This window comes from Talpa occidentalis, unplaced genomic scaffold (assembly GCF_014898055.3).
Source record: "Talpa occidentalis isolate TD23 unplaced genomic scaffold, MPIMG_talOcc4v2.1 talOcc4.2, whole genome shotgun sequence".
NCBI classification, from domain to species: Eukaryota; Metazoa; Chordata; class Mammalia; order Eulipotyphla; family Talpidae; genus Talpa; species Talpa occidentalis.
Window position 1 is genome coordinate 141,278,445 of NW_023602073.1, and position 54,912 is coordinate 141,333,356.

At 40.1% G+C, this 54,912-nt stretch overlaps 1 protein-coding gene across 1 annotated transcript; it reads right to left on the reverse strand.

Moving 5' to 3' along the window:
- Positions 1-12,112: 12,112 nt before the first annotated feature.
- On the reverse strand, positions 12,113-49,593 carry PPIL4 (peptidylprolyl isomerase like 4). Its single transcript, XM_037520551.1, has 13 exons — positions 49,448-49,593; positions 44,621-44,688; positions 44,470-44,534; positions 43,819-43,936; positions 41,427-41,569; positions 39,776-39,872; positions 38,944-39,060; positions 34,242-34,366; positions 31,348-31,414; positions 27,211-27,322; positions 25,062-25,158; positions 19,301-19,448; positions 12,113-12,923 (listed from the first exon to the last, which is right to left on the reverse strand). Exons 1-13 carry the CDS (start codon positions 49,515-49,517, stop codon positions 12,672-12,674), a joined length of 1,479 nt encoding a protein of 492 aa, XP_037376448.1. The 5' UTR covers positions 49,518-49,593; the 3' UTR covers positions 12,113-12,671.
- Positions 49,594-54,912: the final 5,319 nt, after the last annotated feature.

Genomic DNA, 54,912 nt, shown 5'->3' on the forward strand with positions numbered 1-54,912 from the left:
TATATTAAAACTGACATAATCTTCATAGCTTTACCTTTTGGGTAGGCTGTCACTTTCCGCTCCCAGTCTAACTCGTGACTGTTAACTTCGTGATGTCAGGAGACCTGTGTGTCTTCCGCTTGTGTAGTCAAACCTATTGCACTTGTCCTTTCTCATCTGTGCTGTGAGAAATCCTTCCCTCTCCTGAGATTGCAGATATTTTCCTATATTTTCTCTAAAGGTGTAAATTTTCACTTTTTATAATCAGGTCTTTAATCACAATCCGGTATTGATTTTGGTGAAGGAGGCGAGAAAGGATCTAAGCTTACTGAGATGGCCACTTGGAAAGCTGCCGCTCTCCTGCCCGCCTGGGGCCATGCAGGGGCCTCCCTTTTTCTGCTTTTCCTCTTTCTCTGCTGTCCTTTCAAAATGGCCCGTTCGGAGTCATGAACTCAGCCAGCCAGCCTGCCATTTATTCACTGCGCCACCTTGAGCAAATTATTTAACCGCTCTGTGCCTCCACTTGCTCACGTGTGAAATAAGGATGATGGCGTCTCTCTCACAAGGACAGCTGGAGAATGAATGAGCGCATGGGAGGTCTTAGAACGGTGCCTGACAAGTGTTAAGTGCCCGGTAAATAGTCTATTTAGTATGAGCACAAAGTTAGTGAAGATGGATCACCAGAAGTTATTCTGGCAAAGTCTAGAGCCCAGAGAACACTGCAGCATTGTCAGAGGACTGAGGGACCAGGGAAACCACTCTCTGGGTCAGTAGGAAAGTATAAATTTTGGTGAAGGAGTAGTAGTAGAGGAGTGTACCCCCAAAACACACAGAGAAAAGGGGGAAGCAACGGTCACGGGTCTATGGGTGAGCCCATGATCTAATCACAGGAGTTACTGGCTGAGCCCAATAAACCAATGTATTAAAACAATTGTGCATTTAAAACTGTTTTAATTTATTTAATAGAACATACGTGTCACTTCCTTTTAGTTGCCCCTAAGATGTTATCTTAACTGAGGAGGTCAAGGCAATAAAAGTTCTTTTCAGTACATTTTCAATTTCATGTTAACCATGAAACAGGATGAAGACATAAGCACCAACTCAAGTTTCTGCCCCTGAATAAGTGGATGGTAAACAAATAGTCCTGGTCACAAGGCAAATGTCAGACTCAAGCGGAGCCTAACCTTTGCTATTGGCATTGCGGACTTTGAGTTCTTTGCCCTGGGGCTAGTCCTGCGCGTCGTAGGATCCCTGGCCTCTACCCTGGAAATACCAGTAGCACGATGCCCCAGAGTTCTCAATGTCAAGTGTTCCCCTAGGGGCAAAGTCACCCCTGATTGAGAACCACTGGGCTGAGAGGGTCATCAGAGAGGAAGTGACATCTCTGCCCAAAGAGGGGGAGGAGAGTGCGTGGAGGAACTGATGGCTTGGTTGACTTTAGCAGCAGCAGCAGCAGCAGCAGTAGTAGTAGTAGTAGTAGTAGTAGTAGAAGTGGTAGTAATAGCAGTAGTAGTTGTGGTGGTAGTAGTAGTAGTAGTAGTAGAGGTGGTATTAGTAGTAGCAGCAGCAGCAGTAATAGTAGAGGTAGTAGTAGTGGTGGTGGTGGTAGTAGTAATGGTAGAAGTAGTGGTGGTGGTAGTAGCAGTAGTAGTAGCAGTAGTAGTAGAGGTAGTAGTAGTAGTTAGTGGAGGTGGTAGTAGTAGTAGTGGTAGTGGTAATAGTAGTATTTAGAAATTCAAGGCTTACTTTATGTGGATAAGCTTTCTCCCCCTTGAAAAGGCAATGTGACCCCAGACTTGAACTCTTGGTGAACAGTAATCACATCCCTGAGACACACACGACCCCACTCCATCTGACAAACACGCCATATTAAGTGTAATTCCCATTTTATTTTTTCCAGAGGACAGTTTTTCTTCAGTCCTTAAGGACTCAGCTCCTTGGCAGGGGCATCCACGGAGGTGGTGGGGCAGCTCCCACAAGTCTAGAGGGAGTGGGGTATGGGTCCCTGGGGTGCAGGTCCCTGGGGTGGTCACCAGAGCCTGTGCCCTGTGCCCCGTGAGGTAACAGCACTGCCACGGAGCGGGGCGTCTCACCCCTGGGAGGCACCCGAGCATCCAGACACTCCCTGAGGAGCTGTCCTGTCGCCCTGGCCGCCCTGTGCCCAAGGACCACTCGGTCACAGCCCCCACCCGCCTGGGTGCTGGGGCAGTGGCCAGAGAACAGGCTGCCCGGGGACACGGCAGCCTTTGAGCACGACCGCTAACCCTTGGAAGCGAGGAGGGGAGAGTGGCTTGGTTGACTTTAGAGACCACAGCGGACTGTTCCAGAACGTTCAGGTGAAGGGAAGATGAAAGCATGAGCCCAGAGGGACACGAAGTCCAGAGGCATGGCGACGTCCACATGTCTAGAACTCAGGTTCACAGTGAAATAGCTCAGCTCAGAAAACACTTAAAATGCTTTTTCTTTTAAAAAAAAAATGTTCATTGGGCCTCCCCGGTGGCGCAGTGGTTGAGCGCTGGATTGCGAAGCTGCCCGCAGCCTCTGCAGCGCCAGTTTGATCCCCGGCTGCTCCCCGGCCACCAGAGGAGGGTCCCACATGGCGCGCAGACCTCTCCTGCTGCCCGCTGCTCCCCTCAGCAGTGTACTTAGTCACTCTGCCTGCTCTGCTCCCCGCTCTGGCTCTGGTGAATTCTCCCACCCTCCCGTGCTTCTGACTGTACCCAGTGCTTGTATAAATAAATAAATAAATCTTAAAAAATAAAATAAATCTTCAAAAAAAAGTTCATGTAGGGCCTCCCTGGTGGCACAGGGGGTTAAGACACAACCTATGAGGCAATCCACAGCCACTGCAGCACAAGTTTGATCCCTAGCCAGGGAGTTACCCACATGGTGCGGCAGACCTCTCCTGTCTCACCCACTGCTCCCCTCAGCAGTGTATTTCACTCAGTCTGCCTGTTCTGCTCCCCACTCTGTCTCCGGTGGATCCTCTCACCCTCTACACCTCTGGCCTATACCCCAGTTCTTGTATGCACAAATAAAATCTTTTAAAAAAAATGTTCATTTAAAAAATACAATTAAAATCATTAAACAGTGATGCTGGGGGGTTTGTTTGTTTTTTTTTAACAAATTGATTTCCATTTCTGGGCCACTATGAAGCACCCCCTGGGAAGAGGACTGAGTGCTCCAGGCTGGTGTAGTGACTCCAGGATCCTCAAAGCTCCCACCTGTGGGCCTTCTCATCAGCCACTGGGGAGGGAGACGTGCTCCTCCCACTCTCTCTAGCTCCCTCTCTCTCCAGCCTGGCCTGCGAAGCCATGGCCTGCAGTTTAGTGTCTGGTTGGCTACCCAGGATGCACGAGCCTTTGTGTCTGGTCTTGGAGACTTTCTCCACCTCATGGTCAGGCTGTGTCTCTCTAACCTAATTCAGTTGGCATTTTGGAAAACTTCCCTGAAGTTGCTGCAATAGTTCCTATGGATTGAAGTTAAGTCTGGGCAACCCGCCTTTCTTGGAGCCTGTATTTCTCATAAAAGCTCTTGGGGAGGGGGCTGCCTGGTGGCACAAAGAGCTAGGTCTCAGCACTATGAAGCAGTTGGTAGCCACTGCCAAATGAGTTCAATCCCCGGCCAGGGAGGTGACCCACTTGGCGCAGCAGACCTCTCCTCTCTTGCCCGCTGCTCCCCTCAGCAGTGCATTTCAGTCAGTCTGCTTGTTCTGCTCCCCACCCTGTCTCTGGTGAATACTCACGCACATACACACATACACATACATGTGGCGCCTCTGGCCTACACCCCAGGTCTTATACGCATAAATACATAAATCTTTAAAAAAAAAAAAAGCTCTCGGGGAAATATGAGAGGGTCTAACCTATCTACTGCTAGGAAGAGACACTATGAATCAACACATACGAGGTTTTGAGAAACAGGCAGAGGAACCTCAGTTGAAGACAATGAGGAAGTGAGGACACACGTGTTAGCTGGAGCATCTACTCCCGCTGAGGGTGGGTTGTAAGTGCTTACATTTGAACACTTGCAGTGTATTCTGTCTAGAAACTTGGACTCAAAGGCTCGCCTTTGCTGGCCCCTGAGCAAAGTGCTGCAGGGGCTTTTCTTGAATGTTGCAAACACCTCACCCTTTGTCGTGGGTTGAGTTTGCCCCCCAAAGGGATACGTTCAAGTGCTAATCTCCAAGATCAGTGAATGTGACTGTATTTGGCGATAGGGTCTTTGCAGATAGAATCCAGTGACACCCATCTTTCTAAGACAAAGGAACAGGAAATTTGAATACAGAATCACAGGGGAGCCACAGAGAAGACGAGGTGAAGAGAAACAGACTGAAGTGATACAACTCAAGGCCAAAGACGATCAGCAGAAGCGAGAAGTAAAAGCAAATACATTTCTTTATAAACTGCTAGAAAAATTATGAACACTTAGAGAGGGTGTCTGCTTGAATTTGGGATCAACAACTTTAGCTTTCTCTCTCTATCCATCAGCAATTTGAGTCCAATTAATTTGTTTTTACCTTACTCAACAAAACCACTCTCAGGCAAAAGATGCTTAATTTCAACTTGAAATATAAATCAGAGGTTTGGAAGAGTTACAGAAGGAAAGCAACACAATAATCCCCTGTAATGGGAAGATAAGTGTTGCAGGTTCAGTTCTCCTGCAGGAGGACATTTAATTGTACCTCATGTGTAAAATAAATACATTGGATTAAATGACATCTGGTAGTGCTTCAACTGAAACAGTCTGTGTGTTTTATTGGTTTAAGAAATTCAGAGTGACCAGGGTGCCAGGACGTTATTTTTTATGTTTGTGGATTGGTTGGAGATGTCTGACACCTCTTCTTTTTTATATACTATTGATATTCAATTATATTGTTCCGAACACCCTGCAAGACAATGGGAGTATAGCAACTACAAATATAGATAGATAGCACAATGGAATAGTACTCAGATCAAAAAAAGGGATGAAACCTTGCCATTTGTGATAACATGGATGAACTGGACGGGATCATGCTAGACAAAATAAGACAGAAGGAAAATGAAAAATATATAATTTTGCTCATATGTAGGATAAAAATAAAAAAAAAATAAAATAAAAAAAAAGCCTTCACAGAGCGCTGGCCCGGCCGACACACTAATCTTAAGCTTCTGGGCTCCAGAACCGTGAAAATGCATTTTTATTCTTTCAAGTCCTCTGGCTTGTGATAACTTTTAAGTGCAGAAAATTAATGTCCCTCATCCCCCAAACAGAGCTCCGAGTTCCTGGTTGTAGTAACCATTTGCTCAGCCCAGCACCTCCTGCCGTGTGATGGGAAGACAGGCAGAGATGCTGTAGTGGGCAGCCTGGGGCGGGATCGGCCCGTGGCCCAGGAGCAGCTGTCAGCCCACGACACACCTTCCCCACACCCAAGGGTGCGGGGGCAGCACAGCAAGAAGAGCATCTGCAACAGGTCTGAAGACGAAGCTGAGGCTGGCTCATTACTTCCCATAAGTGCATGGGAGGGGGAAAGGCACTGTGTGGGTCTTGGCTTTCAGAGAATGAGTAGTAGATAATGATCAATGTAATAATAAAACACCACTGGTGATAAAGTTAAAAATACATTCGTGTCATCTGCTGAGACTGCAGAATTTGCAAGGCTGCCTTCTTAGTCAGCGTGAGACTCTGCTACACACCAGATGTGTGGAGATGAGGGGTCGGCCAAGGGCCGGGTCCCAGGGCAACGAGGCGGGCTTCTGCCCCACGACCCACCAGCGCAGTCCAAGGGGAGCACCTGTGGACCAGGTGGTCGCCACTCTGGCCCACACCATATCAAAGCGTTACTAAAATCACGTCCACCCATGACCATCCAAAGATATTTGAGTTTCTGTCTGGAATGCCAAGTAAGTGGTTATGCAGCGCAGACGGTGTGGCTTTTACAGTTATGCCCAGTCTATTCTAGCTGTGCCAACCTGGGTATCAGATGCGGGAGTTTCCTCCATCCTCTGCCCTGGGAAGGCTGCTTTCGTGTAAATCTGGATTAGGGGGTCTGTGTGCAGTAGACATTGAATGGATTCCCAGAGGTATTTTTCTCACAATGGCAGTGTCACTTCCTTCCTTGGGAATATGTCCAAGTTTCTATTACGCAGCAAATCAAATCCAAACTTCTCATTTTGGATCCAGGGTCATCTCATGCCTAGTTTCCTCCTGCCTTTTGATCCTCTTTGTTCTTCACAGTCCTCTGCTTTAGTCAGATCCTTCTCTTCCCTCCTTTCTCCATCTTGCCTTTGCTCGATTCCAGTGTTCACACTTGGGATCCCAAGTCCTCTCCACCAGACCAACATGACTTTGGAGGAAATAAAATAGAACTTTTCTATTTTTCAGGAACCAGAGGTCATTGTGGTCTGGTTCTAGATTTACAGCAACAAAGCATCACTTTCCTAACTTCTCTTTTTACAAGTTCTTACTAGCATGATACCTTTTTTTTTTTTCTTTTCTTTTTGGCAACCCTGTATGTCTGGAGCTTCCTAGTCTCCTAGGCAAAAAAAGTAATAGCAATGTAACTTTTTAATTGCACTTAAAACCCTGCCCATCTCTCTATTTGATACATAAGGAATCGTAGAGGAGGTAACCACAAAACCCAATTTAATTAGCAGTCCTCTGAGGGCAAAGTAGGGTAAGAATAAAGATTATCCCATTAACAAGAATTGAGACGACTTGCTTTTAAGCTGCACAATTTTGAAAATTAAGGGGATATCCATATTCTAACATTTAACAACAGGAAGCACAAGCTTTTCTAAAATTTCCCATCAAAACACGGTTTCATAGCAACAGCCACTGAAAGGTAAAGCCTCTGTGATTTCGATTTTACTGTCTATTATGTGTTCTTTGTGACTCAATCTAGATGGGTAAGAAATGTCAACCTGAGACTAAAATTTTTTCTGATGAATGGAAACATTTGAAATTATCTCTTTCAGTAACTAAAAAGCAACCAATTTATTAAAAGACATCTGCATGGGCCTATTTAAAGTTCTCTATGTTAGCCTTTAATAGTTTGGGTCAAAATCTTTGAAACTTCTACCTACAACTCACTCAATTTTTTCTCTAGGTTTTAGCAGAAGTGAGTAGGATATATTATTGGAGGTTGGTTTTTAAGATTTCACCTAAAACCTAGAGAAGCAAAATGGCAGACATAGGAAACCTGGTGACTGCCCTCAGTGTGGGTGGTAGTTATGTACCTAGCACTGCAGCTGCCCATTATTTTCAGATACTGATGGATGCTGAGTAGAGGTCACCACTCTTGATTAATATAACTGGGGTTTCCACACACACGTCTTCGCGAAAACTATAAATTTTCAGGGCCTCCCTGGTGGCGCAGGGGTTAAAGACAGCACTATCAAGCTATTCCAGCCACTGCAGCAAGAGTTCGATACCCCGCCAGCCAGGAGCAACCCACATGGCACAGCAGATCCTTCCAGTCTCACCCACTGCTCCCCTCAGCAGTATATTTCAGGCAATCTGCTTATTCTGCTCCCCACTCTGTCTCTGGTGAATCCTCTCACCCCCCAACACCTCTGGCCTGTACCCCAGCTCTTGTATGCATAAATAAATAAATCTTTAAAACTATATAAACTTTCATATCTAAAGTAGCTTCAGCAATGAAGGATAATTTCTCCTTGAAATGCTAGGTTCACACATTTTTACTACTTCTATTCTCCCCACTAAACCTGTTGAATTTGTTAGCAACAGTTTTCTTTCTACTACTGCCACCTCACTCTACCAGTTTTTTCCCTTGCTCATTCATTTTTTTAGGTCATACTTTTGAATCTTCTTTATGGACAATTCTTACTTCTCTATACTTGAGGTGATTGTTTCCTATGTAAGATTATTACATTTCTATTGTTGGCTCAGAATTACACACAATAGTAGAGAGACATTCCCTCAGTACAGTACACTGAATATTCTAAGCTGTGACCACTTCTTTCTCCCCGCCCCACTCTGTACAATATCCTCATGCCAGATATATTACAGCAGTCATACTTTACACGCATTGATGAGACTGCAATTTAGGGAAATTCCTTGTGACCCAAAAATATATTAACAAAATGGTAAGCAAAACACCAGCCCTGAATGCAGAACTTGGGGACTAAGGGCCTCAGAGTGATGAGGTTGTTGACTAAGAACAGGCTGAGTCTGGGAGCTGGGGAGCTGAAGTCAGAGACTAAATGGACTCACCATCAGAGAAAGACTAAGCGAGGAAAATACACTACAGACTAGGAAAATACACCTTCTCTAATAGCTGTTTCCCCTGATATTGTGTTAACTCCTACTCTGCGATCAGATATACACCATATGTGCACGTGGGAACTCTAAATGGAGGGACGCGCAATCTTCATGACTAGGAAGATTCAGTGCTATGAAGCTGCTATTTCTACAAAGTGATGTGCCATTTGAATGCAAGTGCCATTTAAGTCCTAACATGATTCTTTGGAAAACCTAAGTTGGTTCCCAAATTACACAGAACAAAGGAACTAAAGAAACAGGTGAGAGGACTTGCTTAAATATCAAAAAAAAAAAAAAAAAAAAATTCTACAAAGCCATAGAAAATGCAGATGTTTGGCATTAGCCCTGGGGTAAACAATAAATTAGTAGAAAAGAGAGCCCAGGAAACAAAATCCACACACAGAGAAACTTACATGACAGAAGCAGAGGTGCAGGTCAACGGGGGACAGATGAACTGCTCATTTATGGCTTTCAGACAGCTGGTTATCTGCACATGTAAAAAACGTGAATTGGAATCCTACAGCACACCATATACATACACATGTAATTCAACATGAATTAAAGATGTAAATCTTTAATTTTTATTAAAGCTTTATTTATAACTTATAGACTATAGAATATCTTAAGGACTTCTTAAAATACAAAAAGTGTAAAACAGGGAAAGCCTAATAAATTTGACATTAAACTTAAATTTCTTCTTTTTTTAAAGATTTATTTATTTATACATACAAGAACTGGGGTACAGGCCAGAGGTGCGGGCAGTGAGAGGATTTACCAGAGACAGAGTGGGGAGCAGAACAGGCAGACTGACTGAAACACACTGCTAAGGGGAGCAGCGGGTGAGACTGGAGAGGTCTGCTGCGCCATGTGGGTTTTTCCCTGGCTGGAGATCAAACTCGTGCCACAATGGCTGCAGATAGCTTCATAGGTTGCGTCTTAACCCCTTGCACCACCAAGGAGGCCCCTAAACGTAAATTTCTGACTGAAATGCACAACCTGATCAAACATCTAGACCTAATTTTCAGTTTACAGGACATACCGAGGTTGGATGACACCATGAAGACACCATCAACTAATTCTAAAATGTGGAACATTCTACCAAGCAACGGGATTGAATGCTTCAAAAAGCCAATGTCATTTTTCAAAGGGGTTGGAGGTGTAGGGGTGGATGAATCAATAGCAGACTATTCTAGATTGAGAATAAAATGATAGGAGCAATCCACAATGCAGGAATCTTAAGCCTGGGTTTGAAAACAAACCAAAACCTGAAAATTGCATTCTTGCGGCAGTCAGGGAAATCTGAATAGACTGTAAGTATAGAATTACACAGGGTTGTTAATCTAAGTGTGACAATAGTATTAAAGACACTTCCTGTTTAGGGAATATGTGGTGAAACCCTGAAAGGTGATATGTCACACGTCCTGTTTACCTACACATTGTTTATGAAATGTTAGATCTGGATGGAAGGTAAATGTATGTTCATTGTATTCCCCCCCACGAGTATATGAGACTTTTCATATAAAAAAGTTGGGGGGGGGGCTAAAACTTGGGTGCTTCCAAGGTAAGGGAACAGAGGGCCCTGTGGAACATGGTGGAGGACCATGGGGGCTTTGCAGGTGGGTAGGGTGTGAAAACAAAAATTTGTAGAGGTTTGAAACTATAATCCCTAAAACAATTACAATATGTAAACCAACTTCCTCAATAAACATAATGGTCACAAAATGAAAGATGTTCACATCTAATCATGAAAATGAATTACTCACACTCTCTAAGTAAGTCCTTAAAAGGCAGGCAACATGAAATGGGCAAAAAACATGAAATAAGCTTTTCAAAGAGCAATCAGTAATGAATAGATATGAAAAGATTGTCCAGTTTATTAGCATTCTGGAAATTCAACTGAGACTTCCACTCTGGCCAAAATGGAGTTAACAGGGGCAGGATTTGCCTTCTCCATCTTAAGTAACTAAAAAACAGTACAAAATATATGCACACGTTTTTAAACATTGGACAGCAGCTAGTGCTGGACAGTGGCTCTTGAGAAAAAGCAAACAAGGAAAGCCCTACCATTGTTCAAGCTTCTTGCATGGAGTTTCCAGGCTATCGCACTAGGGCAGGGGAGTCCAAAAAGAGCCTGGCAGCTCCGAGTAGAGAATTTAGAAGAACCAAAGTAAAATCGGTAGGGCAGAGTCTAGTGAGGAGGGAGAGTTCCAGATCTACAGAAGTTCCCCCCTACAACCCCCTGATCATCAAATGAATACTAAAAAGTGTGTACACATGAGGAAACTACCCAAGGGTGGAACCACCAAAAAAGCAGCAGTGCAATTTGGGGAAATATATAGGCTCCAAATAGTACTTGTTCCCAATAGCCAGAGTGAAGAAATCTCAAAATAAACCAGGGAAAGGGAAAATTATTCAGAAGGCTATTGACTCATGAATGGGTCAGATTAGCCCTAAATTAAAGGCGCTTCTGGTCCCATCTCATTAATCCTAAAAGCAACCTATGAAAGGATCAAACTTCTTCCAAATAACTATATCCCAACGCTCAACATAATTAAAGGAATACCAAAAACTCTAGCACCCAAAAATGTAAAACCCCAAAATTCCCAGGCATGGAAAGAAGGAATTACAACTCAATAATAAGGGAGATCAGTAGATAATGACACAGATAATAGAATGGCCAACCACATTAAAAGAGCTATTAAAAATACACTCTAGATGTCATAAAACAACAGCAGAAAGCATAGGCATGTTCAGCAAAGACACAGAAAATACAAAAAGACCCAAATGGAACTTCTAAAGAAAAAAGTATAATGTCTGAGGTGAAAAATACACTGGACGGTATTAACAGATTAGCTACTCTAGGAGAAAAGATTAATTAACTTGAGGACAGGGCCTCCCTGGTGGCACAGTGGTTGAGTGCTGGGCTGCAAAGCTGCCCCCAGCCTCTGCAGTGCCGGTTCAATCCCCGGCCACCGGTGAGTGTCCCACTTGGCGCGCAGACCTCTCCTGCCGCGTCTGCTGCTACCCTCAGCAGTGTACTTCGTCAGTCTACCTGTTCTGTTCCCCACTCTGGCTCTGGTGGATTCTCTCACCCTCTCGCGCTTCTGACTGTACCCAGTGCTTGTATAAATAAATAAATCTTAAAAAAAAAAAAAAATTAACTTGAGGACAGAGAAATGGAAGAGAGAAAGAAAACAGGACTTAACCCAAACCAGCATCAGTGTGCTGTGCGAATTGTAAGTGACCTAACAACAAGCAGCCTGAGCCCCAGAAGGAGATGAGGAAGGGGAGGAACAGAAAACATAATTGAAGAAATAATAACTAAAAATTTCCAAATTTTCTAAAGCATAGACCCACAGGTGAATAGTCCCAATAGACATGGAAAAAACCTATACCAAGTACATCATACTGGCTTAACAGCAGTGATAAAGAAAACCTTAAAAGCAGCCAGGGGGAAACAACACATTACACATAGCACAGAGGTAATAGTAGCTTTCTTTCAGAAAGTCAAAATAAGGTTACATCCACTAATGACTTACAAAATTAAAACATCCGAAATCAAGAAATGTTGCAGATGACGTGCGGAAAAGCCAACCCACGCCGAGCTGGCCAGGGATGTGTAACGCCCGCTGTGGATTACGATTCGACACCAACTGTAACGCCAGAGATATCCAGGCCACACACCCAACAGTGCTCCTAGATACAGATGCTCATAGCAGCATTGGCTCAACAGCAAAACAAAAACAAAGTCCCAAAGTCCATCAACGGAAGGACAGAGTGTGGACTATTTATATAATATTACACAGCAATACAGATGAATGACTCTCAAAAACCACTAAGTTGAAAAAAAGCAAGTCACAGAGGTAAACATACATTATACCATTTATATAAAATTCAAAAACATACAAAACTTAACATTTTATTTAGGGATACAAACATGTTTTAAAGCTATAACAACAAGCAACTGGATGACCAACACAAAACTTAGAATAATAATTACTTGAGGGCATATAGGGCACTTCTAAAATGTAGGTATATTCTATCTTAAGCTGATTGATGGGTACACAGATCTTTATTATTCTTTATACTTTATATATACAAGTTTATGTATTTTTATTTTTATGTATTTTATGAAACACTTCATAAAAAAACAGTGGAAAATGTGACTTTAAAAAAAATGAAGCACACTATTTATGTATAACAATAAAATTAGTGTAAAAAAGTATACAAAGAAAATGTTCGATTCTTTATTGTCCTTCAGTGTCCCTTATAATTGGTATTACTCTAAAAGGGCCATAATCCTAATATGGAAAAAAAAAAAAAAAAAAAACAAGCAGTTAAAGACTGCTTTGACACAAAACCTGAACATCTGATATTCTAAGTTAGACGAGAGTAAATATGGGCGCCACCCACGTCAAATACTTCATGTTTCATCTGTACTTCGATTTTTCTTTATCTTTGGACTTCTTAGGACTCCTGCTTCGGTCTCTCTTTTTACTCCTTTCTCTCTCATAGTGATCTGCTTGGTACTTGGACTTGTGACTACTGCCGTAGTGGCCATCCCTTTCTCGGGATCTGCTACGACTTCGCTTCTGTGGTCGGTCTCTCTTCTCACTCTTTTGTTTCTCCCAACAGCTTTCTTCTTCTTCATAGTGACCAAAGCCCATTTCCCTGTAGATATCCTGTCGAAGGAATGGCGAGCGAGTTACAAGTAAATCAGTAAGATCATCATTCTATGGGCACGGTGATTAATAAAAACTTAGACAAGTTCATCATTAGCAAGCAGATGAAACAGCTCCAATTTGAACACCATCATTTGTGCCAAGAATCTTATAAATTGAAAAAAAAAATTCAGAGAAAGATTTAACTATTTCTCTTAATGGCCTCATTGCCTTGTATCTACTATTTTAGCTGAACTGAAAGATCATATCCCAAACCAGGGAACTGAAATTGCTAACAGAAGTCAGAAGTCTTTAAGACTTTAAAATCGCAATATCTAGATCCTGGTTTTGGTGGTCACTCTTTCTGCCTTCCCTTCTCAACTCTCCCAAAATGTAGTTGCCTCACTGACCTGAAATGAAACTAAAATTTCCACAAGAGTCCTATAAAAGATCCTATAAAACATAATTTAAATAGCATAGTTGGAAGAGGTGTTAGACAAGTCAATCAGTCTAAAAAGAAAATTGATAACTGCACTTTGTTCTGAGTGATTATTTATAGTGTTTTACAATAGCTCCTCTCCAAACTTTCAAATTAATTTTTCTTTAGATTGATGTTTTTTTTTTTTTATTTTTTTTTTTTTAAGATTTATTTATTCATTTATACAAGCACTGGGTACAGTCAGAAGCGGGGGAGGGTGAGAGAATTCACCAGAGTCAGAGCAGGATGCAGAGCAGGCAGAAGGACCGAAGTACACTGCTGAGGGGAGCAGCGGACGGCAGGAGAGGTCTGCGCGCCATGCGGGACCCTCCTCCGGTGGCCGGAGAGCAGCCGGGGATCGAACCAGCGCCGCAGAGGCCGCGGGCAGCTTCGCAACCCAGCGCTCAACCGCTACGCCACCGGGGAGGCCCTAGATTGATGTTTTTATTAAAACTATTATTTACATATTGCTTAAAATGTCAATAATGCATTTCATACTATTCTTAATAATTAATTAGCAGTAGAAAATTTCCTTATTGGAAGCAGTAGAATTTTCCCATAGGACTGCCTTGTCCTATCCCTAATTACAAAGATTATATCTCAGCAAGTAAGTAAAAATCTAAAGAGACCAAAGCCAACACTCTTTTAAGAGTCAATTCAAAATTTCACCTTTCTACAGATTTCTCAATAGAAGGGCAGAATTCTAAGCACTACACCCCCAAGAGTATCCACTCTGTCAACTTAAATATTATTATAGTTGATGGAAGTGTCTAGCTTTAAAATCCAGAGGGATGGATGTCAAGGGTTAAGGACTGAGTTTCAAGCAAATGATTAAAAATTATTTCATATGCTCTCTGGATATAGAAGATTACATCTGGCATGGAATTTATAATACAAAATATAACTTGACTGTTATAATCAAAGTGGAGTATATTTGTAGAGTATATTATAAGCTGACTCATGATTCTGCACCAGTCCCAACTGCCCTTGTTATCTGTAAGATCTGGGAGGTAGAAAAAATGAGTAGGTACCTTGTTTTAACCCCTTACCAACTATTTTCTAGCAAAATAAGACATCCCTAGATAAAAGAATTGTTTTGCTTCCTATAGCACATATAAAATTTAAGTACCTATGTATTATTCTGTCTGTACACCTAACAGTTATTTTTGTATTAGTTGAGACACAGCTTTTTAAATGTGTAAACTATTAGCTGGCGGATAACTCCATAAACTCTTCAGCACACTATACAAATATGCATTTAAATGCTTTGAGTGTTTAAAATAACAGAGAGTTTATATAGTACTTAAATATGAAAACATTAAAGAAGTTGAAAATCTGAAATGGACTAAAACCATAAAACCTCTCTGACCTGGAAAAGTTTTCAAAGTTAACAAGCTTTGAAATCCAGCAGCTCTTAGGTGCAAGTGGTCTTTGCTATTTAGGAGATGTATCAAACAAGAAATACTCTCTTGAGGTTAGATTCATCAGATAAAGTTTCATAGAGAAATTAGGAGTTGACTTGGTCATCAAAGAGTGAGTGGGTTTGGGCTTGAACTGGTTGCAAGAAGGCAAGGAATGTAAGCAAAAGATGAAAAGTAGGTAAGAATTAGCAGCAGGAGAAAAGTTTAGATGGCTGGATGAAGCCATATCAGAACAGATACGCTAGGCATGTGCTTTTGCAGTGTAATATTACCCTCACTCTAGAAATAAGGAGGTCGAGGGCCAAGAGACTGACACAGGTTGAAATAATTATTTAACTGATCAGTAATGACATGCAACACAAAACTGAAATGGGGGTGGTAAAGAATAATGAAAAAAATAAAACCCACACCTGACCAAATCAAAATAAATATCAAAGTTCTAGCTCTCCTACAGAACTATAAAAGGCATAATCTGTAAGGTCAGGATCTTCTTATTTAAGGAGAGAAAAAAATTAATTAGATGGGCTCCAAGTCCTTCCCAGTATGGACTTTTAAAATTTCAAGACTAAAGACAAGATGACTAAACTAGCACATGGTCAAAAAAAGAGGGTAGGGGGCGGGATTTGAAGCAGAATACTTAGTGAGGCTAATGACTTACTATAAAGTAATCAAAATCAGTCTAAGCAACTAAAAGCTAAAGTCTCTCGGGCTAAATAAGAGCTTTTCATTAAATCACTGAAACGACACTCAATGAGTATAAAAACAGCAAAGCAGAGGTCCAAATCATAAGAATCGTAAGCACCCATGAAAACACAGTGAAGGACTTAACAACTAGTGTGCATACTTCTCAGGCAGGCAGCCCACAGCTCAGCACCCATTTCCTGTAACCACAGTAAAACACAAACCACAACAACAGACACATCTTTGGAATTAAAACATGAGGTGGAAAAACCAAACAGAAGTTTTCAAGTCATACAGTCAGGTTGCTGCTCAAAAAAAGACAAAGAACTTGTAGAACTAAAGCATTCTTAGGAAACTAGGTTCACCAAACAAAATACAAACAAAGAGGAAAATTTAAGCTATACTTGAACATTATAGTAAGTGAAAATTCCCTTTAATGAATGTATTTTTGAGACTGCAATCAAAAGGGTAATAATCAGAATAGAGAAAAATAGGGCCTAATGAAATCTTAAACACTGATGCTGTTTTATTAAAAAGAGAAAATCAATATAGCCATATTATTAAATCAAACTATAAAATTAAAAACCACTTTAATACACTTTGGGGGAGGGCCTCCCCAGTGGTGCAGCGGTTGAACACTGGCCTGCGAAGCCGCCCGCAGCCTCTGCAGCACCGGTTTGATCCCCGGCCACCAGCAAGGGTCCCACATGGCGCGCAGACCCCTCCTGCTGCACTCGCTACTCCCCTCAGCAGTGTATTTCATCAGTCTCCTGTTCTGCTCCCCGCTCTGGCTCTGGTGAATCCTCTCACCCTCCCGCGCTTCTGACTGTACCCAGTGCTTGTATAAATAAATAAATAAATCTTTAAAAAATATATATACTTTGGCAGAGAAATAAAGTTAAGATATTATTTAGAACTTAACAATTTTAAAGTCGCCAACCAATTTAAATATATTTTTTTAAAGAATATAACAGTATTCCCCATGCCCTTTACTCCATGGAAAAAGGAAAATATTTGCTACTATAAAGTTATATGTAACCAAGCAGCAGAAGAAAAGAAATTCATAGAAGAGGGAAAGGCAGAAATCACAGAAATAAAAGGCATCCAGTCTTTGGATTTCTTTAGACCTCTGGTTATCTCAAACACACTAATGTTTACCTCAGGCCTAAATTCACTGAAGATGCGTACACATGCAGAATGAGGAGCTACAGCTCGAACAACACATGCGGAGGCGAGATTAAGGGCTTTATAGAAGAAAACACACCAAGTATTCATAGAAACATAATAAAGCCACCATTAAAAAAGCTTAATAACCTTAGGCTAAAAGAGTACAGAAATAAGAGGCAAATCTTCCAGTTAGATCATGGTGGACTATACCACATGACAAATTATATTAGAATAGCAAAAGGATTTAGGAAAGAAAACTGGTGAGAATATATGCCAGGTAAGAAGAGCAGCTATGGAAATTTATACCTCTGCTGAATGACAGCAAAGAGCAGGGATATTTTCTTATCTAGAAAATAGGAGATCAGGATATATACAAAAATGCTTGGTAAAATTAAAAAATAATGAATAAACAAAAAACAATCCACATAAAATGGTTATCTACTCAGAGAGAGGACAGGGATAGAAGGTAGATTCTCTGTATGTACCATTTTGTAACTTTATATTGGAATCGAATAAATAATTTTTAAAACTATGAATTTTTTTTTTCTAAAGATTTATTTATTTTTGCATACAAGAACCGGCGTACAGGCCAGAGGTGTGGATGGTGAGAGGATTCACCAGAGACAGAGTGGGGAACAGAACAGGCAGACTGACTGAAATACACTGCTGAGGGGAGCAGCAAGCAAGGCAGGAGAGGTCTGCTGTGCCATGTGGGTCACCTCCCTGGCCAGGGATCAAACTAGTGCTGCAGTGGCTGCAGATTGCTTCATAGGTTGCATCTTAACCCATTGTACCACCAGGGAGCCCCCTACAAATGTTTTTAAAACAATGCTTAAGCACAGAAAAGAAACAAATTAATTGAAATTTGAATTCAGCTAATGGTCTTACCATAGAGAAACTATTTCAAAGAGTAACTGGACTACTACTCTTATTTAAAGAGTAACTGGGCTACAACAGTAAAAATAATGATAGCCTGGGCCTCCCTGGTGGCGCAAGGGGGTTAGCACCACACTATGAAGCAATCCGCAGCCTCTGCAGCACGTGTTTGATCCCCGGCCAGCCAGGGAGCAACCCACAAGGTGCAGCAGACCTCTCCTGACTCGCCCACTGCTCCCCTCAGCAGTGTACTTTGGTCAATCTGCCTGTTCTATTTCCCACTCTGTCTCTGGTGAATCCTCTCACCCCCCACATCTCTGGCCTGTACCCCAGCTCTTGTAAGCATAAATAAATAAATCTTTTAAAAAATTAATAATAGCCAGCACAGAAAATGTTTATAAACAACATACCTGAGACATTTTCTCACTTACACAGAAGAGGAAACTGTGGCTCACAAAGTTAAATAGCCTATTGAGATCATAAGCAGTGTAGAAATTTATACTAGCTTCTCTACAGCAAATCCTCTACTGGGTTAATCATACTATATCTCTCCATCTCTTTTCTTGGCTTGGCATTCTCACCATCTTGACAAGTTCTATCTACCCAGTGAAATCCTCCTGACCACGAGAGCTCAGCTCAAATGTCCTCATGTGGCAAAACAAAAGCAAGGGGCTATAATGTATTTTACTTTTTATTAAATTGAGAACAAACAGCTAGCTGGAAATTATTTCTTCTCTTCACAATCATTTTCTTTATGGAATTTTTATTATCATTGTCTTACAAAATGTATTTTCAGGAAAGCTTTTGAGATGATCAAGTTAATTATTAGTGCTGCTTTTTATTTCATACATTGAATACAGAAGGGCATAAATGTCTTACAGATCCTAAAACCTCAAGTAATATAGGTGAGGGGCCTCCCTGGTGCCGCAAGGGGTTAAGCACCACACTATGAAGCAATCCGCAGCCTCTGCAGCATGAGTTCGATCCCCGGCCAGCCAGGGAGCAACCCACATGGCGCAGCAGACCTCTCCTGACTCGCCCGCTGCTCCCCTTAGCAGTGTACTTCGGTCAATCTGCCTGGTTTGTTCCTCACTCTGTCTCTGGTAAATCCTCTCACCACTACCCCTGCATCTCTGGCCTGTACCCCAAGTCTTGTATGAATAAGTAAATCTTTAAAAAAAAAAAAAACAGAATTATAGGTGATATCACAACACTTGGTGATAAATTTAAAAGAGAAATGAGAAAAACTTTTAGCACATTAGTCTCACTCATAGCAGGAATCTAGAAAACTTAAATAAGGGACCAGGAAAATGAATAACTATAAGAAAGTGAAAATCAAAATCAACAAAAAACTATGAACCAGAGACACTTTTTGAGGGGTGGGGGGCGGGAGGGGAGGGATTGGGGTCAGAATGGGGGGGTTGCAATTGTATGGGGGATATAAAAATAAAATTTATTATAAAAAAAAAAAACTTTTAGCACAAACACACTTGTTTTTGATGACACTAAGCAAGTACCCACAGGTCTAGAAATCAATCTTGCCTCACAATGTGGAACTATATATTATTTTAAAAACAATCATTTATAATTTGTAATACAAATTCCTGAAAATTAAAGCTTATCCTAATGAAATCATCTAGGTTTTAGAGTTTGGAACACACCCACCTCTGTTCAGAACTGTACCCTTATTCTCTAAATTTTATCATTAAGCTGTAATTAATAAAGGAGTAAAATATTTCCCTAGAGTTAAGCCTGTGTATTAGTAAGTACTGTACCTGGTTAGTATTTTTGATTGGCATGTAGTCTTCATCTTCTTTTTCCTCAGAGCAGTGACGGGTTTTCTTCTTGTGCTTTTTACTTGTATGTGAGTGACTTGATTTTGAATCTTCTGCCTGCTCATCTAGTATAAGATCATATTTTGCACTGTAACAGTTAGTTAAGGACAAATGTGAAAACTGACACTGGTAATACATTAAACATAAGAATCTATTAAAAGCATCAAACACATTATTACCAAATTATTACATTTATGTGAGTCCTGACACAATCCTATTTCTTAACAATGAAACACACTATAAAAAGAAAACACAGATTACTTCAACATTTATGAAAAATCTGAACCAATTAACCGTACTGAACATTCAACAAATAACAGTGTCCTAAAGTTCACCGCATGTACCAATGATATTAGCTTTGTATAGGGTTTTAAAGTGCCTCATAGGGGCCTCCCTGGTGGCACAGGTGATTGAGCATCACACTGTGAAACTGTCCGCAGCCTCTGCAGCACAGGTTCGATGCCGGCCAGAGGGAGAGAATCCCACATGGCGCAGCAGACCTCTCCTGTCTCACCCGCTGCTCCCCTCAGCAGTGTATTTCGTCAGTCTGCCTGTTCTGTTCCCCGCTCTGGCTCTGGTAAATCCTCTCACCCTCCCATGCTTGTTACCCAGTGCTTGTATAAATAAATAAATAAATCTTTAAAAAAAAAAAAAAAAGAGGGAAAATGTGTCATTTTCTATTTCATCCTATCAAATTCCATTTTCACTTTTACCCATGAACATATATTACTACAGCTAGTGTTTTAAATGGACTTTATTTTGTTGTAGTACCAGGAACTAAAATAAATTGCTTCATAGTTTGTTTCCCTTTTGTTGCTTGAAGACCACAGAATTTATAATGTTAGTTCTCCTTCCTGAATATATATAAGGACCTCTAGAATTTCAAAATACTCAGGAGGTATATACTGTATGAGGTATAAAAATGGACATAGGAGTTTTAGAGAAAGATTCACACAAGATAAAAATGAAATACATAATACAGTTACACTGATTTATACTACTAGGTTTATTATTCCAAAAATAGTAACTGTATGGGAAAAATTAAAGATTTTTTAAACAGATTTATTTTATTTACTTATGCATATAAGAACTGGGGTATAGGCCAGAGGTGTGAGGGGTGAGAGGATTCACCAGAGACAGAGTGGGGAGCAGAATGGGCAGACTGAAATACACTGCTGAGGGGAGCAGCCAGCAAGAGAGGAGAGGTCTGCTGGGCCATGTGGGTTAGCTCCCTGTCTGGGGATCAAACTCTGCCACAGTGTCTGACAATAGCTTGAGAGTGCTGACACTTTAACCCCTGTGCCACCAGGGAGGCCCAAATTAAAGGTATTTTGAAACACTAAATCTTTTAATAATATATTAAAAAAAAATTTCAAAAAATAATATACATGTGGATCCCTTTTATATTAAGTAGGAGCTGTAAAGATAAAGAATTTTAGAAGTATTTAACTATATATATATTTCAGGGTGTTATCTATGAAATCCATTATAAACAAATTGTTTTATATTACGACCCTGTTAAAAGTGTTTCCCATACACACTCACAAAATTGCCTGATCTTCCTCCTTTACAGAATTAATCATGCATTTATACTCAGATTGTATTTAACCACACATCTAATTAACCACACTTCTAATATATCACATTGTATTATGCTGGAGTTAGTTGAATATATCTGTCTTTTCTTTTAAAGATTTATTTATTTATGCACACAAGACCTGGGGTGCAGGCCAGCGATGGGGCAGGGGAAGGGTGAGAGGATTCACCAGAGACAGAGTGGAGAACAGAACAGGTGGATTGACTAAAATACACTGCTGAGGGGAGCAGTGGACGAGACAGGAAAAGTCTGCTACACCATGTGGGTCAGCTCCCTGGCCAAGGATTGAACTCATACTGCAGTGTCTGTGGATAGCTTCATAGTGCTACATCTTAACCCCTTGTGCCACCAGGAAGGCTCTCTCTTTGTCTTTGCATCAAATAAGATATCTTATTCACCTCTCTGGAATTTGTGTATCTTACACATAGTAGACATTTAACAGGATAGTATCTACATTGTTCTGAAAAGCAGTAATAGCATTATGGGATTATGTTTAATGACAGAAACTGGGAACAACAAAAAGCCTAGGAATAAAGATATACTTAAATACATTATAGTACTATATTTTTATTATAAAAGAAGTTACAAACAATGGTGAATACTTTGAAAACATCTGCAAAGGTGTTTATGAATAATTTAGTGAAAAAAAGCTTAAAGCAAAAACTATACCTGATTATAAACTTCATATAACATCAAGGCTTGAAAGGAACAAAGGGAATGAAAAGCATCATTTGTGTAGGTGGTAGAACTATGAGTGAATCAATTGCATGATTTAATTCAGAGGTCCGTATTTTCTCTAATATACTCTAATGCCTCAGAATAAGAGAAAATGTTCAACTAATACAACATCTGCTAAAAATAATTTTAAACTAGAATGTATTTTGAGGAAGGATGACAAGGACTAAAAGAGAAGTTTTCAAAAGAAAGCTTAGGGCCTCCCCTGGTGGCGCAGGCGGTTGAGTGCCGCGCTGTGAAGCTGTCCACAGCCTCTGCAGTGCCGGTTTGATCCCAGCCGGCCAGTTTCGGCGAGGGTCCCACAAGGCAGGGCAGACCTCTCCTGTCGCACCCGCTGCTCCCCTCAGCAGTGTATTTCGTCAGTCTGCCTGTTCTGTTCCCTGATCTGTCTCTGGTGAATCCTCTTACCCTCCCTCACATCTGGCCTATACCTCGGTTCTTGTACAAATAAAAAAAAAAAAAAAAAAAAAAGCAAGCAAGCTTAGGAGAAGGCCAACACATGGAGCTATTTGAGTGGCATGTGGACAGACTAGTGAAGACAGACACACTTCCCTCGGGACTAGAAGTTACCATGAAAGCCACAGCTCTGTGCTTTCCTTGGAGATATCACTTCTACTTAAGATTCTACAGAAAAACACTCCCTTCTGGCTTTTCACAAGATGGGGACCTGTACTGCCCTAGGACTCTTCCATTATCTCCCATGCTTTTCTCCTTAGCACCAGGCCACACTGCTTCCAGAGCACTTCTGGATCTCCTCCTATTTCAGAGACAAATCCAACAGTCCTACTGAGTTCGCCTTGGAGCGTGCTATAGACATGCTACTCCCTCTGTCCAAAAGAGCAGTTTTTCAAACTGATGATCATAATCCATTAATGGGCTATAATATCCATTTAGTGGATTCACAGCCAGCATTCTTTAATAACACAGAATAAAAACTACAGTGTGTGGCACCTAATGAACACAGTATTTCAATTATGTGGGCTTCTGATTATACTTGGATTATATTGATTTCAACTGTATTTCTCAGATGATGCTACACAAAGAAAACTGCATCCTACCTCAGCTCCCTTCTTCCCCATATTCAAGTTGCATTTTCAATGTCACTCCTAATGTCGTGGTACTTGAGGGTCTTTGAGGGTACTTGAGCCCCAGATCTCAAAAGTGTACTTCTTGAAACACCATAGACATATTTAATTAGTGACAATTATTTAAATTCTGTGCTTCCCCCAAACCCAACAATAAAATGTAATGTCCACGTGTGGGGGTTGGAGGGGCTGGTGTTTCACTGCTAAACTGGGCATGTAACAAACACCAAGTAAGAATTGTCGATTACGTGTTATACCACCAACACACTTGGGATATTTCTTTATTTCATCCTTCCTCACTTAGCTACTATCTTCTATTCACTACTGCAAACAACACTTTTAGAAGGCACCAAATCTCTCCGAAATCTTATGTGTTAAAAACAACTTTGCAATCTCACTGACCTCTTTTCTCCAATTACTTCTCTGAGATTGAGTTTGGTCAAGTTTACCTTTCCTTTCTCCCTACTGCTACTTTTGAACCTTATTATTAACAGTCTACACCTACAGCAACTTCACTTTCTCACTAAACCCGTAAGTACACCTGAGGCCTTTTTAATTGATTTAAGACAATTTCTCTACACATATATTATCCTCTGAATCCCCTTTCCTTGCCATAGTAACATGTATCATAATACATTTAAAAAACTAGATGAGTTATCTCTAATCTTACATATTATAAACATATGTTCTGTCCTTTTAGTATTATACCTGAGATTATAAACACCTTCCTAAAATAAAACCCGTTAATTATCAAGAACATAAAGATTATCCTACTGGGTTGGATTCATGAATTTCTTTTTGGTTCAATATTCTATTGAAAATGATTAAGTAGTTTGTGCCTGAACATGTTTCTTCTCCATCAACTTCAAAAGGCTAACAGCAGCACTATACAATATAATACAATACTAGTCAGAGTTTAACATTAATTAAAATTAAACAAAAGTCCATTCTACCTGCTCACTAGCCACAGCAGTAGCAGCTGTACCTACAAGGACACAGGGTGCATGTCCAATACTACCAACATGCCTAGCTTCCTTTTTAACTCTTACTAACCTATCGTCTTGAATTTAAAACATTTTAATGCTACGTACTCTTTCTTTTCAACTTGAATTACCTATAAGGGGAGAAAATGTCTGCATCTACTTTATATTCTAAGGTTGTACTTCCTTTTATTTGTTCTACATATTCCCCTGTCTCCATCTGCAGTTACTAGTGGTTAGCCTTAATTTAATTTCAAAGATCTGGTAAATAAATCAAGGTGTATTCATCCACACATGTTATGATTCTAAGATTTCAATCACATCAGCTCTAATGTTATTATTTTCAGACCAAGTCTTAGCTTTCTGTTTGGCTTGTCACCATGTGAAAGTCTCTCCTTATGCTGATTAAGTCAGTATACTTCAGACAGTGTCCAGCTCTTATGCTTTACAATGTTTTATGCATTGTAGACAGCCACTTTTTTAAATTAATATATAACAGTTCAACTTGATATCCATCTTTCCTTGATGAATACTTGAAAAAGAAATGTCTATATAGTATGGGAAAAGAGAAGCCCTAAAACACCAACAGAAACTAGGAAACAAAGAAACCATTTACCAGAAAGAATCTCACAAAAGAAATAACCTTTGCAAAGTGTGGAGTGATTGATTTATAATGAGAATATCAGTGAACAAATTGAAATGACATAATATAAACAGTATGTTTCATTACTTCTTACTTGTCTCAACCTAAAACTTGGAAGAACCTAAATTAACTGGTCAAGTCAATGGATTTTTTAATCCTATAAAACTCTTACACATATTGGGAGCCCAATAAACAAATGTTGCTAGACTGACAATGTACAAGACAAAATGCAACCCAGTCAGGTAAGAGAATAGGATTTGGTTAACATCTCCAAAGAAGTTAAACACACTAGGAGGGCTAGCACAAAGGATAGAGATTAGCTGTAACAAAGAAATTTCTGATTATGAGGAACTTAAAACATTACAATTATATACAAACAACACAAATCTTACCTCAAGCTCTTCTGAAAGTGAATGGTAACCTAAGAGAAGGGAGCTAAAAGAATCAGGCTAAAGATTTTTCAGCCCTAACAGAGAATACACACAAATACAAAGCACGTATGAAAAAGAGAAAAAAGAGATAACAATATATTAAATGATTCCTCCCAATCTGTATTTGGGAAACTTGTCATCTACAGCCTTTGTCATTTTTTATACTGTACCACACAGTATCCTACAGAGTGAATGGTCGGAACATACTAATGGCCTTTTGTAAAGGATACTCCTGTCTGGGCTTTACTTTGTCTTTCAGAACCAAATTAGATGGTTTTTCCTGCTCTTTTTCATACTCCTTGAAATCACTCTTGGTATATTTCCCACCTATTAAAAAAAGAAAAAAAAGACAGTAAGAAAAATCACCAAATCAAAAATATAATTTTAAGAGCTATTATATATAAAGTTATTTTATAAATGGCCTTTATATGAGCAGGCCGGAAGAGAGCGAGAAGGAACAAAAGCATCATAGGAATTCATTCTCCATTACTATTTTAACTGCAAGCAGATCTCCATTTTGCTAGGTAGCCATCTGCTGCCACCTAGTGATATACATGAATATCACAACACCAAACTTGCAAATCCCAAATCAGAGTGTTGTATATACACTGACTGGAAAAGAATGCAGTGTTGAAGTACAGCCATTGAGTCCATGGGAACAATAGGTCCACAAAGGAAACTGAGGCCTGGGACCTGAGTCTGAGAGCTGAGAATCTTGTAAGTTTGGAAGAAGTTAATTTTTAAACTCTTCTGCTCTGTCAAAGAGGGTGTCTAAAATTTCAATAGAGCAAGTAGATAGGGGATAACAGAACATGGATATAACTCACCACTATTATTCAACATAGTATTAGAAGTAACAGCCAGAACAATCAGGCAAGAAAAGAAATAAAAGGAGTACACATTGGAAAGGAAGAAATAAAATTGTAACTATTTGCAGATGACATAATAGATACAGAAAAGTCTAATGACGTCACTAAAAAACTTAAACAATAACAAATAATAATTATTATTAATAATAAATAACAGAAAAGTTAGAGGCTACAAAATCAATATTAAAAAAATGTTTCTATATGCAAACAATTAACTGCTGAAAAGAGAATTAAGAAAACAATTCCAGGGCCTCCCCCTGGTGGCGCAGCGGTTGAGCACTGGGTTGCGAAGCTGCCCGCAGCCTCTGTAGCATCAGTTCGATCCCCGGCCACCGCAGGAGGGTCCCACATGGCGCGCAGACCTCTCCTGCCGCCCGCTGCTCCCCTCAGCAGTGTACTTTGTCAGTTTGCCTGTTCTGCTCCCTGCTCTGGCTCTGGTGAATTCTCTCACCCTCCCGCACTTCTGACTGTACCCAGTGCTTGTATAAATAAATAAATCTTTAAAAAAAAAAAAAAAAGGCATCAGTATGTGAGAATGATGAACACATACTTTAAAAAAAAAAAATTAAGAAAAAAATTCCAATCACATTAAAAAGAATGAAATACTTGGGTCTCCCCGGTGGCTCAGTGGTTGAGCGCTGGGTTGTGAAGCTGCCTGTGGCCTCTGCAGCGCCAGTTCGATCCCCAGCTGCTCCCCGGCCACCGGAGGAGGGTCCCACATGGCGCGCAGACCTCTCCTGCCGCCCGCTGCTCCCCTCAGCAGTGTACTTCGGTCCTTCTGCCTGCTCTGCTCCCCACTCTGGCTCTGGTGAATTCTCTCACCCTCCCGTGCTTCTGACTGTACCCAGTGCATGTACAAACAAACAAACAAACAAATAAATAAATAAAAAATACATGCCTCTTTAAAAAAAAAAAATTCTTTAAAATTAAAAAAAAAAAGAATGAAATACCTAGGAATAAATTTAGACATATGGAAAGACCTGTATACTGAAAACTATAAGACACTGCTGAAAGAAAACAAAGACACAAAGAAATGAAAAGATACTCTATGCTCATGGATTGGAGGAAGTAACACTATTAAAATGTCCACATTGTCTAATAAAACAATCTTCAGATTCAGTGCAATCCCTATTAAAATCATAGTAACATTTCTCACAGAAAAGGAACAACTATTTTTAAGAGTTGCTAGAAGAACCAAACACCGCAAAGTTATGTTAATTACATGTCACTTCTACAATGAGTAATTACAATGATTTATAATATATAATAATGATAATTTGCAGTAATAAAGTGATACATAGAAAAATATATTCTTCATCAGGTTAAAACACACACATACCCCTTCATCTGAAATTCTAGATAGCAGGAACATAAAATCATGAAGGTAGGCACTAATTATATCAATGTACATTTCTCCAAATTAACAGCACTGAGTCAAGGAAGAAAGGAAGGAGGGAGGGAGGCAAGCATGCAAAGCAGGAAAGAAACAAAGAAAGATGAACTGACAGACCTTTTCCTTTCCATTTAACCTTTGCAACAGACTGGCTAAAATCCACATGTATTCTTCGGTCATCTATAAGTACATTGTCCATTTTGAAGAATGCTTTCTCACAATCTTCTTCCTGACAATAATTATAAAAACTCAAGCATATATCTTTATAGGTAAGATTCCTGTAGCTAGAAAAAATACTGAAAACACAAAAAGTTTATAGTTACTGAAACAGATATTGACATGATTGTTATGCACCAAGTACTGTTAAATACTTTGATTTTATTATCTCAGTTATCTGATAACAACCATAGGAGGTAATAGCTATTATAGCCATTTTTCCTATGAGAAAACAAAGATTTAAAGAGGTATATATTTGGCAAGGGTGAGGGGCAGGATTTGAATTGAGGTAGTGTGCAATAGACTTACATATGCTTACCGGTTGTGTTATACCAGGCAATAATCCCTTTTACTCAACACCCAAAAAATATTCTGACAACTAAAAGTCCTTTTTATAAATTTGGTGTTAAAATCCATTTGACAACAAAACACTTTTTTTTTAAATTCCACTTAGTATGGCTAGTCATTTGATTCACTGCGTAAGTACTTTTGTCATTGATCATGGAATGCTGGCCCAGAGACGTATTATGAATCTACAGATGTACACCTGTGTGCTATGTATACACACACATACACAGAGGATTACCTTTCTATATTCTGATAAACTCTAAATTCAGATAAATAGAAATTCTCAAGGGTTTTGGATAATGAATTATGGGCTAGGAGACCAAGGTATGTGTTACACAAGAATTCTTCTTGTCGGTAACTCTACAAACCCTATACCTCCATTTCTGAAGACTAGAAGTAATATATTTCAATCAGCATGGATCACTTTCCTCCTATATTCCTGCATTCTCTGGTCTGTTCACAACTCATAGAGGCAATTCAAACAGAAGCAGACCTCTCCTGCCGCCCGCTGCTCCCCTCAGCAGTGTACTTCGGTCCTTCTGCCTGCTCTGCTCCCCGCTCTGGCTCTGGTGAATTCTCTCACCCTCCCGCGCTTCTGACTGTACCCAATGCATGTATAAACAAACAAACAAATAAATAAATAAAACATGCCTCAAACAGAAGCAAATAAAAAAACTAGCTTAATCACATTTACTTAGCACATGTCAAGAATTAAATGAATCATAAATTCCATTAAGATAAAGACAAAGCTTTATTCATCTTTGTATCTACATCATATTAGAACATCTTCTGGGGCCTCCTTAGTGGCATAAGGATTAAGTCTCAGTGCTATCAAGCTATCACCAGCCACTGCAGCATAAATTTGATCCCTGGCCAGGGAGCTGACCCTCAAGACACAGATGACCTCTTCCCTATCTCACCCACTGCTCTCCTCAGCAGTGGATTTCAGTCAATCCACCGGTTCTGTTCCCCACTCTGTCTCTGGTGACTCCTCTACCACCCCACATCTCTGGCCTATACCCCAATTCTTGTATATACAAAAATAAATAAATCTTTAAAAATAAAGAAATCTCTTCAAAATTGAGAAATCCATTTAAAAAATGCAACATATAAAAATATACAAGACAACCTTCAAAAAGAACTCACATCATCTGGGCCTCCCTGGTGGCTCAGGGATTAAAGTCTCAGCACTACCAAGTTATCATCAGCCTCTACAGCATGAGTTTAATCAGCATGAGTTCAATCCCTAGCCAAGGAGCTGACTGACCCACATGGTGCAGCAGACCTCCCCTGTCTCGCCCGCTGCTCCCCTCAGCAGTGTATTTCAGTAGATCTGCCTGTTTTGCTCCCCACTCTGTCTCTGGTGAATCCTCTTACCACCACCACCCCACCTCTGGCCTACACCTCAGATCTTATATGCAAAATAAATAAATTTTTTTTAAAAAATCTCTCACTTAAAAAAAAGCTTACAGATATAACACTGAGCAAAAGCTAGACACAGAAAACACACTACTGTGATGTTTACAATATAGAATTATGTTATTACATTTTATATATGTTTAAAATTAAACAAAACCAATCTACATGTCAAAAGTAACAGTGAGGGGGTCTCCCTGGTGGTGCAAGGTGTTAAGTCGCAGCACTATGAGGCTATCTGCAGCCACTGCAGCATGAGTTCAATCACCAGCCAGCCAGCCAGGGAGCTACTCACATGGTGCAGCAGACCTCTCCTGACTCACCTGCTGCTCCCCTCAGCAATGGATTTCAGTAGATCTGCCTGTTCTGCTCCCCACTCTGTCTCTGGTGAATTCTTTCATGCCCTGAACCTCCGGCCTATACCCGAGTTCTTGTATGCATAAATAAATAAATCTTTTTAAAAAAAAAAGTACCAGTGATGGGGAAATTATTATAAGGGGACACAAGGTATGATTATGGTCATTTTTTTTTCTGTTAATGTTTTATTTCTTAGCCTAGATAATGGTTTACATGGGTGTATTAACTGTTATAACTCATCAAACTGTTCACTCACGAGTTGTACATATCTGTATTTTACTCAGTTTTTAAAAAAATTTAGGTTAAAAAAAGCACCCACACTGTATACTCAGTGAGGAACACTTACAAAGATACCACCACCCATGAGAATTATGAAGCAGAATAATATAAGCTTAATTTAATTTGAAAGAGAAAAGGTTTAAAAAAAGATCCACCTTAAAAACTAAAATATTGACTCATGAAAAGGAATTCATGGATTCCACAATCACTCCATGCTCTAAAGGTGAAGTGAACTACATATTCATGGAAAATGGAATACCTGCAGGAGACTGAGATACACAAGCATCATTAGTCTATATGCTAGAAAGGAAATGAAATTATATTTGTGAGCAAATAAATAATACATCCTAGAGTGTCAGTGATGGAATGAGACTGTCAGGTATACAAAAATACTCCACAGCGAACTGAAGGCAGAAATCTCATTTCTGCTAGCAATGACTGTTCCTTGTAAATACTAAGACATCTGATATTGTCCAGGTATAATCTGTTATGTGTCTGTCTTCCCTAAGCCTCCATATCCATCTTGTAGTCCTTGAAAGTGCTTGATAAATGCTTTGGAATGACTGTAACTTAGAAGGAGATACAGTTGGACATACATCAGTCAAAAACTGAATAAAGAAACACCTAGCCTGGCATAGTGGATAAAAGCAATGGGAACAGAGTCAGACATACCTAAGTTATAATTTCAGCTGTGACAATCACTAAGGGTAGGATTCTAAACAAGGCACATTATTAATATGGGTCTCAGTTTACTTATTTGGAAAAGGAGGACAGTAGCTATTTCATAGCGCTGTGAGGATTAAATGCAATTCAAGGAGCATAATTCTTAGTTTAAAGAAAGTTACTGAGGGGCTCCTGGTGGCGCAAGGGGTTAAGCATAGCACTATTAATCTATCCTCTGCAGCACGAGTTCTGCAGGCCAGGGAGGTATCCATGTGGCACAGCAGACCTCCTATCTCGCCCACTGCACCCCTCAGCAGTGTATTTCAGTCAGTCTGCCTGTTCTGTACCCCCACTCTGTCTCTGGGGAATCCTCTCACCCCCTGCACCTCTGGCCTGTACTCCAATTCTTACATGCATAAATTAATAAATATTTAAAAAGAAAAAGTTACTTAAGTAACATAAGCTATCATTATTATTATAGATCTGGAAGGTACCACCTAATTCAATATTCAACTTAAAGGATAGGAAGAGGTTTAAGGCCTAAAAAGAAGAGTCTAAGTAAACTGTCAAGTATCATCAGTGGAAGAGCTCAGAGAAAAGTCATCAGTGGCAGAACTCGGACTAATACCTTGATCTTAACAATCAGGTCAGTTCTCTTTCTATTACTTAATTACATAACTACCAAAAAACACTGAAAAGTCATTCATAAACTGTAAATGACTTCACCTAAAATTTAAAGTATTAAAATACATTCACAGACTTCACTTGAGCCTAAAGTAAAGGTAAATAAAATAACATCAACAGAGGTAGAATTCATCCCCTATTTGAATATAATAATGTTGGTTTATTTAGTACGTGAAGAAAGAGCAAACTAATATTCTAATCGTAGACATTAGAAAAATATCTATATTTTTATTTTAATACCATATAGGAAAAAATAAATAACAAACTTAATATATCTATATTATGACTTACCTTTTCGAATTCAATAAAGGCATAACAGAGGGACTCTCCTGTCTTCCAATCTCTGATAACTTCACAACTAAAAATAATTGGGGAGAGAGGAATAAACAAAAGTTTGGAAAGAAGTGAGTTTAATGAAAAACTATTCACCCTCACTCTTCAAAAGTGAAGAAAAGAGCCTCCCTGATGGCACAGGTGTTAACGTCTCAGCACTATGAAGCTATCAACAGCCTCAGCAGCATGAGTTCAATTCCCAGCCAGGGAGCTAACCCACATAGTACAGCAGACCTCTCCTGTGTTATCGGCTGCTCCCCTCAGCAGTATAGTTCAGTAGATCTCCCTGTTCTGCTCCCCACTGTCTCTGGTGAATCCTTTCATGCCCTGCACCTCTGGCCTACACCCCAGTTCTTGTGTGCATAAATAAAAAAATCTTTAAAAAAAGAAAAAAAGAAAAAGGAGGAAAAACCAAAAAAAAAAAAAAAAAAAAAGTGGACAAAAATAAGCCAGCTATTAAAAGGTAAAGTTAAACTAATGGAACTCATTTCTCCAAATTTCTTCAATAGCAATCTTTTAAAAAATATAGTTCAGGGGGCCTCCCAGGTGGCGCAGTGGTTGAGCGCTGGGCTGCGAAGCTGCCCGCAGCCTCTGCAGCGCCAGTTTGATCCCCAGCCACCAGCAAGGGTCCCGCATGGCATGACAGACCTCTCCTGCCGCACCCGCTGCTACCCTCAGCAGTGTACTTCATCAGTCTGCCTGTTCTGCTCCCCGCTCTGGCTCTGGTGAATTCTCTCACCCTCCCGCACTTCTGATTATACCCAGTGCTTGTATAAATAAATAAATAAGTAAATCTTAAAAAAAAAAAAAAAAAATATATATATATATATATATATATATATATATATATATATATATAGTTCAGCAAGTCAAGAAACTAAATTTTCTAGACTCTAAATGTCCTATTTAGACTTAGAAAACCAAATTGCCAAAGTAAAAAGGAAGAGTAAAATAAAAGTATGTAAGTTTCCTTTGGCAAAAGTAGACTACAGCTAAAAAATTTTAAATCATAATTTCTAGTGGAAACATAGATTATAGAGTATCTAATGCTACTATAGAAATACGTACAACATATACAAAAATTTCGTTAAGTTTGTGCTTTTAAATTTTTGAATTTTCATATAAACCAAGCTCAAATTTCCTTTCAGAGTATAGCTTTTATACAGAAGTAATCTATTTTAACAATCCAGTAAAAGGGTTAGTAAAGTGGAGTTGTAAACACCTGGTTTGCCCTTTTCCACACCTACCATAAATCTTACTTTAAAAACATAAAACAAAAGAGGCAAGTAAAACATTGTAAGAGAAAGGAAAAGTAATCACATATGTATAGTATATTGTTCAGTTATTAAAATATTTATGTATACATTTAACTGTAAATATTGTACAAAGACCTAACCAAACAATGACACAACCAGAGTTGCAGGAGGGGAGAACAGAGATGGAAGATAGTAATATAGGCAAACCCTCATCTTCCTTAGCCAGAAGTTAGTGCATAACATCTAAAATTGAAAAATAAAAAGTACCAGAATAAGAATTTTTTTATAAATATGACATTTATGTCACAGATAAATGGAGGAATAAAAGTAGGGTCACCATTTATAGAAAGATTCTTCTTTCTCTGTAAAGAATAAAGAATGGCTTCAAAGGGAAAAAAAATGACAGGATATCAAAACATAAAATAATACTTTCTAATCAATTACTAAATATTTCCCTTTCTCACAGAAAAACAAGTTTCACAGATTTTTGAGTTTAGTGTAGGGGAAATCAGTGAAGAGAAATATTTAGATTCAAATTAATTTTGACTAGATTGCTATTACTATTAGGAAGAAATTAAGAAACACATTTTTTGTGTGTGCGTTTAATATATTTTACTTTATATAACTCTTACATCATTTTTGAATTTTGCACAAAGTATGCATTTTCATTTTGATTATATTCCCCATACAATTGTTCTTTCTTTTTTTTTTTTTTTAAAGATTTATTTATACAAGCACTGGGTACAGTCAGAAGCGCGGGAGGGTGAGAGAATTCACCAAAGCCAGAGCGGGGAGCAGAGCAGGCAGAACGACCGAAGTACACTGCTGAGGGGAGCAGCGGGCGGCAGGAGAGGTCTGCACGCCATGTGGGACCCTTGTCCCGTGGCCGGGGAGCAGCCAGGGATCGAACCGGAGCTGCAGAGGCTGCGGGCAGCTTCCCAACCCAGCGCTCAATCGCTGCGCCACCGGGGAGGTCCAATTCCCCATACATTTGTACCCCCCTTATTTTGACCCTAATCCCTCCTCTCTTCTCTTCCCCCCCCCCGCACTGTGTCTCTGGTTTATAGTTGCTTGTTGATTTTGACTTTTTCTTTATTATAATTAGTCTTTTTCCTGGTCCTTTATTTGGGTTTTCTAAACTCCTGCTATGAGTGAGACCATCTGGTATTTTTTTCTTTCTGGCTTATTTCGCTGAGTATGATCCCTTCCAGCTCCATCCACGTTGCTGCAAATTGCATGAGTTTATCTTTTTTGATTGCTGAGTAATATTCCATTGTGTATATATACCACATCTTGAGCCAGTCATAAGATACATATTTTAAAACAGGCTATTAAAGTATTATAGAATGAGACTAAAATTGTTCCACTCTGTTTTAAAGTTAAAATGTTTGTGTTGGCAGTGGGATAATCATGCACACATATATGTATTATGTATATGTGTTGATAAATACATATACATATTTCCTCCCTAATGTCCAAAAGACTAATCTGTAAAATTCACCAGTCAAAAGTTACCTAGACTTCCCAGACTTATCAACATTGTATCATTACAAACTACCAGTTTTTTCTAAACCATTAACTTATTCTAGAGATTACCTTCTTATTGGCCCAAATCTTGAGAATATTATCTCCAGATCTTCATCTGTGGTTACTGGATTCAATTTACATACAAACAACACATTTTCTGGAGGTTTAATATCTGCATCAGGTAGGTCTCCTACCTAAATTATAAACAAACAAGAATATAAATCATTTCCTTTATTTAAAATTGCATTCTAAATTGCAGGTCCAGGAAAAGAAATCTAAGAATTCAAAACTACATTGTTTCTAGGAATAACAATATTAACAGTCAATAGTTAACTCATTGCTACTTTGTGTGAACACCATGAGGCACTTCATTACTGCTAATTGTTAAAATGACTCTGCACATTTCCCTGCATTTTAAAGATGAGTAAAGTGAGATACAGAAAGTTTAGATAACTAACGTGCTCCAAGGTCAGAGTTGCAAGCCACAGAGCTGGGACCTGAACTCAGATCATTCTGCCTTTAAGGTCCCAATTTTATTGCTACTTTTTCTTTTCCCAAGTATTTGATATATTGAAAAAGAAATTTATGTAAAGTGTATCTATTTTTTTAAGACTTATTTTTATTTATTTATGCATACAAGAACTGGGGTGTAGGCCAGAGGTGAAGGGGGTAAGAGGATTCATCAGAGACAGAATGGGGAACAGAACAGGTGGATCCAGTGAAATACACTACTGAGGGGAGCAGCGGGCAAGACAAGAGAGGTCTGCTGTGCAATATGGGTGAGCTCCCTGGTCGGGGATCGAATTCATGCTGGGGATTGAACTCATGCTGGAGATCAAACTCATGTCACAGTGGCTGGCAATAGGTTGACAGTGCTGAGACTTAAACCCCTGTGCCACGTGGGAGGCCCCTGTAAAGTATATCTAAATTATGAAAAGAGAAAATTAAAAACACCATGGTGCCACCAACTAGCTTAAGAACTATAATGTCCCAGGCCTCCCTGATGGCACAAGGGGTTAAGCACCGCACTATGAAGCAATTCGCTGCCTCTACAGCACAAGTTCGATGCCCAGCTGGCCAGGGAGCAACCCACATAGCATAGCAGACCTCTCCTGACTTGCCCGCTGCTCCTCTCATTAGTGTATTTCAGTCAATCTGCCTGGTCTGTTCCCCACTCTGTCTCTGGTGAATTCTCTCACCCCCCCCGCATCTCTGGCCTGTACCCCAGCTCTTATATAAATAAATAAATAAATCCTTATTAAAAAAAAAAAAAGAACTGGGCCTCCCCAGTAGCGCAGCGGTTGAGCGCTGGGCTGTGAAGCTGCCCACAGCCTCTGCAGCGCCAGTTCGATCCCCTGCTGCTCCCCGGCCACCGGAGGAGGGTCCCACATGGCGCGCAGACCTCTCCTGCCGCCCGCTGCTCCCCTCAGCAGTGTCCTTCGGTCCTTCTGCCTGCTCTGCTCCCCGCTCTGGCTCTGGTGAATTCTCTCACCCTCTCACGCGTCTGACTGTACCCAGTGCTTGTATAAATAAATAAAATAAATGAATGAATGAATGATGAATAAATAAATAAATCTTTAAAAAAAAAAAAAGAAGAACTATAATGTCTCTTAATCCCATTCTCTCTCTGCCCTCTCAGCAGAAATAACAAACATTCTACTTTTCACTTTCCATTTTGGTCATTCCATTGAGCATGTATCCGTAGGCAACATATTGTTTAGTTCAGATTGTTTTTTAAACTTTTGAAATATACTGGACTGAATCTAGGCTTCTACAATTTATAACACTGCAATCTTTCCATATTATTTTTCACTGTGGAGCAGTAACAATTGCTAGAGAGCTTTTCTAGATTTTTACCTCATCCTTACTATCATCTTATGCTTTGGTCACACTGAAGTGAATTTCTCAGTTAACTACTGCACTTGTAGCACAACATGCCACTTCCTACTAAAGAGTCAGTGAAGGTGACAGAGGAAAAAAAAATACCACGATGATGATATTGGTTTCCCTAAGGGAAAACTACTATTTCCCATGAACCTTTAGATGAGAAAACAACTGTCCTTTATATCTATATTTGAAAACTTTCTGAGATGATTTCGATGAGGTTATCATGTAAATTACCTCCTCTTAGATAATCACGTAAACAAAACTTGAAAGTCAGAAATAGCAAGAAGCAACAGATATAAAGATGTGCTCAGTGTCTCTGAAGTCTATCAAAAGATATCAACAATAACCTATGTCCAGGGCCTCCCCAGAGGTGCAGCAGTTGAGCGCTGGGTTGCGAAGCTGCCCACAGCCTCTGCAGCACCAGTTCGATCCCCGGCCACTGGGTGAGGGTCCCACATGGCGTGCAGACCTCTCCTGCCACCCGCTGCTCCCCTCAACAGTGCACTTCATCAGTCCGCCTGCTTTACTCTCCGCTCTGACTCTGGTGAATTCTCTTGCCCTCCTACGCTTCTGACTGTACCCAGTGCTTGTATAAATAAATCATTAAAAATAAATAAATAATAAAAATGAAAAAAAAAAATAACCTATGTCCAATAAGCAGTATCCCAACAAGGAACACCAAGAAGAGCATATCAGTGAAAATTCCAAAATGCAAGCACCACATGGCAAAAATACCACATCTAAAGGAAGTACAAATAAGAAAAAAAGTTGAGTTTGAAAAGAATTTGCTATATTACTTAAAGATAACTTGAAAATACTATATCAATATTTCAAATATTTCTACCAACTATGATATTGGAAACTAATATTGCAAAATATTAATGGAATTGTTTATTATACACAAATGAATTAAGAAAAACTGACATTCTTAGAAAATAAAAGATGAAACCTGATATAGTGAGACTCAAAAGGGCCCAGGATGACCTGCTAAAATGGCTAAAATTCAAATACTGACAACACCAAATGTAAGCAAAGATGTGGAGCAACAGGGCCTCTCACTCACTGCTGGTGGGAATGCAAACCTGTGCAGTCACTTTAGAAGACAACCTGAAAGTTTCTTACAAAGCTAAACCATATAATCCATCTACTGTGCACCTACTAAACATGTTAAATGAGTTAAAAAAAAAAAAGAAAAAACTATATCCACCAAAAATCTACACAATGTTCAGAGTAGATTTATTCATACTTGTCAAAACTTGGAAAAGAACAAGGTTATCTTTTAACTTGGAAGAAGTTTCAATGCACATTGCTAAGTAAAAAAGTCAATCTGAGAAAGCCATTTACTATATATATTCCAACTATATGACATTGTGGAGAATATGAAACTACATAAACAATAAAAGATGACCAGCGATTGCCAGGGGGTGGGGGAGAGGGAGAGAAGAACATGAAGAGCACAGGTTTTTAGAGTATGAAACTATAATGCAGGATATATGGCCTTTGTCAAAATCCACAGGATATACAAGATAAAAAGTGTATTGGAGACTTTAGTTAATAATGTCTCAATATTGGCTCACTAGCTGTAACAGATGTATCATGTTAATGCAAGATATTAATAAAAGGGAAACTGCTGGGGAGGAGTGAGGAAGTATATAGGAACCCTATTTCCAGGCCATTTTTCTGTAAGCCTGAAACTGTGCTAAAAAATCAAGTCTATTTATTAAAAACAAAACAAAACAAGTCCATGCTGATAATATATATTCACTCAAGTCGTATTCTGGCTGTGGTTATATAACCTGAATCTAATCACCATCATCAGTAGTAGTCTACTGATGAGTAGTCTATAAATGACCTATATTCTTCAAAAATGTTAATTAAATGAAAAATAAAGACAGGTTAAGGAAGTCTTCTAAATATAACAGATGATCAACCATGAGCTGGATTCTAGATATTAAGGGAGAAGTTATAAAGGTTAATAACTGAAAAAACTATTATAGAAATAACTGGCAAAATTAGAAAATGAACAAAACTTTCTACCCATTTTAAATTTCCAGATTTGGTCACTCTGAATATATTATATAGTACCGCTGTTCTTAGGAAATACAGAGGAATTTAAAAGGTGAAAAGAAATGATATTTGTAAGTTATTTTCAAATGGCCCAGAAAAAAATAATATGCACGTGAGCATGTATAATCAGAAAAAGAGAGTGAGCAAGAATGAATGATCAAGAAGAAAAGGCAAAATGCTAAAAACTGGTAACTCTAGGTAGAAAGGTATATAAAGGTACAGTGGTCTTTGTAATTTTCCCACAGATTTGAAATTATTTGAAAACAATAAGTTTCAAAACTAAGCAAACCCATTTTCCTGCGGCACTGCCTATACTTCTGCTATTGAAAAATCTGGTAACAGGGGCATCCCTGGTGGCGCCAGGGGTTAAGATGCAAACTATGAAACTATCCGCAGCCACTGCAGCACGAGTTCGATCCCCGGCCCGCCAGAGAGCTACCCACATGGCGCAGCAGATCTCTCCTGTCTCGCCTGCTGCCCACCTGAGCACTGTATTTCAGTGGGTTTGCCTGTTCTGCTCCCCATTGTTTCTGGTGAATCCTCTCACCCCCTGCTCCTCTGGCTTACGTCCCAGTTCTTGTGTGCATAAATCTTAATAAATAAATAATGAATAAAAAGGCAACTGGCACTACATTGACAATGGAGACAGATTTGTTTACATAACCTATTATGGCATATAATATTTAATTTAGAAAAAAACTTGAATTTTTAAATATTTTAACACTATCAAAGAGCCAGAAATAAAATCACAATGAGTATGTTTTAAATATTGCAGAAATATTGAATAAACTAAAATAATGAATAAAAATCATCTCACCATTTCTAATAAAATAGCTTGAGTTTTGGCCTCTTTTTCTGCCTTTATTTCTTCTACTTCTTCAGCTGATCTTCCTTTGAAATCATCAATTTCTTCATCTGCTCCTATCCGGCCACTCTATAAGACAGAAATTACTCACATATCCTTAAAGAACAAAAAACCTGAGAATCATGGGAAACATCATGCACTATTTTTAATTCATCAAGTGTGTTAGAACAATTTATAAAACTCTAAAAATTGATTTAATTCAATAATATTTGCCAAACAGTACTTCTGATTTACTATAAATCAAAATTAAAATCTATATAGAAACGATCTGGTATCCAACTAAGTGTTGAATGCAGACAATAACTGACCTTAGAAATTAAGTCTCCAATCCCACTATGCAGGTAAATTTAGTAAGCAGAAATTTGTATCTTAAAAATATCTGGGGAAAAGTCTGTATTGTTGCACAGATTTCTGGATTTCAGCATGGCTCGAGTATTCCAATTGAAAAGATGAGTTTAAATTAATCTGAAAGCCATATTCCTATTTAGAGTTAGGAGGTAAGAAAAACATTATCCCAAGGTGTTCATATAAGCTTCTAGAACTAAGGCTATTAGCAGACAAAGGCTATTCTGGTGGAACAAAAAAAAAAAACCTTAGGGAAATAAAAAGAGAGCTAAAAAATCAGTATCTCTGGAAAAAGAACTCTAAACTTGTTCCAGTGTAACTGATCAAGCAAGATCATTATTGTGGGGGGGAAAAAAAAAAAAGTTCTAATAGACTAGAAAACTGAATCTGTGGGAAGTATTAATATTCACATACATTAAATCCCAAAAAGGCTACTCACATCTAGTTGTTCCCTTGTAGGTTCTGGTGATCGATCAGGAATTAATAGATCAGGAGGGTCATCAAATGGATCATCTAAAATCACTGTATGATTTATCCTTACAAAATAAATCCATATCAAGTATACATTTATTTCATATCCACATTTTGCTTTTTATAAAGATAGTAACAAATACCTTAAGTTTCTCTAACGCCAAAAACCCTGCAAGTTCTTCAGTTTTATTATACAAGGACATTACCAGAGTATACTTTCACAATTAGTAATGCTGTTTTCCATTTTTTGATATTATATTTATTATTCTTCATTATACAGAATATAATATGTCCAAATATTATATTTTGCCATATTTCTCAATAATCTACATTTAAAAATGAACTATTAATAATTTCTTCTAATATAAGCTATTATAAACTAGTACAACTATAAAAAGAGTATCTAAATTTGAACCATATTTTTTTTTTTAAGATTTTTTTTTTTTAATAGAGGCATGTTTTTATTTATTTATTTGTTTGTTTGTTTTTTTGTTTATACATGCACTGGGTACAGTCAGAAGCACGGGAGGGTGAGAGAATTCACCAGAGCCAGAGCGGGGAGCAGAGCAGGCAGAAGGACCGAAGGACACTGCTGAGGGGAGCAGCGGGCGGCAGGAGAGGTCTGCGCGCCATGTGGGACCCTCGCCGGTGGCCGGGGAGCAGCCGGGGATCAAACCGGCGCTGCAGAGGCTGCGGGCAGCTTCGCAACCCAGCGCTCAACCGCTGCGCCACCGGGGAGGCCCTAAATTTGAACCATATTTAAACTGCAGATTAAAATATGCTAGTTGGGGCCTCCCTGGTGGCACAAGGGATTAAGCACTGCACTGTGAAGCTATCCACAGCCTCTGCATCACGAGTTCGATCCCCAACCAGGCAGCTACCCACATGGCACAGCAGACCTCTCCTGTCTCACCTGCTACTCCCCTCAGCAGTGTATTTCAGTCAATCTGACTATTCTGCTCCCCACTCTGTCTCTGGTGAATCCTCTCACCCCCCCCCCACACCTCTGGCCTGTACCCCAGCTCTTACATGCATAAATGTTTTAAAAAAATAATAAAATATGCTAGTTAACATTATTAAGAGGCAAATCTATTTTACTCATTTAAAAATTAGTACAACTATAAAGAGACAAAAGGTCCTTTTATTATAAGGATTGTAAGAATCATGTATTCCATTCACATTTTGAAATGATGGCCTTTGCCATTACCACTATATGTCAACCATTACAGTCTTAAAATATCTAGTACATGTAGACAGTAAACTATAACTGGGCCTCCCTGGTGGCGCAAGGGGTTAAGCACCGCGCTATGAAGCAATCTGCAGCCTCTGCAGTACAAGTTCAATCCCCGGCCATCCAGAGAGCAACCCACATGGTGCAGCAGACCTTTCCTGACTCACTCGCTGCTCCCCTCAGCAGTGTATTTCAGTCAGTCTGCCTGTTCTGCTCCCCAGTCTGTCTCTGGTGAATCCTCTCACCACCACCCCCGCATCTCTGGCCTGTATCCCAGATCTTGTATGCATAAATAAATATATCTTTAAAAAATAAAAAAATTAAATATAATTAAAGGTATGAACAAAGCCTCCACTTTAAAAAAAAAAACAAAAAACTATAACCACACCTGATATCTTGATATGGTACAAAGTCCTTGTCAACAAAGGTCTCATTAATTTTCTTAATTATGTCCATGCCTTCTGTCACTTCACCAAACACTGTATGAACACCATCAAGGTAATCAAGATTATCTCCTGTAGTAATGAGAAACTATATAGGAAGACACAGAATAAATACAAATATATACCTATAATTAAAACAAATCAGTTACAGACTGGCAAGTACACAAAAGTAAGACTCTACCTTAACTGCACGGAACTTCACCCACTTGTTACTAATACTAAATAAAAAATACAAAGCTTGGGCCTCCCTGGTGGCACAAGGGGTTAAGACGCAACCAACGAAGCAATCCGCAGCCACTGCAGCACGAGTTCGATCCCATGTCAGGGAGCAACTCACATGGCGCAGCAGACCTCTCCTGACCTGCCTGCTGCTCCCCTCAGCAGTGTAGTCAGTCAATCTGCCTGTTCTGTTCCCCACTCTGTCTCTGGTGGATCCTCCCACCCCCCACGCCTCGGGCCTGTACCCCAGTTCTTGTATGCATAAATAAATAAATCTTAAAAAAAAATATATAAAACTTAAGCATAAAACAAATGTTTCCCTGCTTGCTTATAATATTCAAACTAATCAAGGTTTGGTTTCTTCATACGTAAACTGTGAAGAAAATAAAGAGCATCTACCCCAATGGGGCTGTCTGGGGATTAAACTAGACAGCAAATAAAAGGTGATCAATGTGTCTGGTTTAGAAACAAGTAATAGACACTAAAAGAAAATAGGCTACAGTGTGACAGTGATGTCCTATGGATACTGAGATTGTGCATAATGTTATTTTCTCCTTTGTACCTTTTTGTATTTTTTAAATTTCTCACAATGGACAAGTCTTACATTTAAAAGAACAAAAGAATAGAGGTTTTTTCAGTGCAAAAAATGGTGCAATCTCTTCCTTCTAACGAAGATGTTTGATTGAAATTTCTTTCTTACTGGATAGTTTTTCATTTTTATTTTTTTAAAGATCCATTCATTTATGCATATAAGAACTGGGGTACAGGCCAGAGGTGTGGGGCTTGAGAGGATTCCCCAGAAACAGAATGGGTAACAGAACAGGCAGATTGACTGAATACACCGCTGAGGGGAGCAGCGGGCGAGTCAGGAGAGGTCTGCTGTGCCATGTGGGTAGTTCCCTGGTCGGGATCGAACTCATGATGCAGTGGCTGTGGACAGCTTCATACATTGCAACCGACCATTTGAGCCACCAGGGAGGCCCCTTACTGGACAGTTTAAAAAGGTAACTTTTGGCGGGGCCTCCCTGGTGGTGCAAGGGGTTAAGTCTCAGCACTGTAAAGCTATTCGCAGCTACTGCAGCATGAGTTCAATCCCCAGCCAGGGAAGTGACCTACATGGCACAGTAGGCCTCTCCTGTTTCGCCCGTTGCTGCCCACAGCAGTGTATTTTAATCATTCCGCCTGATCTGTTCCCCACTCTATCTCTGGTGTGAATCCTCTCACCCCCACCCTAGCACCTCTGCCTTGTACCCCAGTTCCTATGTGCATAAATTTTTTTTTTTTTTTAAAAAAGGTAACTTTTTCAACATCACTTGCCATCAGGGAAATGCAAATCAAAACTACCATGAGATACCATCTTACACCAGTGAGAATGGCACATATTAAAAAAACTAGCAACAACAAATGCTGGCGAGGGTGTGGAGAAAAAGGAACTCTTCTGCACTGTTGGTGGGAGTGCAAACTGGTCCAACCACTGTGGAGAGCTGTGTGGAGATTTCTGGACCTACTAAACATAGAGCTTCCATATGATCCAGCAATTCCACTCCTAGGTATTTACCCAAAGGACACAGAAACATCAATTCCAAAGAACACCTGCACCCCTATGTTTATAGCAGCACTGTTTACAATAGCTAAGCTTTGGAAACAACCCAAATGCCCAAAAATAGATGACTGGATCAAGAAGATGTGGTACATATATACCATGGAATATTACTCAGCATTCAAAAAAGATAAACACATGCAATTTGCAGCAACATGGATGGCGCTGGAAGGGATCATGCTCAGCGAAATAAGCCAAAAAGAAAAAGAAAAATACCGGATGGTCTCACTCATAGCAGGAATCTAGAAAACTTAAATAAGGGACCAGGAAAATGAATAACTATAAGAAAGTGAAAATCAAAATCAACAAAAAACTATGAACCAGAGACACTTTTAGGGGGGCGGGGGCGGGAGGGGAGGGATTGGGGTCAGAATGGGGGGGCTGCAATTGTATGGGGAATATAACAATAAAATTTATAAAAAAAAAAAAAAATAAAAAAAAAATAAAAAAGGTAACTTTTGAAGGCTCTTTCCCGTCCTTTATTTTAAAGCAAAACTCATCATTATCCATGTCCTGACCTGAGATCCATGCTGGTCACTGCCATTGTTCACCATGGAAACAGTGCCTTTCTTCTTGTGCTTAATTCTTGGCACTTTTTCTGCCTCGAAAAAGCTTGCTTGATCTCCATACAGTTGACTGAAAGCACATATAATAAGGTTATAAAATACAAGTGTAAGAGTACTAGTAACATATCCAGCTACCATTTCCTTGTAGAAATGCCACTATGATTCAAAATACTCATTTTTTGCTATAGACATGTAGAAAATTTGGTGGTGGGGCACAAAAAACAGTTTTAAGCAAGTAAAAGAAGTTAGTATAATTTCTTTGAACCATATTTAAAAAGCAGGGCCTCCCTGGTGGCACAAGGGGTTAACCACCACACTATGAAGCAATCCACAGCCTCCCCAGCCAGCCAGGGAGCAATGGCGTAGCAGACCTCTCCTGTCTCACCCGCTACTCCCCTCAGCAGTGTGTTTCAGTCAGTGTGCCTGTTCTGTTCCCCACTCTGTCTCTGGTGAATCCTCTCACCCCCTACATCTCTGGCCTATACCCCAGCTCTTGTATGCATATATAAATAAATCTTTTTTAAAAAATGCAGATTAAAATATGCTCGTTAACATTATTAAAAGGCAAGTCTATTTTACTCATTTAAAAATAAAAGAACTTACCCAAAAACAGACTCTCCTCCACGACCAGTCCCTGTAGGGTCACCAGTTTGTATGATGAAATCCCTCTATAATATATAGGATAGTTTGTCAATTCAGAAGGTTGCTAGATGGTTTTAATAACAAAAGACATGACTAATATCAACCAACTCACCTGTACATTATGAATAAGGCAATAATTATAATATTTTATTTTGCACAGCTTCAGGAAATTCAAGCAGGCTGGAAGAAAGAAAATACTAAATTTATCTTAGTAATTCATAAAAACATTGTTAAACAAGTAAAAAGAGTATAATTTATATCATCACACAAAACCCCTCAAAACAGTCAAATGTCCAAAATCATAAAAAGGCAGTAATACTCGAAAAAGGGCACTATATCTTAAAATTATCTTTTTATTCTCTTTTTCTGAGGATTTCTTCATCATCTGAGCTGAAACAGGACATACAGGTATCTGGGAGTACACATGCACTTATGGATGGATTGGTTTTATGAGGAAAAAAAGGAACAATTAAAAAGGGGATATCATTACAGGAAAGGATGTAACAGAGCATCTGAAAACATAAGTTACAGAAAATTAATTATCTGGTACCAAGTTGTTTTTACAAGTATTAAGCAGTCCTTAACGAAAATCCATATACTTGTCATCTATCACTTTCCTCATAGAAATTCACTTGCTTGTCCAGTAAACATTGACAGAGTATCTTCCAGGTGCTTAGCACAGCTATCACAAATGCCATCAGCTGCAGCCTCTGCCCTCAATAAGTTCATAGTTGTGGAGAAATGCTAACAAATTCTCAAGGCTCCAAGGCAGAAACAGGACAAACTGAAAAAACATGAGACTGTCCCAACCCTCAAGAAACTTATACTAATCCAAGGTCCTGAAAACAAATAGTTACGTACTGGGCATGTCAGATAATACCATTTGTACTCAAACAGTAAAATGGTAAGAAGTGATTTTTAAAGTGGCACAAGACTTCAAAACAAAAATTATTTTAAGTAGAACATTAGAAGATTTCATTGAAGTTTAAGGTAAGCATTACAAGAACTGGTTGAGCAGAGAGTACTTAAGATAGGACATTTTTTAAAGCCTGAAAGTGGGAATTTAAATGTTTTTTAATTCCCCAGTATTAGAGCAAGAGAGAGTAAAAAGCTGGAGAGGTAAAGTGGGGTCAAGCTATTAGAGGGTCTTAAATACTAGGGTTTCAGTTGTTTTTCTATAATAAGGTATTTCTTGGCTTAGAAACACACAAGAGCAGTTGGGTTTTTTTTTAACCAGAAAACAAAAATCATTGATCTAGTCAGTTATCATCAATGCTGCCAAAATCCTTGGATAAAGAGCTAACGGGAACACTTTCATAAAGGTTCAGGTGGATAAGCCTGAACCCACTAACCAATTTTAACATCACTAATAGCCCACCACATATCAAATAGCTCCTAGAGGTGAGCCATTGAAAGTAGACTACTTCCTAGGAATAATCTCGCCCAAAACAATAAACTTGAATCTGACCAAGGCTCTAAATCTAAGTAGCAATCAATGAGAAATAGAAGGAATGGAAGAATAAAAGATACACAGATAAAAATCAGTCAAATCCAAACTGAGGGAAATTTCTAAGACAAAGGCCCAGATCACAAAGAAAATAAAAGGGGGTGGGGCCTAGCAGCTAAAAGATGGTTAGGAACTATAGCAACCAACATAATAAATGGACATAGGGTTTCTTATAAAACGAAACACATTCTTAACCACACAATCCAGCTATTATGTTCCTTGGTATTCGCCCAAAGGAAATGAAATCTTAACACAAAAACCTGCACGTGGGTCCTCCATAGTGGCCCAGCCAGGGAGCTACCCACATGGTGCAGTAGACCTCTCCTGTCTCGCCGGGCTGCTCCCCTCAGCAGTGTATTTCTGTTAGTCTGCCTGCTCTGTTCCCTACTCTGTCCACACCTCTGGCCTATACTCCAGTTTTTGTATGCATAAATAAATAAATCTTTTTTAAAAAAACCCTGCAAGTAGATATTTACAGTAGTTTTATTCATAATTGCCTACATTTGGAAGCAACAAAGAAGTCCTCCAGTATGTTATAGATATAGTACATTCAGACAACAGAATATTATTTGGTGCTAAAAAGAAATGAGCTTCGACATGGAAAAAACTTAAATGCATATATACTATTAAGTGAAAGCAGCCAAACTGAAAAAGTTATAGATTCCATCTAAATAACATACTAGAAAAGGTAAAATCTTAGAGATAATAAAAGATCAAAAGGAGCCAGGATGGGACTCCCTAATGGAGCAAGGGCTTAAGCGTCAGCACTATGAAGCAATCCACAGCTACTGCAACAGGAGTCCGATCCCCAGCCAGAAAGGTGACCCACATGGTGCAGCAGACCTCTCCTATCTCGCCCACTGCTCCCCTCAGCAATGTATTTAAGCCAATTCGCCTGTTCTGCTCCCCATCTGTCTCTGGAAAATCCTCTCACCACCCCTATACCACTAGCCTGTACCCCAGTTCTTGTATACATAAACCTTTAAAAAAAAAAAAAAGGAGCCAGGATTTGGGGGGAGTGGGATGAACAGGCAAATCACAGAGGATTTTGGGGACAGTGAAACTATTCTGTACGAAACTGTAATGATGGATAGATCTACCCATATCTAGAGACTGTACACCCAATGTGTCCTGAAATGATCTATGGACTTGGGGTGATTATGATATGTCAGTTTAAGTCCATCAATATCAATGTACCACTACAGTATAAATGTACAATGTCACAACATAAGTGTATACTTACAGTGGAGGATGCAGTGCATGTGTGGAGGTAGGGATATATGGGAAATCTCTGCATCTTCCCCTCAATTTTGCTATGAATCTTAAACTACTATCAAAAAACAAAGAAGTTTTTAAAAGGAAGTAAGAGTCTATAGATAGAAAGATATTTAAGAGATATAACAACCAATATACCATGTGACCCTTATTTGGATCCTAACATAAAGTACCAAATATTTTTTAATGTTTATGAGACAATAGGAAAATATAAACTATAGCAAGGAGTTATTGCTAAATTTTTCAGATAGTAATATACGGTTATGTTTTTAAAGCATCTTTTAGATAAACAAATATATCCAGTGGAGGTAGGCACATTAGACTCATTACAAGAGTCTTTCTACTTCTATGTTTAAATTTTCTCTAATATAAAGTAAAAAAAAGGAATGAAAGGGGAGAGAGTGAGGAAGGAAAATAATTCTGGATGTTTACTATAGGTTGTATTTATTTATACAAGTAGATAACCAATCACATATTTACAAATATAAACAAATGAAGCCGATTTAGGATTTTAGTGTTCCAGCTATCTTTGTAGAAACACTGCTTGTCCATTCTGTGTTCATTAGGTAGTGATGAACCGCCTCTTCACCTCCTCACAGCCCTGGGGAAAGATAACTCTGCTTGGGAACAAAGGAGAGCTTCACAGGGCCTCCCCGGTGGCGCAGCGGTTGAGCACTGGGTTGCGAAGCTGCCCGCGGCCTCTGCGGTGCCGGTTCGATCCCCGGCTGCTCCCCGGCCACTGGAGGAGGGTCCCACATGGCGCGCAGACCTCTCCTGCAGCCCGCTGCTCCCCTCAGCAGTGTACTTCGGTCCTTCTGTCTGCTCTGCTCCCTGCTCTGGCTCTGGTGAATTCTCTCACCCTCCCGCGCTTCTGACTGTACCCAGTGCATGTATAAACAAAACAAACAAACAAACCAGCAAACAAATAAATAAAGCATGCCTCTATCAAAAAAAATAAAAAATAAAAAAAAACAAAGGAGAGCTTCACAGAAGAAAACATGCTTGATCAGAGATTTGAATAATTAGCAGAAAGTCTGCCAAAAGGAAGGTGGAGAGAAAAGTGGGGTAAAGGCAATGGTATGAAATATGTATGGCTGAGTAAACTGTTTGCCAGGGGAGAGTCAAGTGTGGGCAGCTGTAGCTCATTTCATCCTTTTTGATAAACTCTGCATTCCTTGGGAGGGGTAGAACACTGATTGTAACTAACCTCTCCTGGCCTCCATTTCGTCCCTATTGTGATACATTCGCCACAATGCTGCCTCTTATCGTCCTGAAATAACAAGTTCGCCAAACCTCAATCCTGCTCTTCAAGAGTTCAAGACTCGTCCTCAGCAGAGCACCTAAAACTATTCACAATCTGACCTAAACTACATAACGTATACGACCAGGCTATATAAGAACACTCTGCCATTGCACTTTACACACCACTCTTTCAAACCACGCCTAACCACTAGCAGAAATTCCAACCTTTATCCGCACTCCTCCTTGCAAGAGCTAGTTCAAGGTTTCTGCATTCTTCGCTAGCTTCCTTTCTCCCCACCCCCAAGCAGAAAGACGCCCTCCTCCGGTTTCCATGGCAACTTACACATTCTTCTACGACACTTAAAAGTTAAATGGATTGCCGCGTTTATTTCCTCCAGTGGAAGATCAGATCCTCAAGGGTAAGTCTCTTATCAAGGGACATCAAGACACCGAGCCTTGCAGAGCAGGGACGCAATGAGTGTTTCCTAAGGTTCGGTGCACACCTGCCGACAGCCTGTCCTCCATCCAGGCGAAACGCCCACACCCACTGCTGCCTGCACATCCTCCAGCTCCCACCGAGATTTACCGGCTACACATCAAGGAACAGTGGTTGTGTTCTAGAGGAAAGCTCAGCACAGTCATAAAAGCCATGGGCATTACATATGCACACTGCATCCCGCGCGCGCGCGCGGACACTCATGCCCATGAGCACTCGCCACCCGAGGGGACAGCACAAGACTCAGGAGACCGGCGGCTTCTCAAAAAAAACTTTTCGATTCAAGGCCTCTAACCAAGCCGGGTCGCAGGCACCACTCGCCCCAAAGCTGCACCCAGTCGACGCCCGGGGGCGGGCAGAGAAAGGGGGCGGGAAAGGAGATGGCGGCCCGGCGGGAGGTGAGGGGGCCCGGGCCTCACCGCGCGGCCGTTCCTCGGTGTACAAGTCGATGACGACGTCGCCCAAAGTGGTCTCCAGCAGAACCGCCATGGCGCCCGCTCCTCCTCTGCAACAAGCCGGGGTGACAAGCGCAGCCCGGCGTCGTCGACGCCTCGCGTCACCGGTGCGCGACGCCTACGTCATCCCTCCAGCGACACCGCCCTTCCCGGCGCCCCGTCGGGCTGGCTGCGGGTGCGGCCGCCTGCTCGCTCTCCAGCGGTGCCCGCCCGCTCTCCAGCGGTGCCCGCCCGGCTCTCCAGCGGTGCCCGCCCGGCTCTCCAGCGGTGCCCGCCCGCTCTCCAGCGGTGCCCGCCCGGCTCTCCAGCGGTGCCCGCCCGGCTCTCCAGCGGTGGCCGCCCGGCTCTCCAGCGGTGGCCGCCCGCTCTCCAGCGGTGCCCTCCCGGCTCTCCAGCGGTGCCCGCCCGGCTCTCCAGCGGTGCCCGAGCGTCCCACCCGCGGCGCCGCCCTTTGGAAAGAGCCTCGCCATCGCCCCCCGCCCCCGGCGACTGGCGCGGACGCCTGTCGCTCAGGAGACCTCCAGCGCTGTGCCGGCTCGTGTCCAGCCCAAGTTGCGGGTGGACCTACGAGCCGCCCTTTTATGCACCGCCTGGCCCGTCAGGCGTAGCCACAGAGCAACCGGGCGCCACCGTCCCCGCCTTTGTGTTGAGAAGATTCTTCAGGGTTTCCTAAGCCGCCTCTTCTTGTCGCCCTAAATCAGAAACTTTAAAGTGTAAATGTTCGATTTGCTACCCAGAAAGCTGATTGACAGGGAGTTCTTTAGTGACGAATCATGTTCAGAGACTACCTGTTACAGCCGAAGGCGGTGGATCCTTAGTGCGACCACCTGAAAAACGGAGTTGACGTCCAGAGGGTTGCAAGAACACTGTAGCTGGCTGGAAAGCAGGACATGTCACCCGCGTCTTCATCTGCCTTGTCCTTGGACTTTGTTGAAATCCTTTTAACATCAATCTTTTCAGTAGATATTGGTATGGTGTTTTGTTTTGTTTTCACCAGCACACCGCAAGTTTATTAAGGAAAGGATGGTATAGTGTTTTTAATGGTAGGCTTAATGTTATTTATGTATGTATATATGTATGTATGTAGGCAAACAGGTTAGGAGTAATTGTAATTGAAAAGATAATCTGTTACCCACCTTTTTTTTTTGGGGGGGGGGGTCACATCACGGTGAAAAAGGACCACACAGGACAGTACCAGGTTCTGGAGGCAGAAGGAGGGAAGGGAAAGCATAGAAACGAGTCTTTATTGTTGTTTCTGTGCAGAAGGCAACACAAGGTAGGCTAGGCATAGAATTAGCTGTTCTGAATAATCACAGTGGGCTACCTCTGTTTGTCTTTGTACCTAGCTTTGGGATCATTAGAAAGAGGACTTGCTTCTTGGAGTTTAAGAACCCGACAGAAGTGGTGATTGGAAGTATAGGGTCTGGAGTGGTGGGTTTGCATATGAAAGGTACTCTGCCTAATGAATTTTACTATCTCTAGGAATTAGCTAGCCCTGGAAGGGGCAGTCTCCAGGATCATCCAGGCATCAGAGCATCAAGAATGCAGAAAATAAAGTTAACACATGGACATATTCTTTCGGCATTATATAATCTATATGATGCCCATTATTTTTTGCATGTAATGAAGTAGAAGATGAGCAAGCTATATGCCAATATCCTAGTGAATCAAATAAAGTAACAACTCAGAAGAAGAAAATCTGTACCCAAATGCTGGAAACCCACTGAAGTCAGAGGAAAGACATACTGCATTCTGCTTCTACTACCACATGGAGGCCTCTTCCATTCTAAAAGGGGATTAAGAGCTCAAAGACAAATGAAAATAGGACCTTACTACAAAAAAACACCTACTCATCTGGGTTACTGAATATGAAATCATCCCTAAATAAGTTCTCAAAATGATTTCTATCTCTATTTATTTCTCCTTGCAATAGTTGTCCCAAATAATCTTATTTCTTTGAAGAGTTAACATTGTTAAAATGGCCACTCTACCCAAAACAACATACAGATTCAGTGAATCCCTATCCAAGTTCCAATGGCATTCTTCAGAGAAACAGAACAGACTATTGAAATGCATATGGAGCCACAAAAGACCCGAAATAGCTAAAACAACCCTAACAAAAAGGAGTGTCAGCAGTATCACACTCCCAGATTTTAAACTACAAAGCTGTAATAATCAAAACAATATTCAAACAATAGTCAAAACAATACCAGTACACATTGGAACAAAAACAGACACAGACCAGTGAAAAAGAATTAAGAGTCCAGGGACTCCCTGGTAGCACAAGGTGTTAAGTCTCAACCCTATGAAGCTATTGGCAGCCACTACCGGACAAGTTTGATCCCCTGCCAGGGAGCTAACTTACACAGCACAGCAGACCTCTACTGTCCTTCTCGCTGCTCCCTTCAGCAGTGTATTTCGGTAGATCCACCTGTTCCTGCTCACCACTGTCTCTGGTGAATCTTCTCACCCTCTTGCACTTCTGACTTACACTCCAGCTCTTATATGCATAAATAAATTAATCTTTAAAAAAATTAAGAGTCCAGAATAAACCCACATATCTATGGACACATGCAAAAGAATAAAATTAGATCACCACCTCACACCTTACACAAAAATTAACTCAAAATGAATTAAAGATGGATATAGGGGGCCTCCCCGGTGGCGCAGCATTTGAGCACTGGGTTGCGAAGCTGCTCGCAGCCTCTGCAGTGCCAGTTCAATCCTGGCCACCGGAGGGTCCCACATGGCGCGCAGAACTCTCCTGCGGCCCGCTGCTCCCCTCAGCAGTGTACTTCAGTCTGCCTGCTCTGCTCCCCGTTCTGGCTCTGGTGAATTCTCTCACCCTCCCGCGCTTCTGACTGTACCCAGTGCTTGTATAAATAAATAAAAATAAAAAATCTTTTTTTAAGAAAAAAAGATGGATATAGGACCTAAAACTCTAAGATATTTTGAAGAAAAAAAAAAGGTAAATCACTCCATAACATTGGCTTCAGAGATATCAATGGCAAAGAAACAAAAGCAAATATAAACAAATAGGGTTACATCAAACTAAAAAGCTTCTGCACAGTGAAAGTAAACAAAAAAGACACCCTACTGAATGGAAGAAAAGATATGCACATCATACATCTGACAAAAGACTAATATCCAAAATATATAAAGAACTCACAGAACTCAACAAAAAGAAAACTATTAACCTAACCAAAAAATGGGCAGAAAAGCTTAGTAGACTCTCCAAAGACATACAGATGGCCAATAGGCACATGAAAAAATGCTCATCATCTTTTATCATTAAGGAAATGCGAATCAAAACCACCATGAGATGCCATCTCATACCTATGAAAATGGCCCATATCAAAATGCAAGAAACAACAAATGTTGGCAAAGGGAAAAGTAACCCTTGTACAATGTTGGTGGGTATATAGACTGCTGTAGTCCCTAATGGAAAGACAGTGTGGCGGTTTCTCAAAATACTGAAAATAGATGTACTGTATGACCCAGTAACTCCACTCCTACATATCTACTCAAATAATGCAAAAAACTAATTTAGGGATATGTGCGCTCCTATGTTCACTGCAGCACTATTTACAATAGTAATGTTATGGAAACAACCTAAGTGCCCAAGGACAGATGAGTGTATCAGAAAAATGTGGTGTATATAAAAAAAAGGATGAACTCTTGCCACTAGTGACAAAATAGAACTGGAGGGGATTATGCTAAGTAAAATAAGTCAGAAGGAGAAACAAATACTGGATGATTTCACTTTATGTGGAATATAGAGAAACAAACAAACAAAGCATCAGATAAAATTAATAACAAACCCATAATATCTGACTGCAAAACTGAGGCAACCAGAAGGGGAAGAAACGGGATGGGAATTGGGGATGGAGGAGTACTGGAGTTTTGGTGGTGGGCTTGGTGTGAAAATATATTTGCAGGAGTTTGAATCTACAATTCCTAAAACAAATACAATGATGGAAACCAACTTTAGCTCAATAAACAGAATCGGAAAAAAATTTAAAAGCTTTTTCTATAAACCAGTAGAGTGTAGTAATTCAAAATGTCAGGGCAAAAAACGTGGCCTGTAACTTACTTTCTTGTTACTCGGGAAAATAGCTTAAACTCTATAAATCTCTAATTTGTGTTTTTAAAAAATGGGATCATAAGGCCTCCCTGATGGCGCAAGGGGTTAAGTTGCAGCATTATGAAGCTATGAGCAGCCACTGCAGCATGAGTTCAATCCGTGGCCAGGGAGCTAACTATATGGCGTAGCAGTCCCCTCCTGTCTTGCCCGCTGCTCCTCTCAGCAGTGTATTTCAGTCAACCTGCCTGTTCTACTCCCCATTCTGTCTCTGGTGAATCCTCTCACCCCACCTCCATACCTCTGGCCTATACCCCAGCTCTTGTATTCATAAATAATCTTTTAAAAAATGGGATCATAAATTGGTATGTTGTTGTGAGGGTTAAATACACATTAAAGGTTAAAAAGCCTTTAACAAAGTAAATGTTAGCTGGTACAGCAATGATATTTCTATGACTAGATGTCCATCATACCAGAAACACGACTCATCATCACAGGTGGAATGAAATTCTTTTCTTAGTGCACTGACAAGAAAGTTATAGTAAAATCTTTTAAAATAACTTAGAAGAAAAATAAGGTAATATTTGGGGATGTCTTTTTCCTTGCTCTTTTGTCACAGGAAATTTAAAAATGTAGTTTACCTTTTCCAGCAATGATGACCTCCCCATGAGAACATGCCTCTCTGAAAGCATCTCCTTCATCCCTCTTGAGGAGAGAACAGGAAACACAAGAAGCACCTGGTGCTGAGCCCAATTCCTATTTGAAGGATGTGAAATGTCCAGGATGCTATAAAATCATCACCATAGCACAAATTGTAACATTGTGTGTTGACTGCTTCAATGTCCTGTGCCAGTCTATAGAGGAAAAGCAAGGTTTACAAATGAAACTCCTTTAGACAGAAACAACAGTAAAAGCACCCTGAATCAAGATGAATTCGAAGCCATCCCTATAAACACATTTTGGTCCAAAAAAGTATGTAGTTGACTCTGGAAATTAATGAAGTAGATAGACATGCAATGACTCACTCCTAGCAATTAGAAACAGATACAGATTTTGTCCCAGATTTCCCTTTTGTGTCACGCCAGCTTTTGAATTGTATAAAAAGAGGAATTCGAGTTTTGATTGTTAAAATGTTGAAAATGAAATCAGTTGCTGAAAAAGAAAATATATTAAATCTGGAGTCAGAGTAATATTTTGGTATAAGACTAGAGATGTATTTTTTTTTATTAAGAATGTAGTCAAGGGCCTCCCCGGTGGCGCAGCGGTTGAGCGCTGGGTTGCGAAGCTGCCCGCGGCCTCTGCGGCGCCGGTTCGATCCCCGGCTGCTCCCCGGCCACAGGAGGAGGGT

Bases quoted from the DNA above. Each gene is read 5' to 3' on its own strand.
- PPIL4 (XM_037520551.1), bottom strand. From the start codon at position 49,517: ATGGCGGTTCTGCTGGAGACCACTTTGGGCGACGTCGTCATCGACTTG. The intron at 44,689-49,447 runs GTGAGGCCCGGG...TCTTTCTTCCAG, and splicing joins CACCGAGGAACGGCCGCGCG to CCTGCTTGAATTTCCTGAAG. The intron at 39,061-39,775 runs GTGAGTAGCCTT...TCTGTCTTATAG, and splicing joins CTACAAGGGAACAACTAGAT to AGTGGCCGGATAGGAGCAGA.